The sequence below is a fragment of the Vicia villosa genome, unplaced genomic scaffold (assembly GCF_029867415.1).
Source record: "Vicia villosa cultivar HV-30 ecotype Madison, WI unplaced genomic scaffold, Vvil1.0 ctg.000004F_1_1_1, whole genome shotgun sequence".
NCBI classification, from domain to species: domain Eukaryota; kingdom Viridiplantae; phylum Streptophyta; class Magnoliopsida; order Fabales; family Fabaceae; genus Vicia; species Vicia villosa.
Genome location: NW_026704934.1, coordinates 755,737 through 823,501, shown reverse-complemented (window position 1 = coordinate 823,501; position 67,765 = coordinate 755,737). Strand labels below are relative to the sequence as shown.

The 67,765-nt window shown below is 35.7% G+C and overlaps 4 protein-coding genes across 5 annotated transcripts; 1 reads left to right on the top strand and 3 right to left on the bottom strand.

Moving 5' to 3' along the window:
• Positions 1 to 1,132: 1,132 nt before the first annotated feature.
• Positions 1,133 to 3,338, bottom strand: LOC131621375 (ras-related protein RABE1c-like). The gene is made up of 8 exons (XM_058892414.1): positions 3,233 to 3,338; positions 2,698 to 2,770; positions 2,504 to 2,604; positions 2,260 to 2,325; positions 2,051 to 2,148; positions 1,470 to 1,532; positions 1,297 to 1,389; positions 1,133 to 1,192 (listed from the first exon to the last, which is right to left on the bottom strand). Exons 1-8 carry the CDS (start codon positions 3,291 to 3,293, stop codon positions 1,133 to 1,135), a joined length of 615 nt encoding a protein of 204 aa, XP_058748397.1. The 5' UTR covers positions 3,294 to 3,338.
• A 6,429-nt stretch (positions 3,339 to 9,767) lies between these two features.
• On the top strand, positions 9,768 to 11,275 carry LOC131621331 (organelle RRM domain-containing protein 6, chloroplastic-like). 2 transcript variants are annotated; one of them, XM_058892376.1, is made up of 4 exons: positions 9,768 to 9,909; positions 9,998 to 10,066; positions 10,140 to 10,246; positions 10,998 to 11,275. In XM_058892376.1, exons 1-4 carry the CDS (start codon positions 9,873 to 9,875, stop codon positions 11,010 to 11,012), a joined length of 228 nt encoding a protein of 75 aa, XP_058748359.1. In that variant the 5' UTR covers positions 9,768 to 9,872; the 3' UTR covers positions 11,013 to 11,275. The 2 variants fall into 2 exon arrangements, with proteins under 2 accessions (XP_058748359.1, XP_058748358.1); XM_058892375.1 differs by having other exon boundaries at positions 10,994 to 11,275.
• A 1,870-nt stretch (positions 11,276 to 13,145) lies between these two features.
• LOC131621330 (histone H2A.2) lies at positions 13,146 to 13,956 on the bottom strand. Its single transcript, XM_058892374.1, has 2 exons — positions 13,679 to 13,956; positions 13,146 to 13,582 (listed from the first exon to the last, which is right to left on the bottom strand). Exons 1-2 carry the CDS (start codon positions 13,886 to 13,888, stop codon positions 13,343 to 13,345), a joined length of 450 nt encoding a protein of 149 aa, XP_058748357.1. The 5' UTR covers positions 13,889 to 13,956; the 3' UTR covers positions 13,146 to 13,342.
• A 5,728-nt stretch (positions 13,957 to 19,684) lies between these two features.
• On the bottom strand, positions 19,685 to 20,476 carry LOC131621329 (histone H2A.1-like). Its single transcript, XM_058892373.1, has 2 exons — positions 20,202 to 20,476; positions 19,685 to 20,106 (listed from the first exon to the last, which is right to left on the bottom strand). The coding sequence occupies exons 1-2, from the start codon at positions 20,382 to 20,384 to the stop codon at positions 19,864 to 19,866; spliced, it is 426 nt and encodes a 141-aa protein (XP_058748356.1). The 5' UTR covers positions 20,385 to 20,476; the 3' UTR covers positions 19,685 to 19,863.
• Positions 20,477 to 67,765: the final 47,289 nt, after the last annotated feature.

Genomic DNA, 67,765 nt, shown 5'->3' with positions numbered 1-67,765 from the left:
AATAGTCATGATTTAGATCTACTATGTTGATAATCTCTTTCCTCGCCCACATTTATTTCAATCTAGTTTCCAATGCCTTGTACCTAATTCTCCTTCCCAATAATTTCACAATCACATCACGCCTCCATGGTCTCTAATTCTTTTCTCCTCGTGTTTTGACAAAATAATGTGTGGACAATCATAACCTCTAATCTGATACCCTTTGACTTTGATCCCATCCAACATGCTTTCTATTTCGTCATCCCACGACTCATCGTGCACTTCCTCTTCCTTATCTTGCATCATTGTGTTGTCCTCTCCCGTTACAATATTCTTGTACGAAACATTGACGGCTTTTGGTGGTGCATGCAGTAGCGTTGGTGGCTTCACCGGAGCAATGTCAGACATCTTCTAGAAAGATACCCTAGCAGAACTCAACGTGTGATTCCGCAAAGATTTAAAATATCATATATTTTCAGTTTAAAAAAAAAAGAAAGTTATCTAATAAAATTAAAGACCATTCATTTTATTTGATATTCTCTAATTTCTCAGTGAAATCTACATTATATAAGATTATTAATAAATAATAAACTTAAAGATCAAATTCTAATAGAAGCTCAATTAAATAATAATACAAATAAAATTACTAGTAATATAAATTGTAATAAAAAATTAAATAAATTTAAATATTTAAATATAAATTCTATACCCAATCAATTCTCCAATATAACAAAACTATAATTTTGAGAAACAACTTAGTCATTACTTTCTCCAAATAAAACACTTGGTCATTATTTCACTAATATGAAATGCTAGCCAAGAAGATATATGTACTCAAAAAAGAAAAATATAAATTATTAGTAAAACTGAAAAACAAAATACCTATTGTACTTTATTGAAACAAGAATGAACTCAATATAATTTTGTCAAATTCTAAAGAATGCCAGTGCAATTAACCCTTCAAAAAATCAATGACTATTGGATTATGTCCCAAAGGAAAAGAGGGCAATGACACAATCACACTGTCATTTACATTTGGATTAACTAACTATTTAGAAATTATGAAAGAATGACAAGGTTAAAAAACATCTTCAATCTCATCATACATGTATTTTTCTCCTTCTTTCTTGATCTTGAACATCAATGTTCCTCCTCAACTACAGCATGTCGACTTTTGTGCACGTTCGTTGATGCTAATACTAATTCTTGCCGGCTGCAATGTAAGAACAGACACTCAGATAACACAATCAACTTGTTTCAAAAAAAATTAACACAATAAACTTGTCCATGAATTCAAGGAAGAGGAAGTTTGATTACCATTTTCATAGAGCCAGTGTCATCAAGTCTTTGTTTTATATCCCTTGTAATTGAGAAGAAAGCCTTTTCCACATTTCGACTTGTTTTTGCACTCTGCAACAGAAAATACTTCAGTTTGCAGTAATAAAACAAAGGTAAGAAAGTATCAACATTTTCAAATTTACACCACTTACTGTTTCAAAGAATTTGATTCCATACTCGTTGGCTAGTGCTTGGCCCTTGGAAGTAGGCACGGCCTAGAGAGAAATATAAAATCAAATTTGACATACATATGAGAAAGACAAGATTTGGAATGTGTAAGTGTTACTAGTTTTGTATACACAATTGATCATACAAGTATGAATTATTCATGTTATGTGAATATGAAACATAAAATTAGGTGGTAAAATGGATCTGGTTCATCTGGCATATGGCTGTGGGGCGGACTATGCATTAGGATTTAGGCTTGCGCCCTCTAATAGTTCTCCCCGCCTGTTTTTTTTGAGCTTTTAAAGATGCGGACATTAACATGAACTTTTACAATCTTTAGGCTTTAGGGATGCAAAGTCCGCATATCCATCTCGCCCCGCCCTTATTTTTCCGCGAGAGGACCAAGGTTTTAGACTCACGCTCTCAATTATGTCTATCTCATCCCGTTATTTAGCAAGCTTTTGCAGGACGGGCCTAAACGGAACAGACATGTCTGTTTGCTACCCTTACATAAAATAGTTATATAACAATTGAAAGGCAAAAAAGTTCCTCAATGTTTACATACTCTTTTGCGATTATCCATGTCAGCTTTGTTCCCAACCAGTATTTTGTTGACATTGTCGGAAGCATGTTGCTCAATGCTAAGCATCCAACTCCTAATATCTGAAATTAGTATAAGTAGGATGAATATTTCATGTGGTAAAGCTTTTGAAGTAAAAAAATAACACAACTCTAGTTCAACTTTTAAACCAAAGCACAAGATGGAAACTTTACTGTTAAATGAAGATTCATTTGTAACATCATAGACTAGTAATATGCCCATAGCACCGCGATAATAAGCTGAAGTAGAAAAAGAAATCTAGTCAAGGTTTGGCTCAAAATTCGACTCAAAATAAAGTACTTTCTCTAGTCTTAAATATAAACTAAAGAGTTTGGTATATTTCAGACTTTTTGCTTATATTTAAAATCGGAAGAAGAACTTGAACAAATACTCACTCGAAAAAAATTTAAATCTTACCTCTTGTGATTGTTCGGAATCGCTCCTGACCGGCGGTATCCCAAATTTGGAGCTTGATCCGTTTTCCATGCATCTCTATGTTTTTGTTCCTATAATCAATGCTGCATCAAGTAGAATGACTTGTGAGTTGTGATTTAGGAGAAATCCTCACACACTAGATAGTGCAAGTATAAACCTAAATCATGAAAACTAACCCCATAGTTGGAAGATAACTAGTATTGAAAGAACCTTCAGAGAATCGTACAAGAAGGGAACTCTTTCCAACACCTGCAATCAAAAGTTAATATTCAGAAATCTTCACAAATTAAGGACTTTGTATACCAATTAAACAATCCTCTAAAAGGAACAAATTGATTGTAATTAAACAATTTGAGAAAGCATTTTGATATTTAGTAATTTTTTATCCTAATTGTCACACTAAAAATCTAAGTATAAAAAATTGTGGTTTACTTGAGGAAATTCCCAATTCAACTCCGTCTTTGAAGGCGTGCAAGACGGAGTACTACGACAAAAAAAATTCACAGTTAAACCATCTTCAGGGACTCATACAATCTTTGTCTCTATTAAATCATGGGCAAATAGGACATCTAATTGTTTTGTAGTTAAATTTACCCTCTAAAATCTTAAGACGGCTCTGACACAGAGTGAAAAGATTCAATTCTAAAACCAAGTACATTAGTCTCACTGTGAAAAATCAAGAGACAAGGAATAGAGGAGTGAGTAACTTACCACTATCGCCGATCAAAAGAACCTTTAGGAGATAATCGTAATCCTCACTTGGAAGAGCCATCAACACTTTCAATCAGTGATTGAAATCGCAATAAATTAAATTGATTCCTATCAACATAAAATAAAAGATATGAATTTAACGTTAATTTCAATCATAAAACGAAATGCAAGAGATTGAAATGAAAATATACCGATCGGAAGAGAAGTAACAGGGGAATTGTGAACGCGAGGGGGTTCTGTAATAGTTCAACGGAAGAACTAGAATTGTTTTGGAGGGAATGAACATCATCGTATGTATTTGTAACGTAAGCAATTATGCCTTTAAATTAAAGTCAAAATATTTACACGAAGTAATATATATTTTTATATCGTACATAATTAATAAATATCCAATAAATATAATACAAACAAAATTGAACTACAAACTAATAAAAAACTCGTGCGCAAGGCCTGATTTGATATGCGCATTTGTTTACATAATATATTTATTTTAAATAAAAAAATTTAGATCATAAACACCATTTTTTGTATATAAAAATATTTATATCAATAATAAATATTTTCCCCGTATACAATATTTATGTATCATATAGAAAAATATTTGGGTCAATAGTAAATTTTTAAATATTAAAATATTTAAATTAATAATAGATTTTTTTCCAGTTTACCATTTTTTAATCAAAATTTTTTGGATCACAAATACCATTTTTCATATATAAAAATATTTAGATCATTAACAGATTTTTTTTCCATATACAAATATTATTTATGTTTAGGTATCGTTTATAAAAATATTTGAATCAATTGTAAATTTTCGTATATAAAAATATTTAGATCAATAATATTTTTTTTTTCCGTATATCTTTTTTGAATAAAAAATTTTTGGATCATAAATATCATTTTTCATATATAAAAATATATGATCATTAATAGATTTTTACCACATACAAATATTATTTATATTTAGGTATCATTTACATAAAAATATTTAGATCGATAATAGTTTTTTTCCTATATACCTTTTTTGAATAAAAAATTGTTGAATCATAATATCATTTTTCGTATATAAAAATATTTAGATCAATAATAGATTTTTTTCAGTATACAAATATTATTTTTGATTAAGTATCATTTCCAAAAATATCTGAATCAGTAGAATTTGATACTAATAAAATTTGACGAAAAAATAATAGTTGTATGTTACAATTGAATAAGTAATATATATATATATATATATATATATATATATATATATATATATATATATATATATATATATATATATATATATATATATATATATATATATATATATATATATATATATATATATATATATATATATATATATATATTTTCTTCTATTTAATTGTGCAAATATTATTTTAATTGTATAAACTCTATTAATGAAATATATTAATATAATAATATTTTGAATCATATAAATTAAAGTTAATCATAAGTAACACACATTTTTGTATTTTATCTATAACACGCATTTTCAAGTATATTTTTCTATTCATTTTAATTGAAATAATATTTTTTTAAACTAAAATTATTATTATTTTCTTAAAAAATATTTTGTATCTTAAAATAAAAATTGTTTCAAATTATATTTCTTTGTTATTAATATACAATTACAAAAGCTAATCTTTAAAAATTAAATACTATTTTAAATGTAAATTAACAATCGTTTAAAATGATCATAATAATTTTTTTTATTAAAGAATAATTTAAATATTTTGATTATTAATTATTAGAAATAATAATAATAATAAAGTAATAAAAAGTCAAAAAGTCAAAAGTCAAAAGTGAAAAAGTGAAAAGTGGGTTGGAAAAAATCAACAAAAGACATTTTTGCCCCCAAATTATTAATTTAAATTAAGATAACCAAAGGATATTTTTGTAATTTCCTGATCAACAACTTTTTTTAAATTATAAATGTCAAATATATTTGATCTAAATATTAGACTAGATACGGAAATATTTTTTTAAATTATATATAATCGGTCAATCAATCTAGAAACTCTTTTCTAGTTTAAAAATAGGTCTAAAATAAATAAAATTTAATTTTAATAATTAAAAATGACGAATCAAATATATAATTAAATTTTAATTTAAAATTTTAATTATTATACACTGTCGGTGCATCATAACCGAGTAGGGTTGTCAGCGTATCACAACCACTTATAAGTAAGGTTGTTTATGGTACACTTTTGTTAGAAAACTAAACTTAACTATTATATAGGGTCACCTGAACCGAACAGAACCGTTTCATTTTTTTAAAACCGAATTAGGCCAAAAGTTTTGATTTGGTATAATGGTTCTGAATTCCGAACCATAGCAAATTATTAAAAGACAATTTTTTTAAACCGAACTATTTGTTAAAGAATCAAATTGTTATACTTATATTTTATTTTCTAAATAAAAAATCTATTTAAATTTGCTTTTAGTATTATTTTATATTTTTTAATATACTGTTTTACATAATCCTTTATAATAAAAAATATACTAAAAAAAATGGAAGTTTTTATTTTCAAAAAAAAAACATTTTTTATATTCGAATTTATCAACTTTTTTAATTTTTGAATAAAATCGAATATTTTTTTATTTTTGTATAGCCCAATTATCAAAATTGGACCAGTCCACTCATAAGTGGAAAACAACACAATAAGCCTTGGACCATACCCTAGGGCAGGTTGGGGCTGCCATTCCTTTTTGTCCATCTACCGAACACTCATAAATGGGGTCTCTTCACGATAAGGGACCATCCGAGCACGCTAACACTCTCGTCCTCGCCAACGGCTAGTTTACTTTGCTCGAATAGACGAAGACTGCTCCAACTGTCACCTATATTTTGGGCCTTGGAATCGGGCCCAGCCCAAAAAGATAGCGTGACCTAATGACATGCTAAGGAAAACATTATAAATAGCCCTCTCCATCTATAGGGCAAGGTATTGAAAACTCACTCTCAAACATATAATTTATGCTGTACCTTTGCTCTCGTTCTTATTTTTACATCGGAGTATCTTGCAGGTACAACCCCCTTTTTCTCAACCATTAACGAAGATCACGTCGTTGCTGCAGGCCCACTTGTTCTAACTCTTCAAAATTTGAAACTAAAGTAACAAACGGTTTAGTTCTGGTTTTTGAATCATTAATAAAATATAAGTTTGGTTCACTAACCATTAGTAATGGTTTGATTATTTTAACTTCAGTTTGGCGGTTCGGTCGCTTAATGGGTTTTTTGAACAACCCTACTCACAAGTAATACTTTATATGTGATTAAAGATAAAGTCAAATATTTTTACAACATTAACGACTATGATTCACTGACGATGTAAAACTTCTTTACAATGTTAGTGTATTTCAATTAAATTCTTAATTAAATGAAACACCAAAAACTCAAAATATTGTTTAAACTCTAAATATCTTATCTTACAACTTAAAGTTTGTAATAACTTAAAAAGAGTTTTTTCCGAATAATTTTTGAAGCAAATTTATCAACTAAGTATTTATATTTTGTTATCTCCAAGACATCATTTTAACTTCTATCGATGATGTTATGGACTAGCCCGACGGCTAAAAGTGGCCCAACCCAATCTTACTACCAGAACGGCTCAGTAGCCTTGGTCCAATCACCTTAAGGCAGAAAGGGAACACTTCCTTTCCCTGCCCATCTACCAAGGACGTACCTCACCCCGGTCCGAGGACACCCCACCATCGCGCCCCTCGACTGGACTTACTGTTGCATCTAGCAGCGAAACATCCACTCTGCTTCCCGTCAAGGATAATGGATCCCCTGTTCGACAAGGAATATCCCTTTGCCCGACCAACGACTAGTTATGGCAGCCTCATAGGATCCCTAGATTTACTCCTGGAATCCTTGCAGTCATGCGTTTTGGGCCTAGATCTACGATCCAGCGCAAAATATGGACCAATGACCAAGCGGTAGGGGAAATATAAAAACCCGTTCATTTGAGAGGGTCAGGTAACACAATTTCAAACCCTTGAAACACTAAAATGTATATGTGCTCCTACTTACTTGATCTTCGGAGTACCTGGCAAGTACACCCCCTCCTCCTCATCACCAGCATTATGCAGACGTCCCTTGCTCATTTCTGGTTCTGATCAGAAGGTCAGTACAGGTGTCAATTTATTAAGCCTTTCTTGTGACTTGATAGACCGCAAGTAAATCTTTAACAACTTAAATTTTATAAACTTCTTTCTTCAAAAGTAAATATCACAAGAATAGTCAATAAAATTCTATATGCAATAATTGTATTAGGAAAATAATTATGTAGTAGGTCTTATGTTTTCTTCAGGGAACATTTCTCTTAGTAACTTTAACTCTGCCAAAAATTCATTCTCGTTGATATCTGATTGTTCATTAAGTTTACCCAGTTAAAGTTACTATAACAAGAATTCAAAATTACATCATCCAATAATTGTAACTTGTGAGAAGTAAAATAGAAACCAAAAATATTTTTATACTCATGTTATTGTTGAAAAAGAGTTACAAGTTTGAGTAGTATGGGGAAGTCTCACATTGGTTAGCAATGTGGAGATTTGAGCATTTATAAGTGGGAGAATCCACAAATTTATCACCTTAAGGTTTTGGATAAGTATGTGGTGTGTCTCTCACAAAGTGTGTTACTCCTAAGAGAAGTTCCTCAAAGTTAAAGATGTTCCTCGTGTTGATCCCCTAAATTGCACCAACAAATAGTATCATGAGTCTTTGGTTTCGAGTGAATGAATCAGCTTACTTGTAATGAAATGTTCAGGATTGCACCAACAGTTATTGTTAAAATCTCTTATTAAGATAGAAAAAACAACAAGGTAAAGAAAATCATTAATCCTGAAAGATTCCTCTTCAGATAGCTCGACTAATCATGTATTTAAATTTTCATCAAATTATCTTTTTCTTTCGCTTATACGCCTTTAAGAAATATTTTGATGATATTCAAATCAACATCCAAAAAGCTTAAGGTTATAAGTGTATAGGTCGTCTCACGTATAAAGTGTGAGTCTATTCACTATTCTCCCCCTCAAGCGAAAGTTCTTCCATCCCCATACACTTGTATGGTCGTTGCGAGCACTACAATGGGATACGCCGCCTGACCAAAGTCATGCCAGGAAGACTTTCGATACAAGGAATCAGTCCCTTAATTAAACAAGAAGACTTTCAATACAAGGAATTGGTCCCTTGAGTGAATCGTCGGCTGTGATACCAGAGTTGGGTCATCATGAGGAGCATCCACATTGGGTCAAGAGCAACACACAAGTGAAAGAGATGTCACATATTCACCCAAAACGTTAATTTGATAGGTGTATGCATCATCTCACTTATAAGTGCTCAACCTCCACGTTTTTAAGCAATGTGGAACTAACAACTCACACTTGTGCACAACACCAACGAGTAGATGACAATAATTTTTTTATTATAATGGGCTATATTACTTTCCTAATCTCATGTTAGATACACCAAAATTTGCCTTAATTTCTAAAAGTCATGGTCTATCTTCTGTTATTTTAAAGTCAAATATATGAAATTCTAGTATAACTAGATATAGTTATAATTACTACTATAAGATAATGTCTTTTGGTCTCAAGAACATTGACGCCCCCCTTCAAAGGTTGATGGGCGCGGTGTTCGCAGACCAAATAGAAAGAAAAAAAACACTTGAAGGTTATTAAAATGATATGGTCGTTAAGACTCCAGAGCAGAGAATTGTTGTGAAGACCTTAAAGATATATTGGGCTCTGTTAAAAATACAATATGTGTCTCAATCCAACCAAATCTTAAGATTTGTATTAACCAAATATTTAGGTTTTAAGGAAAAAATTCTTAAGATTCGTATTAATCAAATGAATATTAAGATATAATCAACGTGAAAAGTTTAACCACAATTAAAAAAGTTTAGCAACTTTCAACTCCCACAAAATTTGTTGATAACTATTTCATTTTATTGATATTTGACTATCGCAGTTTTTCTTATTAATAATAAAAATGTATAAATCGTTAGTTGGTTCAGTAGTGATTAGCGCTGAATTTAGTATGGAGAACCACGAATTCCCGCTACTTTGATCGGGAGAAGGCTGTAATCACTTAATAGAAAAAAATTACAAAATAAAATGAACAATTGTAATATACATGAGATGAAAAATTAACTAAAAATAATTTTATTTTATTTTTTGGAATAAAGGAGAGCCTAAGTCCAACAAAAAAAAGATAAGACTAAATCGCGACTTAGCGCAAAACACCCAAACTACTACAACGAATTTCTAGGAAATACTTCCAATGAGGAGGACACTATGATTTTTTAAAATAACTAGAACAAGCACTCATCCTCAAAAATGATTTTACACATTCAACAAATAAAAATCACAAATCTTCTATGAAACTAATTTTAACATATATCAATAACTTGACAGAACATATATCTCTCATTGAATGTAAACTTAAAATTATTTTAGAATTAATTTTCTCAATATTTAATCCAAAAAATATTTAACACAGGTATTAAAAAATGAAATACAAAATGCCTTCACAAATGAACTAGCCTTAACTCCCAACGGCTAACCCTAGTACTTGTCTTTCAAACAATCAAGCTGCACCAGATTCTGGAACAAAACAACCATGTCTCAAAGAATCGGAACAAAGCTATTTGTCAGCAGTTAGATTTTCTTCTCTTTCACTCATTCATTTGTGTTCAATACTTTAATTCCTCAATGTTTTCAACATTGCTTCGTTTCATTTTCCAGGACTATCATTTTACACTACAAACGACCAGTTCGTGAAATTGTTCTCACCATTCGGAGCACTTAAAGAAGGTGTGTGTACACTGTACCTCTTCTTTCTCTTCTCACCCCGTTGGTTCTGAATTCTGATATTATGCTTTTGCAGCTTCACTTGTGGTAGACCCAAAAACCAAAAGACCTAAAGGCTTTGGTTTTGTGTCCTATGACTCTGAAATTGAAGCAGAAAAGGCCATGAAAGCGTTAAATGGAAGGGTAATTGTCTATTTCCTATATCTGTATATTGGTTTGTAATGTTTTTCAGAATAAGAATTTTATGCAGTGAATGTGTTTGTTAAAATGCCTGAGTGATTAAAGATTTGGGAACTTTTTGGATTGGCTTGTTTTTTATTGGGCATAAGCACTTATGAGACTCTTTAGAAGAAAATTTGAAAATAGTTCATGATATGTTCTTAAGTTCTTTTCAACTTATTTCCAGAAACTATCATTAATAGTTTATGAAAATAGCTTATAACTTAAGCAGAAATTTTATTTTGTTGTAGAAATGGTTTATATATAAACACTTATACGAAAACGCTTTTGTTTTAAGTGTCTAATTAAGTTGTTTATCCAAATAGAGACTTAAAGCTTTAGTTTGTTTTCTAGCTTAGCTTTCTCTTCTTTTTTTGTTCTCTAATCATCTGTTTGATGACGAACAAGCTTTCTGTTATTGGTCAATGAAAACATGCTTTCATGTAGTCATTGCAATCATCATATCTAATCTATTGGATAGAGATCAAATGGCTATTATTGTCATACATTTGGCGTATTGATAACTTATAGTTTCAACTGATCTTCGTCAACGGTCGAGATCATTAATTGCAGTGATGGCTGCATCAAATCCATTTTTCTTAGACTTAGTAGAGAGTCTGACAAATATATTCTACACCTTCCATATGTTGTTGTTTTTTGGAATTGATTTATAGATACATTCAATGGAGTAATGATACCTACATGCTGCAGATAGTTGATGGAAGGCTAATTTTTGTTGAACCTGCAAAATTGAAGGATTCTTGATACGTGACTTCTTTCCACTCTCAAATCTAGTGTATTTCTGATCATTTTTAGATATCAAATCTCACTTGATCAAAGTGTATAGCTTTGTGTTCTTGCTTAAAGCTCCTCTGTTTTATTCTTCAATCATTTAACTTGGGACATTATATTGTACAAATAAGAGTATACATTTTGGAAATATCGATGCAAGAGATTTGCAAAAATTTACTGCAGTTTGTTTAGAAAGTTGAAGATGTAGAGTTTTATTGTTTTACTTTTGTGGACTTGTTGTGGTGTAAGATGGTGTGATTGTTAACTCCGGAATTAACCGACTGTTTCTGCATGAGAAAATTTCATAATATGATATTGACAAACAGATTGAAGCATTTTGGGCTGCATAATATGATCAATGATCTTTAGTGATCAAAGTTGTTAAAATCATTGATTCATATTTCAACCGCAAATGAAGCAACTCTTTCTTAAGGTAAACAATTACATTCAAGAAAGATTGTGAGCTTATTTGGGCTATAATCTATCCAAATTTCATAGTTTACATTCATAGACTGCCTTGAAAGGTTATGAGCTACTGAATTCGAAACATATCCATATACAAATTCATATGTGTGGACACAAACTTTCTTTATGCCCATCCCATATAGATCTATGTAACTACATCTAGCAATACATAATACATGTACGCATATCTTTGTTGACATATTCACATTATGTATTGTTATAACTTATGTAAAGGAGATTAAGGACCAAATAAAAGTTAATAATAATAACTTGATCATAATAGTTAGATTTATTTGCGGAAACAGGAACATTAACTAACTAAACCTTCTCTCAATTGTAAATTTGCAATTCAATCAATGAAATTATTCGTGAATATTCAGCTACTGAGTTTTCTCTCATCATGTTCACAAAATTTAGCATGGTATTGCAAGCCATAAAGAGTCCATATTCTTCCATTGCTTCAACAATGGCTTCACAGCCACAATACCCATCTCTCTTTTTCAGCCAAATTCAATCAACTTCACGAAAGAAAAAAAACAAAAACAAAAAAAACAGCTGCTATTAGCTTCTCAATTGATGATGATCACTAACACATCTAAGTGGTTCTTAATGGTCTGTCGGACAAATATGAGTATGTTAATGCATATGTTCAATCACAAAAGATCCATGAAAATTTGACAATCTTAATATCCAAGAAGTTAAAGCCAACATGCTGCACTTTAAGATCAGTTGGTCGAATCCAATAAGTCTAACAAGTTTGGCATTATCCCATCACAAACTATAATCACAGTATAATGCACAATACAATAACAGTAACAATGCAAATCAAGACAAACAACTGCTTCGTATACAATTTTATTTAAAAAATTATCAATTAGTATTTCTGATTTATTTTTTAAATCGAGTAAGGAAGGTTTAGACTTATCTTGACGACAACTTATAAAATTTATTGACAAAGCTGCATGGTTTAATGATCCTAGTTTCCATAACTTTATGTTTACGAACTAGAATGAGGTCTGAGATTTTTCCTTAAATTTGGGTGATCTCAAAGAAAAACTCTGATTAGAAACATAATACATTTGAGAACGTTATAAAGAAGAAGAGAGAGTTGCATCAACAAATCCAGGGGCATTCAGAAGAAGATTTAAAATGCTGTAAACAAACATGACTGACTAAAGTTCTTAAAGAAGCATTCAGAAGAAGATTCAAAGTGGCGGAAAACGCATGTGACTGACTAAAGTTCTTAAAGATGATGAAATACTTTGGTTTCAACGTTCTCAATCAAAATGGCGCTCAATATTGTAGATAGAAACCCTAGCCCTAGGTATTATCACTTAAAAACCATTAATCGTAGAAGGATAAACAAAATTGTGAGCCTTCGAGATAAAACCAAACTTTTCTTTGGTTAGTAGCACAAATTAATATGCAAGTGTTTATCAATTTCAAAGGTGGTTTTGACACCATGAATTTTGATGGATATCCCTCTAGCTTTAAAGTTTTCTTTGCTTATCTGAATTTGGGAATTATACTATATAGATTAAAAATATCAACCGTCATGCTATAATTCAACTCAAACTAAACGGAAACATAGTAAGAAACAACTGAATAGTAAGAAATAACTGATAAATAAAATATATGCGGAAATACAAAACGGTTGAAGCAAGTCGTTTCAACCGAATTGTTCATAATAATACTTAATCATCCACAGTGAAATCAAATTACATATTTTAAAAAGCAATAAATCATTCTGTTACATAAGAAAAGACCTAGAACTCAGTTATACACACAATTCATGATCCTAATCTAAGCCTTCTTAGGAGATTTCCTGGCTTTGGAAGGAGACTTGGTAGCAGTAGAAGCACTTTCAGTCCTCTTTGGCAAAAGCACAGGGTTGATGTTCGGTAGAACACCACCATGAGCAATAGTAACACCAGCTAGCAATTTTCCAAGCTCTTCATCATTCCTCACAGCCAACAACAAATGTCTTGGACTAATTCTGTTCTTCTTGTTGTCACGTGCTGCATTACCAGCCAACTCAAGAACCTGAACAATTAACAAATTTCAAATTTAGGGTTTCAAACTCAATAAGCTTGATTAAAATCAATTAAGAGTGATAACAAGAAAATAATTGAAATTTACCTCAGCAGCAAGATATTCTAGAACAGCAGCTAAGTAAACGGGAGCACCAGTACCAACACGCTGAGCATATCTACCTTTCTTCAAAAATCGACCGATTCTTCCGACTGGGAATTGAAGTCCAGCTCTAACAGATCTGGTGACGGACTTCTTCCTTGGTCCTCCTCCTTTCCTTCCTCCGGCTCCCTTCTTTGCCTTTGTGCTTGCGTCCATTTCGAACCCTAGATTCTTGCTGTGGTTTCGGTGCTTTGTTAAAATTGAATGTTGATGAGTTGTGAAGATTTGAGATTTGAAGATTTGTTGGCAGGATATATACTATAGTAGTGTTTTCGACACCGTGGCGATCCCCGTGGGAACTTGCAGAGATTGAAATAGTGACCGTTCGATTGGAAATTATCCATGACTCAGAATCATCTGCGTGGCGATCCGCGTGTTTTTAAATATACCAATGAACGCCTTTATTCCACAACACACCACTTTGCAGTTGCACTTTTCCATTTTAAAACAAGGAAAGTTACTACTCACTATCTCAATAAATCTATAATCCATAATCAACGTACTACATTTAAGAGTTAACGATGTGTTCGATAAAAATAGTTGGTAGTTGATAGCTGATAAATGATAGTTTATAGTTGATGATTGATAGATGATAAGCTAACATGAGTGTTTGATAAATTAGCTGATTCTTTAGCTGATAGATGCAAAATGACTTAAAAGAACATTTTAATTAATAAAGGTAATCATATATTTTGTTAAAATAATAAGGATATAAATCGAAGAAAAAATCACAAGCTAAAATCTACAAGCTCAAAAGCTACTTCAAATAATTTATGAAAGAAAAGCTAAAAGCTAGTAAAAAAACTACAAGCAAAAAGCTAAAAGAGAGTTACCAAACAGAGTTTTTTCATTAATAAAAAACTGAAAAGTTAAAAACTCTTTTTAGGGTCTTACCAAACAGACCTTAAGACCAATATTCAGTAAAGTGAATAAATAATAAGAAAGATTTATATATTTTATGTCATTATTATAACTGATGCAAACGATATTGATATATTTTGTTATTTCATTTATAAGGCACTAAGACAAACATTCTCTAAAAGAAAAATATCATGAGAGAAGGAGAATAATAAAATAGAAAGAAATAAGAAAAATTTAAATTCTTGTATGATTTTAAATGAGAAGAAGCCTCATTTATATAGGAGAAATGTTGTCTCAAAAAGAAAACAATTCTTTGGTCATTCAAATGAGATGATCGATTAACATAATTATTACATGTGAATAATTGATTATTAAAACCACAAATTGAAGATTTTGCTTTCTAATTCTTGTTAATCATTGAGTTCGCACCAATCACTTATAAGCGTTACAAAGTGAAAATAATTGAATATAGTATTATGACTAATTTAATATCCTTTGTAAAAATGCTTCTACCTGATCAGACAGTCCCTTAATCCACTAGTTAGGACTTTAAAATAATGTTATGTGATTTTATAAAACCAAGAGAGACATCTTAAAGGTTTTAGTGTGTGTGTGTGTGTGTGAGAGAGAGAGAGAGAGAGAGAGAGAGAGAGAGAGAGAGAGTTGTTTTAGTAGCTTAGGAGTTACTCTTCTAAAAATATAGCACTCAGACAGACACGTTCAGACGAGCTTTCATACTTTATCTCTTTCATAACTCTAAAGTTAGAAGTTCCTTATACATCAATCATATAAGCATTGCACTGGAATTCTAGTATTTTACTTGATGAGGCTTGGGATATCTTTAAGATCGGACACCGTCATCAGTGAGTTGAAAAGTTGCACCACTGACTTCAACAAGCATATGTGACGTTATCATCAAAACAACAAGGCAGTCAACAATATCAAAAACATTGTTTCAACAAAGTTTGTTTAAGCTTCATACCTACAAGCACATAGATCAATAAATTGATTTGAAAGGAGCATCTAACATAGCTCTTATTTTCACTGTTGAAAATTATGCATATTTGGAGGATTGCATATACATGCACCTTATTTTCAAGTTCTCCAAAATAGAACTGTAAACGTCGAGCAATATAAAACTAACACATTAATAAAAGAATACCAACTTTTGTGTGTGGAGTTTGGAGAATTTGTAACCTTAATGTACATGAGATATTCGCATATAATCTACAAATTAAGAATTTAAGGAAAACTACATCATATCAGGATTGTTCTAATATGATGCAGGGAATGACAGCGTAAAGTAACTACTATCAAATAATTGTGTGATCTTAAGTTACTCAACATGTCAACACTCTTCATAATGCTTAGTGAACATGAGCATAAGTTAAAAAGGCTTAAAGTAAGTGAATGCATTTCAAAATGCAAGGATAAGAACAAATATGAGAAAGAGAAAATCTCATTTAAGGCTTTTGTTAGCCCTTTTGTAAAAAGATCTGAAAGGTTGCCTTGTGAAGACACATAAGTAGAGGGGTCAAAAAAGCCCAAAATTGTAAAGCCCTAACAAATAGGCCCCTATAAGGCCCTTCTATTTTAGGCCCTTTATAATATAAATTATTCTTTGGCCCTATATTTCAAAGCCCCCTTATATTTTTACTTTTTATGGGGCCTAAGTAAGGGCCCCAAATTATAATTTGTTTGAAACTAAATAGTCTGAAATAGATATTTTTGGGGGAAAAAATGGATTTTTTTTCGAAAACATAAAAATTGATTTTTTCGAAAAAAATAACCTTTTTATTTTCAAAAATAAAAAAGTCGACTTTTTCTGGAAAAAAAAATCGATTTTTTTCGAAATACAAAAAGATGTTTTTTTCGAAAAAAGATTTTTTATTCGAAAAATAAATTTTTTTCAAAAAAGAAAATAGTCGACATTTCCGGAAAAATTAATTTTTTTCGAAACTGTAAAAACTCGACTTTTCTGGAAAAAAACAATTTTTTAATCGAAAATATAAAAAGTCGACTTTTTCGGAAAAAATCAATTTTTGTCGAAAATACAAGAAGTCGACTTTTTCGGAAAAAATCAATTTTTGTCGAAAATACAAGAAGTCGATTTCCCGACAAAAAAATATTTTTTTCTGAAAATTTAAAAAATCGATTTTTCCGAAATCGATTTTTTGAAAATATAAAAAATCTACTTTTTGTGAACAGAAATCGATTTTTTCGTCAAAAATACAAAAGTTGACTTTTTCGGAAAAATCCCGATTTTTTTACGAAAATATAAAAAGTTGTTTTTTTTTCAAAAAAACTGAATTTTTATCGAGAATATAAAAAGTCGACTTTTTCGAAAAAAAATCAATTTTTTGTCAGAAATATAAAAAGTCAACTTTTTCGGAAAAAATCAATTTTTGTCGAAAATACAAGAAGTCGATTTTCCGACAAAAAAATATTTTTTTTCGAAAATTTAAAAAATCGATTTTTCCGAAAAAACCATTTTTTTTTAACAAAAATAAAAAATCGGCTTTTTCTGAAGAGAAATCGATTTTTCGTCAAAAATACAAAAGTTGACTTTTTCGGCAAAATCCCAATTTTTTTACGAAAATACAAGTCGATTTTCCGGTAAAAAAACGATTTTTTTTCGAAAATATAGAAAATTTAAATTTTGTGAAAATAAAAAAAAAATCGGTTTTAAAAAAAATAAAAAAAATTTTATTTATTAAAAATAAAAAAATATTTTTGAATGAAAAATTAAAAAATTAATTTTTGGTGAAAAATATTTTGTGAAAAAGGTTGGGCCTTGAGGCCTTACTTCAAATTTAGGGGCCTTTATTTTAAGGCCCTATTCAATTTGGGGCTCATTTACATTTAGATATTTAGGCGCTTTATATTTTTAGGGCCTTAAATATTAGGCCCTAGCCCTTTAAATTGACACCTCTACACATAAGGAGTGCAAATAAAGCCACTGTCTAATTTATCTTTAATGAAGTGTCTATCAACCTTAATATGTTTGGTTTTGTCATGTTGCACTGAGTTATGAGTTATGCTTATAACAGACTTATATCACATTAAAGTATCATCGATTCATCACACTTTATCCTTATATCTTCTAAGATTGATTTCAGCCATATTAGTTCACATATCCCTTGTGCCATTTCCATGAACTCTACTTCAGCACTAGATCTTGATACTATATTTTGTTTTTTACTTTTCAATGTCACAAGATTTCCACCTTGGAAAATGCAATAACCTATAGTTAATCTCCTATCCACAATTGACCCTACATAGTCGACATCAGTATATGGTTCAAGACCTATACTCTCGTTTCTTTCAAACAAAATTCCTCTACCAAGCATTCCTCTCAAATATTGTATAATTCAGAGTGCAGCTTATAAGTGAATCTCCTTTGGTCGGTGCATGAATTGGCTGACTAAGCTAACAAGAAGTAACAACAGGTTTAGTATGTGAGAGGTATATAAGTTTTCCAACTGATATCGGATACATTTCCTTATCAACTGCAATATCTTCTTATACATTTCCCAGCTTTACACTTGGATCAACTAGTGTATTTACAGGCTTGAATGTTGTCTTGTCAGTTTCCTGTCGAAGATCAGTAATGTATTTCTGTTGAGATATGAAAATTCCTTTCTTAGAGTGAGCAACTTCAATTCCCATAAAGTATTTCAATTTTCCCAAGGATTTAATCTCAAATTCCTTGGCTAAGTTTATATCCAATAATTCTTGTCCTTCCTCACCATTACATGTGACTATAATATCATCCATACATACCAATAACATAGTTACTCCCCCTGTTTCAAAATGTCTGATAAATAAGGATTGATCTCATTGACTTTATTTGAAGCCCAAAATTATCATTACTTTAGTGAATCTTTCAAACCATGTTCGTGGCAATTGCTTTAACCCATATAAAGATTTTTTTAAACTTGCACACGGTGTTAATGGTAGTACGTTTGTGGAATCTAGGAGGTACATCCATGTAGATTTCTTTTTCATGTTCACCATAAAGGAATGTTTTCTTCATATCAAATAGATTTAAGTTCCAATTACAATTAACTGTTAAAGATAATATCGTCCTAACTGTATTCATTTTTTCAACTGGCACAAATGTCTCAGAATAATCTACTCCATAGTCTCATTCTCTTTTTTTCAACTCTTTATGGGTTGTTGTTAGTGGAAAGATTGGGTTATTGTTACTAAAAATCAAATTCATCATTTTTGTTGAATTCTCCTATGGAATCCAAATTTACCTTTTTTGTTGATTTGTCATGTGGAACTCATAAACTATACAATAAAAATGGATTTGTATGAATGAATGAAAATGATTAAGAAAGCTTCATTTTCTAAGAAAAACAGTTTCACAGAAAGAGTTGATAAGATTTGTAAAATTTTAGGAAACGCTCAAACAATTTTTAGAGGATAATAAAAACAACCTACCAGAAATCCAACAGGATGCAGCGGAAAACAAACATGCGACAACACTAAAATCATGACCCAAAATCATACTAAAAGGGGGGAACTAAGAAATCTGCAACAAAAGCAAAATTGGGGAAGAACAAGTTTCGAGAAGAACACAAGTTTTTTTTTTCAATTTTTTATGGATTGTTGCTGCAAGATAACAAATTTCTGCATTTTAGAGTTTTTTTGGATTGTTGAGGCTAGACTAGTAATGGTTCTGAACTAGAGTTTTTATATTTATTGGAAGAAAATTGATTTATTGATTTGGGGAAAATTAAAAGGATAAACATATTTGGTAGAGTTTGGAGGCAATTGATTATTGACTATATTATTTTGTTTTCTAATATGAAAGAGAAATAAGTATCCTACATTTAGTTTTTGCAATTTAGACTATTTCAAGGCGTTATAATAAGCTAACGGGGAGTTATAATAAGCTAACGGTGGAGGTATTGACATAAGGGAAGTTTAATACATCTTTGTTTGAAATCATTTTTGTCAAGGTGTATGAATGGAATCTTTTAATAAACACATTAATTCTGAAACGCTAGAGTTTGTACATGTTACCTTACACCATGAACTGGCTTATTAACACTTACAAACGTGTGAAGTGGGAGTGGAGCATTAACATAAAACCAAAGGGTTGTTTTAATTTATTAATCAAACTCACCGTGAGATACAGAGAAATTTGAATTACACCGATAGATATACATCGAATATTTCGGCTACAATAAAAGCTAAACTTAGATATCAACATAAAACGAAAAGGAATAAACAAAGCCTAGCATCTAAAACCTTTCTATCTAAGCCTTCTTTGGGGATTTCTTAGCCTTTGATAGAGACTTGGGAGTACTAGCAGCAGCATTTTCATTCCTCTTTGGCAAAAGCACAGGGTTGATGTTAGGTAGAACACCACCATGAGCAATGGTAACACCAGCTAGCAATTTTCCAAGCTCTTCATCGTTCCTAATAGCCAGCAACAAATGTCTTGGACTGATCCTATTCTTCTTGTTGTCACGTGCTGCATTTCCAGCCAACTCAAGAACCTGAACAATAACCAAATTTCAAAAATTAGAATCTCAAATTCAAAATCCCTAATTAATAGCAGTTCAAATAAAAACAGGTGGAAATTGAAATTTACCTCAGCAGCAAGATATTCAAGAACAGCAGCTAAGTAAACAGGAGCACCGGTACCAACACGCTGAGCATATCTACCTTTCTTCAAGAATCGACCGATTCTTCCGACTGGAAATTGAAGTCCAGCTCTGACGGATCTGGTGACAGACTTCTTCCTTGGTCCTCCTCCTTTCCTTCCTCCGGCCATTTTGCACTTCGAAGACTAGATTCTTGAAGAGAATTCCCTGTGTGTAAGAAAAGGTGAGAATTGAAGAGTGATGAAGATGGTGAGATGCTAATCGAGAAAGCGTTGGCAAGTTTTTATACCATTGTGGTCATTATTACGAATCTTGCACCGAAAACAGATACGCCGTTGGATCAGAACTTATCGATGGCTCACTGCTACTTACGTGGCAATCCGTTACTTCTAAAACAGACCAATAAAAGGTAATTAGGTGGGGTATACTTTCATTTTTTGAATTTAGTTATTTGTAAGTTTGTTTTGGCGGGTTCTAGCAATTTTTTAATTAAATCCGTAAATACATATATATCACTTTGATTTTAGTATACTTTTGATATAATTTAATATAACAAAACACATTGCATAAAAATTTACTTAATTATCCTAATTAGAACTATTTTGAGAACTGTGAGATATTGGATCGAACTCTAGTATTGTCGAAGGGTAGTTTCTTAGTTCGACAGTTCGACAGAGTTAAGCATGAAGTCGAAGGATTGTTCACATGCTGGTGTCGAAGTGTGCATGCTGTAGTCGAAGATGGGTCTAGCATGCAGATGTCGAAGATGCTAGGGTTGTTAGCATGTTAAATTAGGTTTTAGTGTTTAAACCCTAATTTGTTAAGTTAGCTTGTTTATTAAGTTGGCTTGTGTAATGGGCCTTGCTGAAAAAGCTCATTAGTTAGTATGTTAGGTTTTATTATAAATAGCATACTAGTCTCTCATCATTGCTAAGCTGCAAATCCTAATTTAGGGTGAGAGAGGTTATTTGTTATTCTTGTAAACTTGTAATCTTGTTCTAAAGAAAGTGAAAGAATAGCAGTTATAACCAATTCTTGTGTTCTTCTTATCCTCTCTAATTCCCTATTATACTTTGTTATTGGTATCGGTTTTCACAACAAATTGGTGCGGTGAGCGTGGAGAAGATGCCTTCAACAAAGTATGAGATTGAAAAGTTCACCGGAGTGAATGATTTCGGTCTGTGGCGCTTGAAGATGAAAGCTCTACTGGTTCAGCAGGGTTGTTTGGAAGCGTTGAAGGGAGAGGCAGCCATGAATGCAGAATTGACGGCAGCGGAGAAGACGAATATGATCGAGAAAGCACACAGCGCAATTTTGTTGAGCCTTGGTGATAAGGTTCTCCGGCAGGTATCAAAGGAGACGACGGCATCAGGGTTATGGGTGAAACTTGAAAGTTTGTATATGACCAAATTGCTGGTAAATCGACTCTACCTGAAGCAAGCTTTGTATTCATTCAAGATGATTGAAGACAAAGTATTGGCTGAGCAGTTGGATATGTTCAACAAGCTGATTCTTGATCTTGAAAATATTGATGTGAAGATCGATGATGAAGATCAAGCGCTGTTACTATTGTGTTCTTTGCCTCGATCACATGCTCACTTCAAAGAAACTCTCTTGTATGGAAGGGAGTCCCTGACGTTTGAAGAAGTTCAATCAGCCTTGTACTCTAAGGACTTGAATGAACGAAAGGAGCATAAACCTTCGACTGTTGGCGAAGGTTTGGCCGTTAAAGGAAAACTCTTACGAAAGGATGGTAAGTTCGACAAGAAGAAAGGCAAAAGCCAGTTGAAGACTTACAGTGGCGAAGCATCTGGCATTCGATGCTACCATTATAAGAAGGAGGGTCACACAAGAAAGGTGTGCCCTGAACGCTTGAAATATCATGGAGGTAAGGATAATGGCAACGCTGCCATTGTTCAAGATGATTTCGAATCATCTGATGTTCTTGTGGTTTCAAGCAGTGACTTTAAGAAGGAGTGGATTATGGATTCAGGTTGCACTTGGCACATGACTCCAAACAAAGACTTGTTCGAGGAATTATGTGATCAAGATGGTGGATCAGTATTGCTGGGAAACAACAAGGCTTGCAAGATTGCAGGTGTTGGATCTGTGAGATTCAAGCTCCATGACGAGTCAATAAGGTTGTTGACTGAAGTCAGGTATGTTCCTGATTTGAAGAGAAATCTGCTTTCTCTTGGTGAATTCGACAAGAAAGGATATGTTTTCCAAGGAGAGAAAAGTATCCTAAGAGTCATGAAGGGTTCGAATGAAGTCTTGAGAGGCGTGAAGAAACAAGGCTTGTATACCCTTGAGGCTGAAGTTGTAAGTGGTTCGACAAATGTTGCATCCACGAAACCTTTGTCGAAAACAGAAATCTGGCACATGAGATTGGGCCATGTCAGTGAAAGGGGTCTGGTCGAATTAGGGAAACAAAATCTGCTTGGTGGAGACAAAGTCGAAAAGCTGAAGTTTTGTGAACCCTGTGTACTTGGAAAATCTTGCAGAGTGAAGTTCAACAAAGGCATACAAAGAACACATGGATCCCTTGATTACATCCATGCTGATCTTTGGGGGTCTGCAAGGTGTCCATCACATTCAGGAGCAAGGTATTTTCTATCCATAGTAGATGATTATTCCAGAAAATTATGGGTATTCATCCAGAAGACTAAGGATGAAACTTTTGAGAATTTCAAAAGTTGGAAGACTCTGGTTGAAAATCAGACTGGCAGAAAGGTCAAGAGGTTGAGAACCGACAATGGCCTTGAATTTTGCAATGAGGCATTCGACAGTTTTTGTGCTGCCTCTGGTATTGCAAGGCATAGAACTACTGCAGGTACTCCACAGCAAAATGGTTTGGCTGAAAGGTTTAATCGAACTATTTTGGAGAGAGTCAGATGCATGTTGACTAGTGCGGGATTAACAAAGGTGTTCTGGGCTGAGGTTGTTTCGACAGCAACATATCTGATGAACAGATGTCCTTCGACAGCGTTAGATATGAAGACACCTGAAGAAGTTTGGTCGGGACATCCACCAGATCTCGACAAACTGAGAGTATTTGGCTGCGTAGCCTATGCTCATATTAGGCAAGACAAGGTCGAACCTAGAGCTCTGAAATTCATGTTCATGGGATACCCTGAAGGAGTCAAAGCTTATAGGCTATGGTGCCTAGAGCCAGGTCACAAGAGGTGTATCACCAGTCGAGATGTAGTTTTCAATGAAGCTGAAATGGCTTTTACGAAAACTAATGATGTTGGTCGAAGTACAGAAACATCTGACGAATAGCTGGAACAGGTAGAGATTCCTGTTGAGGTGGAGCATGTTGATGCTGAATTGCATATCCCAGATGAAGTCGAAGAAGAAGCAGAAGATGCTGAAGTTGAGGAAACTGACGATGACTACCTATTGTCGAGAGATAGGTCGAGAAGAGTCATCAAGCCACCTCAGAGACTTGGATATGCAGATCTTATAGCTTATGCCTTAATCTCTGCAAGTGAAGTTCTAGACGAAGAACCTAGAGACTATAAGGAAGTTATGAGGAGTCGAAATAAGACTGAATGACTGAAGGCCATGGATGATGAGATGAAATCTCTTCATGATAATCATACTTGGGAACTGATCAAGAAACCTGTTGGGGCAAGGTTAGTCAGCTGTAAATGGATTTTCAAAGTTAAGGAAGGAATTGAAGGCGTGACGTCGAAAAGATACAAGGCAAGGTTAGTTGCAAGGGGTTTCACTCAGAAAGAAGGTGTCGACTTCAATGATGTGTTTTCTCCTGTTGTGAAGCATAGGTCCATTCGAATGTTGCTTGCCATGGTGGCACAGTTCGATCTTGAACTGGAACAGATGGATGTGAAGACTGCGTTCTTGTATGGTGATCTAGATGAAACGATCCTGATGAGGCAACCTGAAGGGTATGTCGAAAAGGGGAAGGAAGATTATGTGTGCAAGTTAAAGAGATCTTTGTATGGGCTGAAACAATCTCCTCGACAGTGGAATAGGAGATTCGACAAGTTCATGGCACGCATAAGTTTCATTAGAAGTCAGTTCGACCACTGCGTTTACTTCAGATTTCGACCTGGTAATTCATTTGTTATTTTGTTGCTTTATGTGGATGATATTCTCATAGCAAGCAACAATGTTGAAGATGTGATGAGGGTGAAGGCTGAACTCAATAAGGAGTTCGATATGAAGGATCTGGGAGCTGCTTCCAGGATTCTTGGAATTGACATTCGAAGAGATAGAAAGAAGTCGAAGTTATGTCTATCTCAAGAGGCATATCTACGGAAGATTCTTGAAAAGTTTGGTATGTCGAATTCGAAGCCAGTTGTGACTCCAACAAACCCTCAATTCAAGCTGAGTATTGATCAGTGTCCCAGTACTGATGTCGAAAGAGCCTATATGAATAGCATCCCATATGCTAATATAGTTGGTTCTTTGATGTATGCTATGGTCTGTACTAGACCCGACATAGCATACGCAGTAAGTCTTGTAAGCATGTACATGGCGAATCCTGGAAAGGCTCACTGGCAAGCATTGAAGTGGATTCTAAGGTACATAAATGGATCTCTAAACAGAGTCTTAATTTATGGTGGAGCCTTGGGTGAAGATAGTAAAGCAGCAATAGAAGGATATGTCGACTCTGATTATGCAGGTTGTATGGATTCTAGAAAGTCTATTTCTGGATATGTTTTCACTATGTTTGGCACAGCAATTAGTTGGAAAGCAACTCTTCAGAAGGTTGTTGCTCTATCAACCACAGAAGCGGAATATATTGCTCTCACTGAAGTTGTGAAAGAAGCATTGTGGCTTGAAGGTTTTGCGAAGGAGCTGAAACTTCAAGGTCGAGGTATCACTGTTAAATGTGATAGTCAAAGTGCAATACACCTGTCAAAGAATTCAGCCTATCATGAGCGAACTAAGCACATTGATGTGAGGCTGCATTTCGTCAGAGGAGTAATCGAGCGTGGAGAAGTCCAAGTGCTTAAGGTTTCGACTGAAGACAATGCTGCTGATATGATCACCAAGACATTGCCGAGTTGCAAGTTTTTCCACTGTATGCAGTTGATAAAGCTGCGTGAAGAAAGCTAGTTTGTTCCTTGACGTTGTAGAGTTAGGTCCAAGGTGGAGATTTGTGAGATATTGGATCGAACTCTAGTATTGTCGAAGGGTAGCTTCTTAGTTCGACAGTTCGACAGAGTTAAGCATGAAGTCGAAGGATTGTTCACATGCTGGTGTCGAAGTGTGCATGCTGTAGTCGAAGATGGGTCTAGCATGCAGATGTCGAAGATGCTAGGGTTGTTAGCATGTTAAATTAGGTTTTAGTGTTTAAACCCTAATTTGTTAAGTTAGCTTGTTTATTAAGTTGGCTTGTGTAATGGGCCTTGCTGAAAAAGCCCATTAGTTAGTATGTTAGGTTTTATTATAAATAGCATACTAGTCTCTCATCATTGCTAAGCTGCAAATCCTAATTTAGGGTGAGAGAGGTTATTTGTTATTCTTGTAAACTTGTAATCTTGTTCTAAGAGAAAGTGAAAGAATAGCAGTTATAACCAATTCTTGTGTTCTTCTTATCCTCTCTAATTCCCTATTATACTTTGTTATTGGTATCGGTTTTCACAACAAGAACAATTTTGAGAATCTTAAAGCCTGTTTGGTGCGCTGGATAAAAAACAGGATAAGATATATGTATCATATCCTATCTCAATTCAGTGTTTGCTGACACAACATGATAGCATAAGTTAATCCTGAAACTTATCTTATCCTGCCTCACTAGTTCAAATTGTTATCCTGAATATGAGCTGGGTTGGAATCCCGCAGGATAGGATAAGAAAATGATTTACTAATTTACCCCTATAAAATATAATTTAAAATTAAAAATTAAATATGATAAAATATAAATAAAAATTAATTTGATATTAACTTAAAAATACTAATAATTAATTTAATAAAATATATATATATATATATATATATATATATATATATATATATATATATATATATATATATATATATATATATATATATATATATATATATATATATATATATATATATATATATATACACACACACACATACGAGAATTCATGATCTTTTTCAAGAAAAATTGAAATTATTTACTCAATAGCGTCAATGAATTTTTTTAATTATAATTTTTTTTACCAATTTATAAATTTTAAAATATTTTACAAAATAATTTTTTTAAAATATAGTTGTTGTTTTATATATATATATATATATATATATATATATATATATATATATATATATATATATATATATATATAATTTGAAATTATTTACTCAATATTATCAATGAGTTTTTTTATTATTGAAAAATATTATTTTTTTTATGAATTTATTAATTTTAAAATATTTTACAAAATAATTTAGAAAAAATATAGTTATTTTACAAGCGTGTGTATATATATACTATCTGTTATCCTGCATGATATCCTATCATGTCTCTATCATATTCTGCGCACCAAACGGGTCCCCTAAATATAATTAACTAACCTTTAATAATTACATAACTTTTAATAATTACATTAAAGCATAAATTCACCCTAATCAATAAATAACATTTTGAAATCTACAATTGACAACCACATTTTCTAAAAATAGCTTTGAAACCCATCAAATTTATTGGAAATTCTTTCAATCTTCAATCTCCCTAGTCATTAATAATCCTAATTATTTTTTTCTATATACTACATTTTTTTTACCAATGAAATTAACCTCTATCATCACAATTTTTTGAATTTACATCGTAACATGCAAAATACTTTGAATCTTCCACTACCCTTTCATATTCCACCTTAACCATATATTCACAAACTTCTATTTATAAAGTCACAAAAAACAATGGAAGAATGTATAAAAACAGTTTAAATGCTCTCCCGTTTTCCCCCAAAACTCCCCTCAATTCACATATAAAAACCAGCATTCATAGTAGGACAAAGGGCAGGGGAAAAAATTGAAGGTGTTTTCATGTTGGTTGCATTAATGGTAAAACATACCTGGTTGATATGGTAGTATGCAGGTTGCATATGTGTGAAGTTAATACAGGTTTTGTAGTGAATGTCATGATCGATCTCATGACATCAGTGTGTGACAACAGGAACTGTTATTGTTTATTAAATGTGTTTCCTGATTTATCTCAATCATCTGTTTAGGAAATCTTTTATTGAGTGTTGAAGATTTCGTCCAGAAGATCCTGCTGACAGCATATTGTGTAACAGACAAATGGCGTGTGAATTAGGTTAACTTGGTTAACCCTAACTTGTTTATTAAAAAGCCCAAGGCCCAAGTCTACATATAAAAGGACTGCAATCCTATTTTGGAACGTAGACAGAAGATTTTGTACTGTGAAGAACTGTTGTTCTGTAGTGTGTGATCCAAGCAATTGTCCTTGATGATTGTGTTGGAATAGTTTGTGTTTGTTTAAATGTCACTCTAAGCTTTTAAGCACGAGTGTGTGTCTCTTGATTGAAGCTTATAAGCAGATCAAGGTGTGTTTTTGAATAGTGTCTTCTATCTGTAATTGTTATTTGTGTATGTGTAATCACTGCTGTGATTGAGGGGGATTGGAATGGAGATATTCCATATTTAGGGAGAACCTAGGTAGAAGGTTCATTGGGTAGTGATTAAATGAGCAGTTGTAAACCGAGGAGTTTAGCTTTGAATTGATACTACTAGTAGTGGACTTCATCCCTGGCTTGGTAGCCCCTAGAGTAGATTGTTTGAACCGAACTGGGTAAACAATTTTGCGTGTTCTTTATTGTTTTTATGTTGTTCTGTTATTACTATCTGTGCAGCGTAATTGTGGATGTCATAACATCCAGTTTGACATCGAGCGTGTGTTACTAGAATTTTCAATTGGCATCAGAGCATGCACCCTGCTTGTTTACATCTGGGTGAGTTCTTGGGATAACAAAATTCGGGTACTATGGAGAAGGAACTCTTAGTGTTTGGAAACAGACCACCTATCCTGGATGGCTCTAACTATGACTACTGGAAACCTCGTATGGTAGCAGTCATTAAGTTAGTGGACAGCAAGGCCTGGAGAGTTGTTGAAAGCGGATGGAAACATCCTGAGAAAATTTTATAAGATGGAACCACTGTTCTAATTCCTGAAACTCAATGGAGCAAATCTGTATAAGAGTTACCTTTGGGCAATTCCAAGACCCTAAATGCATTGTTCAATGGTATTGACAAGAACATATTCAGACTTGTGCAACATTGTGAGCTGGCTAAAGAAGCTTGGGATATTCTCAAAACAGCACATGAAGGCACGTCCAAGATAAAGATGTCGAGACTTCAAATACTTACCACCAAGTTTGTAAATCTCAAGATGAAAGAGGATGAAACTATTTATGACTTTTACATGAATGTCCGTGAGATTTCAAACAACTCAGCAGCATTAGGAGAAAAAATGACTGAAGAAAAACTGGCAAGGAAGATCCTCATATCACTGTCTAAGCGATTTGATATGAAGGTAACTGCCATAGAGGAAGCTCAAGAAATCAGCAACATGAAGTTGGACGAACTTATTGGTTCTCTACAAACCTTTGAGTCAAGCATCTGTGAGCCTGTTGAAAAGAAGAATAAAGGAACGCTTTTGTCACCAACACAAGTGATAATTCAAAAGAAAGCAATGATGGAAGTGATGAGAATTTATCAGACGCCATAGCCATGCTTGGAAAACAATTCAACAAACTTATTAAAATAGTTGATAAGAAGTCCAGACCCAATGTCAAGAACACTTCCAATGACATCAGTCAGACCTATGACTCAAGCAAAAGATTCAAAGTTGAGGAGAAGTCCAATCTAGGGAAAGGGGTACAGTGTCATGGATGTGAAGGATTCGGACACATTAGAGCTGAATGTCCTACCTACCACAAGGAGCAAAAGAAAGGACTGACTGTTACTTGGTCTATTGAAGACTCAGATTCAAAAGAAGAAACTGCAAGACATGTGTAATACGGTGAACTGACTTTTTATAATAAAAAATGTACGGTAAGCAAGAGTCGCCACCGACTTTTATTTTATCCAAATATCGGAAAGGCTAAAAGAAACAGAAAAAAACCTTTTAAAGAAATCTGAGTTCGGGGGGTAATTTATGCAAAGGGAAGGTGTAAGGCACCCTTTGCATCCATGGTTTGCCATGGGCTCTTAATTGCTTTGCTGGCTCGTTTTCAGAAAATGTAGATGAAAGAGGAAAAATGGACTTTAGCTCGTAAATGAGCGTAGCCAGTTTTTGAAGAATTTTGAGAAAGAATATAGAAAATAGAGCATGGCAAGGCAATTAGGGGCAATTACCTCAAACTCAGATGATAGGTCTCTTTTTAGCCTTTCAGAATGAAAGGGTCTATCCTTGCCATAAGAGGGCAGGAAGCCTTTCGTTTGGAGGTTGAAGGGTCGTCGAAGCATCCTTTGCCATAAGACTGTCCCATGCCATAGAAGGGCAGGTAGTCTAAGGTAAGGATCAGAATAAACCTTTTCGTAGGCAGCCAGAAGATACCTCAGCCTTTTTCCGTAGGCAACTTCCGAGGGTCGAGGTCATATTTGTGTATCGAAGGCAGCATCATTTAGGGTCGTATGACCTTTAGCTATCGAGGCAGCATGGCTGAGGTATCCTCGTATTCGAGGGACATGGCTTATTCTGCAAAAAACACAAAGGCAACAAGCAACAGGCAACAAGGCAACAAGGCAACAGAGAGGTTACCCCAAAAGAGTGTGTGTGTGCAACAATCACGTGGTTCAGTTCAGTTATTTATCTTGTAATTAGTGACTCTAATCCAGTTTAAATTTGCACTCCCTAAATTACTAACCACCCAGTATATAAACAATTATGGGAAGGGGGAAATTGTAACCAGCGGATCCCTTAATAGGGTTTGACATAAGTAATAAAAGGCAAGAAATATTAGGGTTTAGGGTTACCAGTACTCGTAGCTTTGGCAGTCGACAAACCCTGAAAATTGGAAAAGAAAGAATAAACAGAAAGGGGTGAGTGCATTATCGGTTCGAAGGCAAATACAGCTAACCCTAAAAATAAGGATATAATGAATTTAAAATAATAAAATAAACAAAAGTACTTAGCTTGATTTGATCTGATATGGTTGGTGGTCGGAGGTTTTCTCGAAGCATTGACTCTGATCATCTGAGAATTAACAGCAAAATAGTAGGAAGTGAGTGTATGAAGGTTCCTTTAAATAAAAGACAAACCCTAAAATAAATAAAAATTTAAATAAGGTTTAGATCAGGACTTAGCTTTGTTAATAGGCGTGTGGTCGGAAGGCGTTTGAAAAGTAAACCCTGAAAAGAAGGCACAGATAAAACAAATATTTTAGTGTAGGACCGATTCTCGCAGACCCTGATTAATAGAATAAAATAAAATCATATTAATTAGTTATTGGTTTTTAACCTAATTAATTAAATCAATAAAAATAGTGTTTTGATTGAATGTATTAACCCTAATATTTATTTTAACCAATTAATAAAAAATTAATTAAAATTAAACAAATAATTTGAACAATTTAAATCAGTTTAAAACAAATAAAATGGTTAATAATTAATATAAATATATTTTTTTAATTATTATGTTTTTCCTTTTTTGAAGAAAGAAAAAAAAGTTGGAAAAGAATTTATTCTTTAAAGGTTTTTAACAAATAATATATATAATATAATAAAACTAGTTTATGTAATTAAAAATAAAAGAAATAAAAAATTCCTTAGCTTTTGATCCGGTGTGATTGGAGTCTGAGGGTACATGGTGTAGACGCAGCATCCTGGGCGTTGGATTATATGCTGGTGGAGATCTACTGGTAATGAGATGAGATCATACCGTAGGCGTGCATATGAGGAAAGCGCTGGATCTGCTTGCAGAATATTTGTTTAAATGCCAAAAATTGATGTGTAGCCCAGGAGGAATCGAACCCAAGTTTCGTTGCCTACAAAACGCGCCTCTAACCATCCAAGCTGCGCTGGCTATTTGAAATCAATTTGACATGTAGATAATATACTACAAAACAAGTTACGAAAATTTGAAAGAAAAAAAACTTCGCGCGTGGGCCCTTCGTCTTCCTCGTGAAGAACACGCATCTTTGCCCACGGTTTCTATATGTTGCTATAGCCTGCAAATTTTAATAAACCATGAATCGAAGCAATAAATCAAAACCAAAGCCATGGATTAACTAGAAATTGACTCATGAATCCAATGGTGTCCTTATTTTCAGCCAATTTTTCCTGTATCAAGAGATCCCAATTGATGGTTCTAAAAACCTAACAATGGTGGAATGTGTAATCTGCATTGAAACTTAAATCAAAGCACCCAGAAAGTTCGCAAGTATGATCATGAATATGATTATGCAGTTAGATCACGTTTATATCTCGTAAAACATGGAAATCGAAATTGAAAAGAAGGAGCAAACCGAGTTCGTATTCTTCCAAATTCAAGGTGATTTGATTGCTTGTGAATGTCTGTAATGGATCAGATGAACATGAGGAAACTATTGGAATGCTTGGAGTGGCTTGAAATCATACGAATCTTGATCTTGTAATTGTTTGCAGACCACGTTTTTTGAGTTTTGTGAAAAGTCTAGGAGGCTGCAAAACCTTGTCCCTCTCCCCCCTCCCTGAGCGTGATTTATATAGATATATATACAACAAGGTTTTAGGGCTAATCCACTTGAAGAGAATCAATCCAAATATGTGATTTGATGAAAAAAATATTGGATAGAAAATCTCATGTAATCCCACGGTTTCCACCTGATGGTCTCTCAATAAATTTCTCAATCTCTAATAGAAATATAGTCCCAATTAAATATTTTGATTATTTCCAACAATTATTTATTTTTAAATTGAATTTTTATGAACAAAACTCAATATAAAAATAATAATATAAAATAGTAATAATAAAAATGAAAGCATGGGATTATGGGCTTCTAGTGCACTCATGATTATTTTTAGAAACTCAAACTTAGGCCCATTAGTGTAAAAACTCAGAATTGCTCGATGTATCCTTTATGCATCTCCTAAAAATCATTCACCTTGTACCATTCATAACTTCTTCAATTTTGATCTCGTGACGGTGTTATAAGACTTTTGGAAAGCTCGATGTGTCTTCTAAATGCTCCTTTGGGTCTTATCTCGATTGATGACCTTTGTTGACCTTTTTGAAGGACCTATAATATTTTGACTTATATCTTTTATGCAGAAGCATTTCTTGATCTTGGGTCGAACATCCAAGTTATAGAGAATCGAATTTCCTTCAAAATGAGCTTTGGATTGAAATTTTTTGATGTTCCGTGTAGGAGTTATGGCTGTACTTTGACCACAGTTGACTTTTTAAATCAAACTAGTCGACTGTTGGCCATTCGAACTTTTGAGTGACCAATCCTTTGAGTTGAGACTTGATACTTGCCATAGAGATAATGTGAGATATATTGAGCCATATAGGAGGCCTTGGAGCCATTGATTCATTGATTTTCCTTTGAGCAAACCAACCCCTAATTCCTGTGCTTTGCTTAGAAGAGTGTGTCTTGAAGCTTTGTGTTTTGATTTGTATTTGAATAGGAGAAAAATGTATGGGCAAATTTTGGGGTATGACAGCTGCCCCTGTTCAATTATCTTAAACTTGAAGATGTAGAGTGGTTTGTGTGCCAGTCGGTATCTGAAGGTGGAAGATGATTGAACACTAGAATACCAAGAAATTTGCCCTAGCTGAAGTAGGGACTTTTGTCGGAGATGGGCTTAAAGATGCCATCCAGGTCTTGAGAGAAAGTTTATTGGAGATGGGCTTAGTGATGCCATCCGGCTTGATAGACCTGAGAATTAGACTGTATCTGAAGAATATACATAGGATGAGTCGTACATTAGACTGAATCCACTGAGAAGTATTTGTTGGAGATTGATCGTGTCAGCACCGTTCGTAGTAACTGAATTAGATCTTGGATTGTTTCTGAATTGTGTCTTGAATGAGTGTCGAAAGATGAGAGTTATAAGAATGTTTCAGAAGTCTGGGGGTCATGCTTCCAGAATGTGCATCTGATTGGAATTTTCAGAATGTCCGGGGTTCGAGCTTCCGGAATGTATATCTGATAAGAATGTTTCAGAAGTCTGGGGGTCATGCTTCCAGAATGTGCATCTGATTGGAATTTTCAGAATGTCCGGGGTTCGAGCTTCCGGAGTGTATATCTGACAAGAATGTTTCAGAAGTCTGGGGGTCATGCTTCCAGAATGTGCATCTGATTGGAATTTTTAGAATGTCCGGGGTTCGAGCTTCCGGAGTGTATATCTGACAAGAATGTTTCAGAAGTCTGGGGGTCATGCTTCCAGAATGTGCATCTGATTGGAATTTTCAGAATGTCCGGGGTTCGAGCTTCCGGAATGTATATCTGATAAGAATGTTTCAGAAGTCTGGGGGTCATGCTTCCAGAATGTGCATCTGATTGGAATTTTCAGAATGTCCGGGGTTCGAGCTTCCGGAATGTATATCTGATTAAGATTGATTTGTTGATGATATTCGTCTGCTTGGGAATTTGCCTGAAAGATAAAGTTAGCAGCTTGCAATGCCATGATGCATGTATTTATGTGACGAGTCTCTCAAAATAAATGAGAAACTTGTTTATTATGAGGTAATGTATGCAATGTATGAATATATGATGTATGACTGATGCTATTTGGAGTGTTTTGAGAAAATAAATCTCTGTATCGTTGTGATTTTGATGTTTGATCTTGTCTTGGAGATGCTTAGCTAGGGATGTATGATTTTTGCTTGGGGATGATCAGTGACTTGATGTTCCCTGATTGAGGATTAATACGCCATGTTTGGAGAAGAGCAAAGTGTTGGAGGAATGATAGTATTGAAGATGTAAACTCTGTTGGGGAGCCATATCTTTCTCGGGACGAGAACTTTTGAAGATATCTTCTTAATGATTACTTTGTGGGGATAAGATCTTATGAACCTGGCTCTGTGGGGAGATGTGGGTGTCTTGAAAGTTTCCCCTAGTATCATAATAACTTATTACTTGATTCAGGACACGCCACTGAGTATTGATCAAGATGTTGAACTGGAGTTGCATAGATTTGCCCCAGTTAGCAGGAACTTTGGAAAGATTCGCCTCGCGAGGACTTTATGAGATGTTCACTATGGGCGATATGCCCCCACTAATCATAGGCTCATGACAATGTCCCATGTTGATTGGGAAATAATTTGAAACCCACTTGGGATGTACGCCTTTTCGCATCTTGACTTAATTGCCCCAGACTGATTGGGCAAAACGTGCCATGCCCCTTGTACGTAGGAGCCATTGCTTCTTGGAGTAATTTTGTCTGTCAGGATAGCTTTCAGTCATTAGTTGTACCCTGTGCAAGTTTTTTTTTGATGCTAACATTTGAGATTATGTAGCAGGATATGTTTAATAATGAATTCATGAGATGCAATGCATACGTTGTCTTGAATTTTTTTGAAAAACATTAAGGCATGAGATGTAAAAACATGACACTTGTAAAAACATGATATTTGTAACAATGTGATGTTTGTAAAAAAAAAGAGAGATATCAACTTATGGTGTCGTTTTCTTTACCTCCCCGTTTCACTTGGGAGGACGGCACGCTAAACCCTTCACGCGAAATTTGGAAGGAGAATGCGCCCGTGGTGGGATGAATTTTGTTTCAGTTCTTCCTACGATATCACACGAACTTTCTTATTTGTCCTACGAGTAGGAAAGGGAAAAAAAGATCTCAACTAAACCCTAGGAGTTTGCTAAGTGTGGGGATTTCACTTAGACTAGAAATTCTGGAGTCCGGGAGGTCGGTTATACATAGGGAAGTGTTTAAACACCCTACATATCTGTAGTACTCTACAGGAACCTTCTCTGTGTCATTTGTGATTGTGTTTGCTGCTAATGATTGGGAAAGTTTCTCCTTTGTGTTAGGAGAAGGAATTGATTTGATTTGAAAAGACAGACAGACAGACAGACTGACTATTTTTGGTATTTTATTAGCTCGCTGAGATTCCTTGTGAACCTCATGCCTACATATCCCTAGTGGAAGTCAGAGCTTAATGTAGTTCGGGGAACTAACTAGGGAAATTAATTATTTTTTTGTGCCTTGCTTGAAGCTCAAGGTTGAAGCTTGGAATTAAATCTCTGTTTACAGTAAAGAGACATGAAATCATCTCTACAGAGAGGTATTTGTACTATTCTACCACAAACATTTAAAGGAGTGACAGAATAACTGGATTCATTTCATTCAAGAGGGGAGTCTACTTGGTTGATCAAGTATGACAGCCATCGTGCCTCTAAAATGAAAGAAAGATGCTCATCCAAATTAGGGAAAGTGTACAAGTCTGGGGATGTGCCAGAGCATGTCTTTCAGAGTCCTAAATGGGAGACTTTGATTGAAATTGAAATTGAAATGTTTGTTTGTTTGAATGTGGTAGAGTAGTAAAAATATCTCTCTATAGAGATAAGCTATGTCTATCTACTGTATAAAAGATTTGACTTTAGCTGGCTTGTATGAGGCCCAAGCTTGAGGCTTTTTGATTGATTAATTAATATTATTGACTCTGGGAGATGACTCCACTGGGGATTAATTACAGGGTATTTTAGTGTTCTGTACAAAGCCCAGAATTGAGGCTGACTCTTATTTAGGGATACTCTATTTGTGTGCCTTGTACAAAGCCCAAGGTTGTGGCTAACTGTTGAGGATAATTGAATGAATGACTCTATTTTATGTGCCTTGTACAAAGCCCAAGGTTGTGGCTAACTCTAGCTAGGGAAAACATTATTTTCTGCCTTGTACAAAGCCCAAGGTTGTGGCAGACTCTTAAATAAATGAATTGAGTATGGATGACTCTAAGGGGAAAAGATCCTAGGTGTTAGGAATCTTTGACACATGAAAGTATGGTTTATCTGCCTTGTACAAAGCCCAAGGTTGTGGCTACTGAATGATGAAGGACTCACTGGGGAGACTCTATTATCTGCCTTGTACAATGCCCAAGGTTGAGGCTGACTCTTGACAGGGGAGTTTTATTGTTTGGGTGCCTTGTATGAAGCCCAAGGTTGAGGCTAACTGTTTTTGTTGGTTTTGACTCTATTGAGGAGATTTTATTTATTGAAAGACTGTTTTTCTTTGGAAGCTAACCCTTTCCAGGGATTTTGACTCAGCTGGTGAATTTGTCTGTTAAAAGACTGACTTTATCATGTTTTTTTTGGAGGCTGACCCTTTCCAGGGGTTTTGACTCTTTTGGGGAAATTATCTCCTAAGAGAAATGACATTATTTTTTTAATTGACTTTGGAGGCTAACCCTTTCCAGGGGTTTATATTAAAAATGAAAGAATGTGTGGAAGCTAACCCTTTCCAGGGATTTATTGAAATGGAGGTTGATTTTAATTGACTTTGGAGGCTAACCCTTTCCAGGGATTTTGTTGAAAATGAACGGCAGAAAGATTATCTAATGGAGACTTCTTGTTTAAAGCCCAAGATGAAGGCTGACTCAATGCTGAGGATGACCCAAAGCATGGATCCTAGACTCTGCTAAGGAAGATTGATGAAGATAAGGGTGACAGAGACTGTCCATGTCTCTCATTCCAAAAGGTGTACTCAATGCAAAATTGAGACAAACTTAGCTTGTTTAAAGTCTGGTTTAAATTGGAAGAAACTCACCAGGGTAGGCTAAAAGGTGGCTAAAGACCTGTTCCTATGTTTATAAGAAACCTGATGGGTCCTTGTATACAAGCTCAAGAGGAAGCTGGAAATGCTTTTAAGAAGCCTGTGGGTCCTTGTACAAAGCCCAAGAGGAGGCTAATCGAGGGTCCTTGTTATAGCACAAGAGAAAGCTATGTAGTTTTGAACTTATTTTGGCTCTAAGCAAATGGGTAAGAGGTTTCACCGGGAATAATTCCTCTTTGGGTGGATGTGTCCTATTTATTTGGATTCTAAGGTTTTTTGCCAAGATGTTTCACCGGGAATAATTCATCTTGGGGGTTTGAACTACAGATCTCTAATTAGGAAAGAGCCTTCACCGGGAAGACATTCTCAATCCTAGGCCATATTCCTATAATATATATATAGTTTAACTGTCCTAAGGTTTATACTCAAACGTAGTTCTAAACTAATATATGCACAATTTATATTTGACAGTAATTTAAATAAAGACTGTAGATTGAAAGCTTGTAAAGCCTAACTTGGATGGAGTGGAGGCCATTGAAGAAGTATGTACAGAGCCTCAACAGTAATTTTTGTTGTTTTGTTGATAACAGTTGAATATATATATGATAAACAGTTAATGGTTTTTGAAAACAGAAGAAGTGAAGATGGACAAAGGTCACATAGGTATCTGAAGAGTTTCACCGGGAATAATGCCCTTCAAATACCAGAAGAATGTTTTGAAAACAGAAAGAAGATTTTGAAAATACAGTTTTGAAAACAAGCTAAGAAGAGAAGGTTTTTGGGACTTACACTCTATTAGAGGCCCAGTACTTTACAGTACTGGTGCAAAAGCAATTTGAAAATGATTTGGAATGATACAAGGTTTTGTTGTTTGAAAACCCTAATCATTTGATTTATTCGGAGATTGAAAACAGTTTTGAGAATTGACAAAAGTCAACTTAATTAAAGTAAAAATAAAGATTTTTTACTTAATTAAGACCTAAACAATTAGGGTTTTATCATAAACTTTATTTACAAAATGATTTAGGTTAAAACAAAGTGAAAATATGTATTAAAGTATTTAAGAAAACACCTAAAACATACTATTTTAAACCTAATAAAAATACATGAAATAAATAATATTTTTATGATTTTTTTGATTATTCACAAAATAGATATGTTAAATAAAAAGTGTGTGAAAAAGGAAGTGAAAATGATTTAATTTGATAAGTGAATTAATTATGTGAAGTTGTGAAGAAAATGAAAAGGAAAAGTGATAAAAAAAATATTTTGGCCTCACCATGGTTTGAACCCACGCCCTTGAAGCCAACAATCAAAACACACACCAACCAGCCAACGCGCGCATGGTGTTATAGAGGACATTTCATTGCAATATGTGTGTTGTCTAGTGCATAGAGTGGAAAAAAGAAAATAAAATCAAAAGGTCTGAGGCGAGGGGGATTCGAACCCCAGACCTTGGGCATGAGGAGACTAAGAGCGCATGTGTGGCCACTAGGGCAAGTTATTCATTCGTTAAGGAAACGCCTATCATTAAAAATAAAACAAACTTCGCTCAGAGATTTGAAAAATGGCGCCACCCTCCATCTTCGTCTTCAACCTCAAGCTCCATCAATTCAAATTTCTGAACTCTCTCAACTCTCAACCATTTGCAATGATGTAAACATGAAACTTGCTCTAAATTCACTCACGATTCTAAATATGTAACTAACATGAATTAATATTAACTACATCTAACTAATTTACCAGAAATCGTGAAGAACCCTAAAATTTCAAAATCAAATTAAATGACTATACTGAAAGATAAATGGATGATGATAGAGGGTTTTCAATCCTCTGATGATGCTGAACAAGATAGAATCGAGCTATTTCACAAAGAGTACTTAAATTAGAGAAGTGAGGTTCAGAAACTTACCTCTGAAAATGGAGGTCGTGAGGATGATAGAGACCACCTGGGCTTGAATGAATGATCTCAATAGCTTCCCTGAGACTCAATGATGCTAACTGGATGCTTATTGTAGCCTGAATCCTTCTGAATTGTTCTATGGACCTCCCTCGATTTGAGCTTCAAGTGGACATGGAGGTTGTTGAATTTGGAGTTACAGACGAGCTGCAGCCATCTGGTTAGCTTCACTATGACCTGAGGAGTGTGCCTGGATGATTGGCTTGGCTTGAAACCTCCTGAATTGTTCTGTGGTCCTCCAACTGCAAGTGCTCCAAATGAGAGGTGGAGATGATGATTCTCCACGCCCAGCAGTGTTCCAGAGGTTTGGATCACCTCCAAATGCCTCCCTCAATGTGTTTGAATACTTATTTTCAAAGAGAGAGCTTTGGTTTGAAGAATCCGAGTCTTCTTGCCAAAGGACCTTTGAAAAAACTAAGTATGAAGAAAGAAAAGAGAAAGCAAGAATTCCGTTGCTTTGGTGTGTTTTCTGAATGAGAATGAGGCCTCTATTTATAGGCAAATGGATGCAGATCAATTGGCTGTGGTGAGCTTGCTTAGTGTAGTGAGTTTGGTTTCTTAGCCATGAAGAAATTCAAAGAATCTCCAAAATGCAATGATGCATTTTCGGGCTAGCTTCCCCTATCCATTGATCTTGCAGGATCTTAGGGAACATTTCTGATATGTAGCAAGTTTCTATTGGCTTAGGAGAAGATTCCAATTGGTGAATCATTGCTTATCATAAATTCTCAAAAGTAATGATTACATAATCACATGTTCTTGCTTTTGGGAATCTTCTTCAATCTTCATGCCATGGTGAAAATGAATGCATGGTATTGTTTCAGACATGTTATGGGTCGTGTAGCATCCATTCATGAAGCAAAATGCACAAAACTGCAAAGTTCCAATTTGCACATGACCTATAATTTTACTTCATGAGGCCAACTTTGAACAAGCATAACTCCTAGCTCAAATTGAATTTGGAGAAGGTTGAACACAATTTGGAAAGCCCTAAACATCTACTTCAAATCATTAGTTTATGTCTTCTTCAGAATCATTTGGGAAATTTGTGAAAAATGAGCCCAAAGTTGGATGAAAACTAGGTTAAAACACTTAGAAAAATTTCTAAGTGTTTATGACCTAAACTTCAAAATTTCCAAAACTTCATAAATGGTTGATCTTTTGAAAAAATTTCCCTTGTAAGATGTTGTTTTATTTTGCAAGATCTACAACTTTCATGTTGGAAGTTTTTTGAGTTGTGTAGGTGAAATTTTGAGTTCTCACCATGCCTTCAAAAAACCCTAATTCCCGACTTTTTGTTCCTTGATGAATTTCTTTGAATTTCTTTGGTCAAATGACTTTGACATCCATATATTGATGATATTGATCTTTGAAAATCATTATTTGACCAAAAACCTTAAAAGTCAATGATGATCCTTCACAGTTGACTTTTCCCTGACAAAGTGAATTTTTGGGCTTTTGTGTAGAAACAAGATCTTCTCCTCAAATGAATGATGTAAATGGATTATATTGAGGTAGTAGAGATTCTTGAATCATGTCTTGAGTTTTGGATTCATGCCCTGATTAAAAGTCCACTATCTTGGTGAATTAGGTCAAAACCCTAATTTGTCGACCATGTGAAAATAATGACTGTAGACTTTGAATTGAAGTGTGATGTCCGGTGGATCTTGTAATATGAGATATTTGAAGATGATTGATGTCTTTGAATGATCCCCTGAGGTTTTTTAGGGCTTCCCAAATGTGATCCCTGATTTCAGTCCTTGATAGGCTCAAAACCCTAGTTTGGTGACCTGAGTAAACCTGTACTTAGATGACTGGGTGTCTTAATCAATCATAGATGAGAAAAATGAAGTCCTTGAGCCCCATGATTGTATTAGGGACTAATCCTTGTATTGATTGATCCTTTGCCTGAGCTTTCTTGTCTTTGAGCATCCTCGATTAGATACCAGATGGAGAAGTAACTGCTCTGGGAACTTGTCTTGACCTGATGAGAAATCCTGAAGATATGCCATCTCAGGGGGGTCAAAAATTAGGGTATGACACAACTCAGCATTTTTGGTAAACCTTAAGGAGTCAGGATACTTTATTGGTGACAATATGCTTTCGAACTAACCATGCTTCAATTAGGACTTTCAAGGGTTGTAACGTGGCTTGGTTCACGGTTTAAGAAACAAAGGATAAAGGCTCGAAATTTGATTGTACCCACCCCTCTTCGTGATGATCTTCAGTCCTAAGCTCAGTTAATTCAACTTATGCATTCAGGTTCCAAGAGACTTTTGGATTTGCACCTTTGGTATGATGATGGTTCACAAGCAGAGAGAACTTTTGAGAGGGTACTCACTTCTTCCTTTTAGTAGTCACAACTTTGAGTTGTTCAAGAATTTATTGACATTCCTTTTTCATCTTTTTGATATCCCTAACTTTTGCCTGAACTGTCTCTTTTGAGCTTACAGTCAGCGGGACGCCTTTATTTTTGCCTAAGTCTTCTTTTTGATTTTTGACGTAGCAGGCTTTTCTTTGTATATATGTTTTTTCATTTTTTGTTGTTGAAAGATATTGACTGCCTTGCTTAATGATTGATGAACCATCATTGGCTTTTGATTTGACATCTCCAACACTTCTTTGATGTGTGCGGATGAACGCTTGTGATTAAAACCTTTATTTGAAAGGTATACTGAATGATCCTCTTAAAATAGAATGCACAGCCAAATTAACTGAGAACTACCCTGCCCCATGTTATGATCAAGGGTTTAAATTAGTACAAGAAAGAAACTTCTACTTCTTAGGCTCAAAAGGGGTTGACGAGGGATTATCATCCTTATATCTCCACTGTTTAGGAATTGAAACAATGCCTGTACATCGTCAACATAGTCCGTTCAAAAGCATACTTTATAAGGTTGCGGTATCGTTTTCGTCATCCTCCCTCAAAAGGTGTCGCTTTAGCAGGAATTGAGTATCATAAAACATATGCAAAGTAAAGACATAATTTAACATGAGTGATAACGAAATAAATTACTCAAGACAAACATATGCAATGCACTGATGATGATTATTAAAACAGATAATGTCTATCATAAGTCGAATGTTTAAACAAACAAAAAAAGAAATTGCAACTGAAAGTAAAACTAATGATCTTAAAGTCCATCCTTCTAGCCATCCACAGTATTAGCACTCTTGTTGTGATTAGGCATGGGAGCAGTGATCACGTTAGGAGTTGCAGGAGGATCGAACTTGATTTCCCCGGCATCGATCATGTCTTGGATCTTATTCTTCAATGTCCAGCAGTTGTCGGTGTCATGTCCAGGACTATTGGAGTGATATGCACACCTCGCGTTGGGATTATAGCGAGGGGAGGAAGTGTTGGGATTTGGATGAGGAGCTATCTGTATAAGTAACTCTGCTTTCAACAAGTGTTGCAGCGCTTGAGTCAAAGACATGTTGATTTTTGTGAATTGTCTTTTGGATGCGCTTTGTTTACGTTGGTTGTTTTGTTGTTGTATCGATGCTTGATTAGAGACCAAAATTGCCCCAACAGTGTCAGATTCATTCCTCCCATTGTATGACTTTTTTATAGTACCGGAAGAAGTAGCCACCTGAATTTTTCCGCTTCGGATACCACTTTCAACACGTTCTCCAGTCAGTATAAGCTCAGTGAATCCAGATGATGAACTTCCCAGCAAATGACTATAGAAAGGTCCAGTCAGTGTATTCATGAGCATATCTACCATCTCTCTGTCGGCCAAGGAAGGTTTGACTCTTCCAGCTAGATCTCTCCATTTCTGAGCATACTCCTTGAAACTTTCCTTAGGTCCCATAGACATGCCTTGTAGTTGCATGCGAGTTGGTGCGAGATCGGAATTATATTGGTATTGCTTATAGAAGTCAACAACTAAATCTTCCCAGGTATGGATGTTGGTACTTTCCAGTTGATAGTATCATTCGAGTTGAGTTCCAGATAAGCTTTCCTGAAAGAAATGGATCCAGAGCCTCTTATCAGCAGTGTGAGGCTGAATCTTCCTTACATAAGACCTCAAGTGTAGTTTAGGACAAGAGACTCCATCATACTTAGCAAAGGCGGGAGTTTTGAATTTTGGAGGAATAACGACCCCAAGCACAAGTCCAAGCTCTTCAAAATCCAGCCCAGGTACCTTCTGAATTTCCACACTTCTCAGACGCTCTTCTAACATCTTGTATTTGTCATCGGGATGTTCGTCCTCATGGTAATAGTCCTCTTCTTCTTCAGAGATTTTGGCAGAATCGTGGTTACTTTTTGCATCGGTTTTGATACTAGCATCATCATCTTGCTCATCCTCATCACTGTCTTCAGATGTTTCAGCGTCCCTGAGTTGCAAGATTGGTCTAAGCTTTTTCACTCGAGTCTTCTTACCCTCTTTGGGAGCTTCAGCTTCTTCAACCTTTTTGAGAGGGCCTTTGAACCTTCCTCCCAGATTGAGAACACCTTTAGGTTTCTTGGTCTTCTTTTTCTTCTTAGTCAGAAGGGATTTCAGCTCATCTTGCCCCTTGGACAAATTCAGAATCAAGGCTTGGAACTCAGTGTTTTGAGCTTGGAGATCCTTAACTGATTGTTCGAGATTCATGATGCTGAAATAAACAGCGAGGAAGGATGAGAGACCTATTGTAAGAAACCTGTTATGCGATGTTATTAATGTAAATGCAATGCTTTCAAGGATCTATAGGAAATTTAGTTTGCAACGTTTAGACATTGAATCAAACACAGCTATGTCTAGAGAATTCTGGCTTTCGTCTTTGGACGTCCTTCTTTGAGAATCAAGCTCACCATATCGAGTGGGTCATCGCCTCTGATTCGGGATACTTCTGAATTTGAAGGTACATGGCTAGAGGAAAATAAATCCTCTTGCCCCTTGATAGGTATCGAGTCTCTGAATTGGAAGGTACGTGGCCAGAGGAAAATAAATCCTCTTGCCCCTAGATAGGAATTCAGTCCTTGATAAGAGCACCTGAAATTGTGCGCCCTAAATACCTAAGATCCTTGAAAGGGTTAGTTAAATCATGTTATGCCTATGATGTCATGATGTCATGAATGTTATGCGAATGCAGTTCATTAGGCACAGTGTGAGATAGTAAGGACAAACAAGTCCTTTCAACAAAACCTGCGAGGAAACGGAGGTTAGTAGCAAACACAAGTAAGTCGCACAAGTCACATAAGTCACACAAGTCACAAGATTTTGCCTTAAGGTTAGGCTTGCATGTAGTCCAGAGGTGCGTACCCTCCCCCTAAAGTTTAGTTGGTTCAAACCTGTCCTATATAAAGATCGGGTTCTAGGGAGCTCATATCATTGACCTTTCTCGAAGGCGCTTATCTCAGTTTGGCAATCGAATCGCCAACCGAAAAGGTCCTGAAAGTCCAGTCCATATGAGTGTAGCTTCGAGTATCAACCAACTTCGGTCGGAACCAAAGCCAGCCACCTCGCTACTTTCTAATAGGCCAAAGTCCAGTTCGACTAAGGTTCTAAGGGCAAATTAGTGCTTAATGACACCACGCGGCAGCCAAGCATTTCCTCAGGTCGGATCCCAAGGAACACCAGGACAAACCAATGTGTCACACTAACGATGGCCATCAGATCAACCACATCAGTATACGCTGTGCAGTCTCCTTGATCTCATGCCATATACCTAAGGTACTCAGATCCGGGTTAGGATCTTTCACACAGCAAAATACCCAAAACAGCCCTGCAAAATTAAAGCAAACAAAGCAAACAATAGAAAACATTTAAAATGAATCCTAAACTCTTAAGGTAACCCCTCTTTTATCAAAATAAATCCCCAGCAGAGTCGCCAGTTCTGTAATACGGTGAACTGACTTTTTATAATCGAAAATGTACGGTAAGCAAGAGTCGCCACCGACTTTTATTTTATCCAAATATCGGAAAGGCTAAAAGAAACAGAAAAAAACCTTTTAAAGAAATCTGAGTTCGGGGGGTAATTTATGCAAAGGGAAGGTGTAAGGCACCCTTTGCATCCATGGTTTGCCATGGGCTCTTAATTGCTTTGCTTGCTCGTTTTCAGAAAATGTAGATGAAAGAGGAAAAATGGACTTTAGCTCGTAAATGAGCGTAGCCAGTTTTTGAAGAATTTTGAGAAAGAATATAGAAAATAGAGCATGGCAAGGCAATTAGGGGCAATTACCTCAAACTCAGATGATAGGTCTCTTTTTAGCCTTTCAGAATGAAAGGGTCTATCCTTGCCATATGAGGGCAGGAAGCCTTTCGTTTGGAGGTTGAAGGGTCGTCGAAGCATCCTTTGCCATAAGACTGTCCCATGCCATAGAAGGGCAGGTAGTCTAAGGTAAGGATCAGAATAAACCTTTTCGTAGGCAGCCAGAAGATACCTCAGCCTTTTTCCGTAGGCAACTTCCGAGGGTCGAGGTCATATTTGTGTATCGAAGGCAGCATCATTTAGGGTCGTATGACCTTTAGCTATCGAGGCAGCATGGCTGAGGTATCCTCGTATTCGAGGGACATGGCTTATTCTGCAAAAAACACAAAGGCAACAAGCAACAGGCAACAAGGCAACAAGGCAACAGAGAGGTTACCCCAAAAGAGTGTGTGTGTGCAACAATCACGTGGTTCAGTTCAGTTATTTATCTTGTAATTAGTGACTCTAATCCAGTTTAAATTTGCACTCCCTAAATTACTAACCACCCAGTATATAAACAATTATGGGAAGGGGGAAATTGTAACCAGCGGATCCCTTAATAGGGTTTGACATAAGTAATAAAAGGCAAGAAATATTAGGGTTTAGGGTTACCAGTACTCGTAGCTTTGGCAGTCGACAAACCCTGAAAATTGGAAAAGAAAGAATAAACAGAAAGGGGTGAGTGCATTATCGGTTCGAAGGCAAATACATTTAACCCTAAAAATAAGGATATAATGAATTTAAAATAATAAAATAAACAAAAGTACTTAGCTTGATTTGATCTGATATGGTTGGTGGTCGGAGGTTTTCTCGAAGCATTGACTCTGATCATCTGAGAATTAACAGCAAAATAGTAGGAAGTGAGTGTATGAAGGTTCCTTTAAATAAAAGACAAACCCTAAAATAAATAAAAATTTAAATAAGGTTTAGATCAGGACTTAGCTTTGTTAATAGGCGTGTGGTCGGAAGGCGTTTGAAAAGTAAACCCTGAAAAGAAGGCACAGATAAAACAAATATTTTAGTGTAGGACCGATTCTCGCAGACCCTGATTAATAGAATAAAATAAAATCATATTAATTAGTTATTGGTTTTTAACCTAATTAATTAAATCAATAAAAATAGTGTTTTGATTGAATGTATTAACCCTAATATTTATTTTAACCAATTAATAAAAAATTAATTAAAATTAAACAAATAATTTGAACAATTTAAATCAGTTTAAAACAAATAAAATGGTTAATAATTAATATAAATATATTTTTTTAATTATTATGTTTTTCCTTTTTTGAAGAAAGAAAAAAAAGTTGGAAAAGAATTTATTCTTTAAAGGTTTTTAACAAATAATATATATAATATAATAAAACTAGTTTATGTAATTAAAAATAAAAGAAATAAAAAATTCCTTAGCTTTTGATCCGGTGTGATTGGAGTCTGAGGGTACATGGTGTAGACGCAGCATCCTGGGCGTTGGATTATATGCTGGTGGAGATCTACTGGTAATGAGATGAGATCATACCGTAGGCGTGCATATGAGGAAAGCGCTGGATCTGCTTGCAGAATATTTGTTTAAATGCCAAAAATTGATGTGTAGCCCAGGAGGAATCGAACCCAAGTTTCGTTGCCTACAAAACGCGCCTCTAACCATCCAAGCTGCGCTGGCTATTTGAAATCAATTTGACATGTAGATAATATACTACAAAACAAGTTACGAAAATTTGAAAGAAAAAAAACTTCGCGCGTGGGCCCTTCGTCTTCCTCGTGAAGAACACGCATCTTTGCCCACGGTTTCTATATGTTGCTATAGCCTGCAAATTTTAATAAACCATGAATCGAAGCAATAAATCAAAACCAAAGCCATGGATTAACTAGAAATTGACTCATGAATCCAATGGTGTCCTTATTTTCAGCCAATTTTTCCTGTATCAAGAGATCCCAATTGATGGTTCTAAAAACCTAACAATGGTGGAATGTGTAATCTGCATTGAAACTTAAATCAAAGCACCCAGAAAGTTCGCAAGTATGATCATGAATATGATTATGCAGTTAGATCACGTTTATATCTCGTAAAACATGGAAATCGAAATTGAAAAGAAGGAGCAAACCGAGTTCGTATTCTTCCAAATTCAAGGTGATTTGATTGCTTGTGAATGTCTGTAATGGATCAGATGAACATGAGGAAACTATTGGAATGCTTGGAGTGGCTTGAAATCATACGAATCTTGATCTTGTAATTGTTTGCAGACCACGTTTTTTGAGTTTTGTGAAAAGTCTAGGAGGCTGCAAAACCTTGTCCCTCTCCCCCCTCCCTGAGCGTGATTTATATAGATATATATACAACAAGGTTTTAGGGCTAATCCACTTGAAGAGAATCAATCCAAATATGTGATTTGATGAAAAAAATATTGGATAGAAAATCTCATGTAATCCCACGGTTTCCACTTGATGGTCTCTCAATAAATTTCTCAATCTCTAATAGAAATATAGTCCCAATTAAATATTTTGATTATTTCCAACAATTATTTATTTTTAAATTGAATTTTTATGAACAAAACTCAATATAAAAATAATAATATAAAATAGTAATAATAAAAATGAAAGCATGGGATTATGGGCTTCTAGTGCACTCATGATTATTTTTAGAAACTCAAACTTAGGCCCATTAGTGTAAAAACTCAGAATTGCTCGATGTATCCTTTATGCATCTCCTAAAAATCATTCACCTTGTACCATTCATAACTTCTTCAATTTTGATCTCGTGACGGTGTTATAAGACTTTTGGAAAGCTCGATGTGTCTTCTAAATGCTCCTTTGGGTCTTATCTCGATTGATGACCTTTGTTGACCTTTTTGAAGGACCTATAATATTTTGACTTATATCTTTTATGCAGAAGCATTTCTTGATCTTGGGTCGAACATCCAAGTTATAGAGAATCGAATTTCCTTCAAAATGAGCTTTGGATTGAAATTTTTTGATGTTCCGTGTAGGAGTTATGGCTGTACTTTGACCACAGTTGACTTTTTAAATCAAACTAGTCGACTGTTGGCCATTCGAACTTTTGAGTGACCAATCCTTTGAGTTGAGACTTGATACTTGCCATAGAGATAATGTGAGATATATTGAGCCATATAGGAGGCCTTGGAGCCATTGATTCATTGATTTTCCTTTGAGCAAACCAACCCCTAATTCCTGTGCTTTGCTTAGAAGAGTGTGTCTTGAAGCTTTGTGTTTTGATTTGTATTTGAATAGGAGAAAAATGTATGGGCAAATTTTGGGGTATGACAGCTGCCCCTGTTCAATTATCTTAAACTTGAAGATGTAGAGTGGTTTGTGTGCCAGTCGGTATCTGAAGGTGGAAGATGATTGAACACTAGAATACCAAGAAATTTGCCCTAGCTGAAGTAGGGACTTTTGTCGGAGATGGGCTTAAAGATGCCATCCAGGTCTTGAGAGAAAGTTTATTGGAGATGGGCTTAGTGATGCCATCCGGCTTGATAGACCTGAGAATTAGACTGTATCTGAAGAATATACATAGGATGAGTCGTACATTAGACTGAATCCACTGAGAAGTATTTGTTGGAGATTGATCGTGTCAGCACCGTTCGTAGTAACTGAATTAGATCTTGGATTGTTTCTGAATTGTGTCTTGAATGAGTGTCGAAAGATGAGAGTTATAAGAATGTTTCAGAAGTCTGGGGGTCATGCTTCCAGAATGTGCATCTGATTGGAATTTTCAGAATGTCCGGGGTTCGAGCTTCCGGAATGTATATCTGATAAGAATGTTTCAGAAGTCTGGGGGTCATGCTTCCAGAATGTGCATCTGATTGGAATTTTCAGAATGTCCGGGGTTCGAGCTTCCGGAGTGTATATCTGACAAGAATGTTTCAGAAGTCTGGGGGTCATGCTTCCAGAATGTGCATCTGATTGGAATTTTTAGAATGTCCGGGGTTCGAGCTTCCGGAGTGTATATCTGACAAGAATGTTTCAGAAGTCTGGGGGTCATGCTTCCAGAATGTGCATCTGATTGGAATTTTCAGAATGTCCGGGGTTCGAGCTTCCGGAATGTATATCTGATAAGAATGTTTCAGAAGTCTGGGGGTCATGCTTCCAGAATGTGCATCTGATTGGAATTTTCAGAATGTCCGGGGTTCGAGCTTCCGGAATGTATATCTGATTAAGATTGATTTGTTGATGATATTCGTCTGCTTGGGAATTTGCCTGAAAGATAAAGTTAGCAGCTTGCAATGCCATGATGCATGTATTTATGTGACGAGTCTCTCAAAATAAATGAGAAACTTGTTTATTATGAGGTAATGTATGCAATGTATGAATATATGATGTATGACTGATGCTATTTGGAGTGTTTTGAGAAAATAAATCTCTGTATCGTTGTGATTTTGATGTTTGATCTTGTCTTGGAGATGCTTAGCTAGGGATGTATGATTTTTGCTTGGGGATGATCAGTGACTTGATGTTCCCTGATTGAGGATTAATACGCCATGTTTGGAGAAGAGCAAAGTGTTGGAGGAATGATAGTATTGAAGATGTAAACTCTGTTGGGGAGCCATATCTTTCTCGGGACGAGAACTTTTGAAGATATCTTCTTAATGATTACTTTGTGGGGATAAGATCTTATGAACCTGGCTCTGTGGGGAGATGTGGGTGTCTTGAAAGTTTCCCCTAGTATCATAATAACTTATTACTTGATTCAGGACACGCCACTGAGTATTGATCAAGATGTTGAACTGGAGTTGCATAGATTTGCCCCAGTTAGCAGGAACTTTGGAAAGATTCGCCTCGCGAGGACTTTATGAGATGTTCACTATGGGCGATATGCCCCCACTAATCATAGGCTCATGACAATGTCCCATGTTGATTGGGAAATAATTTGAAACCCACTTGGGATGTACGCCTTTTCGCATCTTGACTTAATTGCCCCAGACTGATTGGGCAAAACGTGCCATGCCCCTTGTACGTAGGAGCCATTGCTTCTTGGAGTAATTTTGTCTGTCAGGATAGCTTTCAGTCATTAGTTGTACCCTGTGCAAGTTTTTTTTTGATGCTAACATTTGAGATTATGTAGCAGGATATGTTTAATAATGAATTCATGAGATGCAATGCATACGTTGTCTTGAATTTTTTTGAAAAACATTAAGGCATGAGATGTAAAAACATGACACTTGTAAAAACATGATATTTGTAACAATGTGATGTTTGTAAAAAAAAAGAGAGATATCAACTTGTGGTGTCGTTTTCTTTACCTCCCCGTTTCACTTGGGAGGACGGCACGCTAAACCCTTCACGCGAAATTTGGAAGGAGAATGCGCCCGTGGTGGGATGAATTTTGTTTCAGTTCTTCCTACGATATCACACGAACTTTCTTATTTGTCCTACGAGTAGGAAAGGGAAAAAAAGATCTCAACTAAACCCTAGGAGTTTGCTAAGTGTGGGGATTTCACTTAGACTAGAAATTCTGGAGTCCGGGAGGTCGGTTATACATAGGGAAGTGTTTAAACACCCTACATATCTGTAGTACTCTACAGGAACCTTCTCTGTGTCATTTGTGATTGTGTTTGCTGCTAATGATTGGGAAAGTTTCTCCTTTGTGTTAGGAGAAGGAATTGATTTGATTTGAAAAGACAGACAGACAGACAGACTGACTATTTTTGGTATTTTATTAGCTCGCTGAGATTCCTTGTGAACCTCATGCCTACATATCCCTAGTGGAAGTCAGAGCTTAATGTAGTTCGGGGAACTAACTAGGGAAATTAATTATTTTTTTGTGCCTTGCTTGAAGCTCAAGGTTGAAGCTTGGAATTAAATCTCTGTTTACAGTAAAGAGACATGAAATCATCTCTACAGAGAGGTATTTGTACTATTCTACCACAAACATTTAAAGGAGTGACAGAATAACTGGATTCATTTCATTCAAGAGGGGAGTCTACTTGGTTGATCAAGTATGACAGCCATCGTGCCTCTAAAATGAAAGAAAGATGCTCATCCAAATTAGGGAAAGTGTACAAGTCTGGGGATGTGCCAGAGCATGTCTTTCAGAGTCCTAAATGGGAGACTTTGATTGAAATTGAAATTGAAATGTTTGTTTGTTTGAATGTGGTAGAGTAGTAAAAATATCTCTCTATAGAGATAAGCTATGTCTATCTACTGTATAAAAGATTTGACTTTAGCTGGCTTGTATGAGGCCCAAGCTTGAGGCTTTTTGATTGATTAATTAATATTATTGACTCTGGGAGATGACTCCACTGGGGATTAATTACAGGGTATTTTAGTGTTCTGTACAAAGCCCAGAATTGAGGCTGACTCTTATTTAGGGATACTCTATTTGTGTGCCTTGTACAAAGCCCAAGGTTGTGGCTAACTGTTGAGGATAATTGAATGAATGACTCTATTTTATGTGCCTTGTACAAAGCCCAAGGTTGTGGCTAACTCTAGCTAGGGAAAACATTATTTTCTGCCTTGTACAAAGCCCAAGGTTGTGGCAGACTCTTAAATAAATGAATTGAGTATGGATGACTCTAAGGGGAAAAGATCCTAGGTGTTAGGAATCTTTGACACATGAAAGTATGGTTTATCTGCCTTGTACAAAGCCCAAGGTTGTGGCTACTGAATGATGAAGGACTCACTGGGGAGACTCTATTATCTGCCTTGTACAATGCCCAAGGTTGAGGCTGACTCTTGACAGGGGAGTTTTATTGTTTGGGTGCCTTGTATGAAGCCCAAGGTTGAGGCTAACTGTTTTTGTTGGTTTTGACTCTATTGAGGAGATTTTATTTATTGAAAGACTGTTTTTCTTTGGAAGCTAACCCTTTCCAGGGATTTTGACTCAGCTGGTGAATTTGTCTGTTAAAAGACTGACTTTATCATGTTTTTTTTGGAGGCTGACCCTTTCCAGGGGTTTTGACTCTTTTGGGGAAATTATCTCCTAAGAGAAATGACATTATTTTTTTAATTGACTTTGGAGGCTGTAGATGTTTGTAATTGGCAAAGGATTTTTGGTAATGTGCATGGGTATAAGATGTCCTGACCAGTATCATGACATCAGTTGTGTGTATGCACAACATACTGAAAGTGTGCTTGCAGGATGTACTTCTGTTAGCTAATACAAGTTTACTAGATGTCAAGTGGAATGTTATGACATCAGTAAATGTTTCTGAACTGACAGTAGAAGGCACTGCAGTTTAGATTTAAGTGGCACTATTCTAGGAAACTTACTGTTAGGATTTGACTACGAGCGAATCCTTATTTGTTTGAGCTGACAGATTGAATTTCTGTTACGAAACAGAATTGTAACAACTTACTTGTTGTTACTTGGATCCTAATATTATGGAGATATATTAGGGAGGAGAATCTGTTGCAGAGTTTGTTAGTTTACTATTTGTTGGAGATATTCGTGGAGAATATCTTGGAGCTGATTGTGGAATAATTATTTGTTATTATAACAAATATGGAGATATTCGTGGAGAATATCTTGGAGCTGCTATTTGTTGTTACAATAATATGGAGATATTTGTGGAGTAAATATAGCAGCGTTTTGTTATGAATTTGTTACAGCTTATGCTGTTATTTTGAAGGCCCAAATCCAGTTGGGATAAAAGGGTTATAAATAGAAGTTTTATAACCTACTTTGTAGAAGCCGTGAATTGAAGAAGATGTAGTTTTAGGGCTGAGTCTGTTAGGTGAACCACCCGGACTGTGGGATGGTCACCCTGTTTACCTTGAAGCCTGTAGGCAAGAGGAAGTTTGTTCTCACTCTAAACCTGTAGGTATGAGCTGAGTATTGTTCTTGGAGGAAGCTGTGAAGCAACTTCAAGGTGTGTTCTAAGTTAAAAGTTTAACCACTTTTAGTCTTAGGTGTTTTTGATAGAAGTGTTTCTTCTATCCTTCTTAGTATTTGAAGTGTTATAGGATATTAGGCAGTTGTAACAGTTCCTGGAATTAGGAGATTGTTCAACATCACTGCGGTGATTGGAATTGAGATGGGGATATCTCTTATCTAGGTGCGGTATCCTAGATAGAAGGGTCATTAGGTAGTCATTAGGTAAACAGTGGCTGTTGCCTGCAAACCTGAGGTTGTTTGTAAGAAAATAATACTACTGGAAGTGAACTTCATTCCTGGCTTGGTATGCCCCCAGATGTAGGTTGGTTAGAACCGAACTGGGTTAACAATTCTGTGTGCAATTTACTTTTTGCTGTTGTTAATTGTACGATGTCATAACATCAGAGATGACATCCATTGTTTACTTGTTAATCAAGTATTTAACAGAACCTGTCAACACTGAGTCTGCATAATTCAGCTATGCAGTTTTATAATGGTTCTGTAGTATTGTATGATCTCAACTTAATCCTGGACAGAAGAAGCATTAAGAGATCAATTGTAATACCCTGCATAATATATCTGCACAGCTAGATGTCTTAACATCGTGCTTGACATCTGAGACTGTCATACCAGAATTTCAATTGGTATCAGAGCAGGCATCCTGTCTGTTTCTGGATGAGATCTATGGGAGATACTTTCTGGTCATGTGCAAGGTATATGATGTAATCAACAGCTAGAAGAGGAAGACAACAAGTGGCAGTTGGCTTTTCTCTTAAGGATAGTCTTGGATCAACTTACTCTTGGGCAGAAGGGTGATAAGATTGAAGACTCTTGGAGATATGTGTGTTATAAAGCTGGTTGATGATTTTGCTGAATATGTTGATTGTGATACAACTTTAATGAAGAACCATGAAGGGAGCATGAAGTCTAAGTACTAAGGAAGATTGTGTTCAATGAGGAATTGAACAGAGGGTGAACCCTTGAAGACATGAAGATGCGTCTTATGTTTTCCATTCATCAAGGTACATGAAAACATGTGTTGTCCTGGATAAGGGGAAAGTATTACTGTTGTAGTGTTTATTGTGTTTCCAAATTTGTGTTGTTCTTGGTGGAAAGTGAGAATACCAAGTATGTGTGTAATGTCACACCTCATGTTATAACATGTTCTGCTTAATCTGGAGGTGAAAGCAGACAGTATACTGAAGTTTGAAGAGCAACATTAGTGTCAAAAGTGGCAGTTTGACTCAATATGGATTGGAATGGGCAGATTCTAATCTAGATGACAGTAGTGATCTAAACTACTTTCATGTTGAAGACTTCATGTGACATGAAGAAAGTTACTTGATCTTAAAGTTGAAAGATCTTGGTAACTAGGTGTGTTTGACTGGTGCCAGGACCAGCTTATTGTGTGAACAAAGGAATGTTCATATTGTTTGGTCCCTAGAAGTGGAGGATGGACCAAACTGTAAGTGTGCTAGACCAAATTGATCAGAAGATGTTGTCCAAGAAAGTAAAATTCAGAAGATTCAAGCGGAAGTGAATATTCTTGAATTGTTTTGTTCAACATTCAACTCAGAGAAGACTATTATCAGAACCTTCAAGCAGAAGTGAAGACTATGATAAGGTAATATCTGTTTCTATCTGATCATGAGTAGGTTATTGGGTCTAGAATGTAGCTTGAAGTGGAAGCAAGCTATTTGTTAGGGTAAAACTGTTGTCAAGCCCTATGTGTGTTGCTTACAAATTGTGAAGTAAGCACTATGTATTCTGTTGGATTAAGACTTTTATCCGCTGCTCAATCTCTGGAACAAATCCTATGTTATTCAACAGAAATTATTTTTAGCAGATTCCTACAGCCTTAATTGAAGTGTCAAAGATACTTGAGTAATCTCTCAAGTCCACTCATATTGACATGGTTCATTATTGCTGATGAATAATTTTTGATCAATGCCATTCTTAAAATCTGCATGTGTATTCCTGAAAGGAGGTATAAATGTCACACTGAATGTTGTGACACCTGTACTGGTTTGCAGCTACCAGTTGAAGAACAGATGTTCTGGTGCTAAACAAATGTAGTGTGAGTACATATGTTTGGAACCTACTCCTGACCTGGAAGAGGAGACATCTGACTGTGATTGATCAGGACACGATCAACTTGTAATTCTACACCAATTTTCCTATATGTAGAAGTTATTTTCAAAGTGCTAAAATTGATTTATGAAGGTATACCTTTCTATTCCTTCTATTAAAATCAAGTTGAGCTTATATCTGGTATTTTCCTCTGATCAAAGGAACTAGATGTGTTTTGTGATTCATTACCATAGAACAGTTGTTGGAGCTGAATACTGTGTCTTAAACACAGTGAAATATGGTTATGATTTGTGACTTCCCTAAGTAACATTCAAAGAGGGTAGTTATATTGAAAAATCAAGGAAGTCAGATGATTCATTAAGAATCTGACTTATTTAGTGTCATGCCATTCCTAAGTCTATTCCAGAAACCTTTTGAGGCAATCTCCTCTCTAGGTATAGACTATGGCATCCATCATCTCATAATCAGAGTAAGAGTCTGAAGTGGTATATTGAGATGCTGGCTATTTATTCCTTGGTTATGCTGATAAGAGAACTCCACTATCTCCACCAAACTGTTATGAACAAGTTATTAGAGATGTTAACCAAGAATCATGAAAGATGATGTCATATCAGATGTTACAACATCATCTCAAGTCTTCATGTGTTAAAGTAATTTACTGCCAACAATGTGCATGTTTGATAAGGCAATCAGTCAAGATGATCTAGTGTGAGTAGTAATTCTTACTAATCTGACTAGTAGGTACTTTAAGCGGAAGATTTAGTACTTATTGGATTGGAGCCTTTATGCAAGAAAGTGAAGATATGGTCAGCCAAGAAAATCTAGTGTGAGTAGACATTCTTACTGATGTGTTGATAAGGACTTAGGGCGGAAGACTTAGTGCTTATCATTGGATGAGTCTAAATACATGACTGTATTTATGGACTAGTGTGTGAACTAAAATCTCATGTTCACTGTTATCTTCACAAGGGTTAAAAGTTAATGGCAATGTTATCTGGTAATATATTAAAGAGAAGAAGTTGTGATGAAAATTGTACTTATGATCATCACAATTATTGAAGAACCAGAATGATAGGATTCAGACCTATCTATTGAAGACAAATTCATGGTTATACATTCTAAGTCCTTCTACAACAAGATGCAGTAAGTGGCAGACTGTATATTGTGTAGCAAGTAACTAAGTATTCTATATTTGGAAACTGTGGCAAGTCCAAGTGAAGGATGCTTTAAGAACAAACATCAAAGATGTCCTCTGTTTGTATAAGTGAGGGGGAGTAAAGGAGTTTGAAGATCAGCAATGACAAAGTTAATCTGCATATAATCTATATGGAAAGTCTATCAATGACTAATCTCAAAAGCAGATGAACAATGTCATATGAGATGTCAGAACATAACTCACAACATGTTTTATCCTTGAAACCAGCAAGGAACATTCATTGATTTATCAACTAAAAACATGTTTTGATGGTGTGTATCACTTGTCCTGATATAGTGCATGTTCCAACCATTGCACAAGTTCACCTGAAGCAGATTTCTCAAATAACATCTCTTGATCAAGACATTTGTTAAAGTCTAGGTATGTTATGCATTATGCTCAGGTTTATAGAGTCTTTTGTTTTAGTTTATTCTTTCATTATTTGAGTCACTTATATTTATTGTTGAATATAAGTATAGTCCATTGTCTAGAGTTTAGGTTATGTTTATCAAATTGTGATAAACATAGGGATTAAGGGTAGTGTTCAGATTTTGTAAAATCTGAGGTCAATCTTTGCAGTTGTTTTTGCATAAGATTTTGAGTCTTTTCATTCTTAGTTTAGAGTCATTATTTCTAGTCTGAATACATGTTGCTTCTTGTATTCTATGTTTTTCAATATAGACTTGTTGTCTATTCTGAATTAGGCCATGGTATTGAGTCTATAGTCTTGAACACTGACTGTCTTGTGTTCTGAGTCATCCAACATAGAAAACTGGTTTTCTATGCAAGTAATTGGATGAGCCAAGTTATTGTATTGTCATATTGAGTATCCTCTTATGTTCCAAAAGAGGAAATAGAGTCTGTGAATGGAACTCTGAAGTTGAGGGTGAGCAGTATATGTCCTCAACTCAAAGGAATGATGTAGCTGTCTCAAAGAATGTTGAAACATCAATTTAAAATAAACAAGGTATGGCAATTTGGTTTGCTTGATTGATTTGGCAACATTTGTGGCCAAACAGGGGGAGAGATGCTGTATGTATGTCACTTACAAGCCTGTGAGGAAGTCTGTATGGTGTATTAGCTAACAGTACATCACTGTTGTGTATTGTGTCTTGTGAGGGAGTGACATATTGATTGTTTAGCCAAAAATTTGCCAAAGGGGGAGATTGTAGATGTTTGTAATTGGCAAAGGATTTTTGGTAATGTGCATGGGTATAAGATGTCCTGACCAGTATCATGACATCAGTTGTGTGTATGCACAACATACTGAAAGTGTGCTTGCAGGATGTACTTCTGTTAGCTAATACAAGTTTACTAGATGTCAAGTGGAATGTTATGACATCAGTAAATGTTTCTGAACTGACAGTAGAAGGCACTGCAGTTTAGATTTAAGTGGCACTATTCTAGGAAACTTACTGTTAGGATTTGACTACGAGCGAATCCTTATTTGTTTGAGCTGACAGATTGAATTTCTGTTACGAAACAGAATTGTAACAACTTACTTGTTGTTACTTGGATCCTAATATTATGGAGATATATTAGGGAGGAGAATCTGTTGCAGAGTTTGTTAGTTTACTATTTGTTGGAGATATTCGTGGAGAATATCTTGGAGCTGATTGTGGAATAATTATTTGTTATTATAACAAATATGGAGATATTCGTGGAGAATATCTTGGAGCTGCTATTTGTTGTTACAATAATATGGAGATATTTGTGGAGTAAATATAGCAGCGTTTTGTTATGAATTTGTTACAGCTTATGCTGTTATTTTGAAGGCCCAAATCCAGTTGGGATAAAAGGGTTATAAATAGAAGTTTTATAACCTACTTTGTAGAAGCCGTGAATTGAAGAAGATGTAGTTTTAGGGCTGAGTCTGTTAGGTGAACCACCCGGACTGTGGGATGGTCACCCTGTTTACCTTGAAGCCTGTAGGCAAGAGGAAGTTTGTTCTCACTCTAAACCTGTAGGTATGAGCTGAGTATTGTTCTTGGAGGAAGCTGTGAAGCAACTTCAAGGTGTGTTCTAAGTTAAAAGTTTAACCACTTTTAGTCTTAGGTGTTTTTGATAGAAGTGTTTCTTCTATCCTTCTTAGTATTTGAAGTGTTATAGGATATTAGGCAGTTGTAACAGTTCCTGGAATTAGGAGATTGTTCAACATCACTGCGGTGATTGGAATTGAGATGGGGATATCTCTTATCTAGGTGCGGTATCCTAGATAGAAGGGTCATTAGGTAGTCATTAGGTAAACAGTGGCTGTTGCCTGCAAACCTGAGGTTGTTTGTAAGAAAATAATACTACTGGAAGTGAACTTCATTCCTGGCTTGGTATGCCCCCAGATGTAGGTTGGTTAGAACCGAACTGGGTTAACAATTCTGTGTGCAATTTACTTTTTGCTGTTGTTAATTGTACGATGTCATAACATCAGAGATGACATCCATTGTTTACTTGTTAATCAAGTATTTAACAGAACCTGTCAACACTGAGTCTGCATAATTCAGCTATGCAGTTTTATAATGGTTCTGTAGTATTGTATGATCTCAACTTAATCCTGGACAGAAGAAGCATTAAGAGATCAATTGTAATACCCTGCATAATATATCTGCACAGCTAGATGTCTTAACATCGTGCTTGACATCTGAGACTGTCATACCAGAATTTCAGAGGCTAACCCTTTCCAGGGGTTTATATTAAAAATGAAAGAATGTGTGGAAGCTAACCCTTTCCAGGGATTTATTGAAATGGAGGTTGATTTTAATTGACTTTGGAGGCTAACCCTTTCCAGGGATTTTGTTGAAAATGAACGGCAGAAAGATTATCTAATGGAGACTTCTTGTTTAAAGCCCAAGATGAAGGCTGACTCAATGCTGAGGATGACCCAAAGCATGGATCCTAGACTCTGCTAAGGAAGATTGATGAAGATAAGGGTGACAGAGACTGTCCATGTCTCTCATTCCAAAAGGTGTACTCAATGCAAAATTGAGACAAACTTAGCTTGTTTAAAGTCTGGTTTAAATTGGAAGAAACTCACCAGAGTAGGCTAAAAGGTGGCTAAAGACCTGTTCCTATGTTTATAAGAAACCTGATGGGTCCTTGTATACAAGCTCAAGAGGAAGCTGGAAATGCTTTTAAGAAGCCTGTGGGTCCTTGTACAAAGCCCAAGAGGAGGCTAATCGAGGGTCCTTGTTATAGCACAAGAGAAAGCTATGTAGTTTTGAACTTATTTTGGCTCTAAACAAATGGGTAAGAGGTTTCACCGGGAATAATTCCTCTTTGGGTGGATGTGTCCTATTTATTTGGATTCTAAGGTTTTTTGCCAAGATGTTTCACCGGGAATAATTCATCTTGGGGGTTTGAACTACAGATCTCTAATTAGGAAAGAGCCTTCACCGGGAAGACATTCTCAATCCTAGGCCATATTCCTATAATATATATATAGTTTAACTGTCCTAAGGTTTATACTCAAACGTAGTTCTAAACTAATATATGCACAATTTATATTTGACAGTAATTTAAATAAAGACTGTAGATTGAAAGCTTGTAAAGCCTAACTTGGATGGAGTGGAGGCCATTGAAGAAGTATGTACAGAGCCTCAACAGTAATTTTTGTTGTTTTGTTGATAACAGTTGAATATATATATGATAAACAGTTAATGGTTTTTGAAAACAGAAGAAGTGAAGATGGACAAAGGTCACATAGGTATCTGAAGAGTTTCACCGGGAATAATGCCCTTCAAATACCAGAAGAATGTTTTGAAAACAGAAAGAAGATTTTGAAAATACAGTTTTGAAAACAAGCTAAGAAGAGAAGGTTTTTGGGACTTACACTCTATTAGAGGCCCAGTACTTTACAGTACTGGTGCAAAAGCAATTTGAAAATGATTTGGAATGATACAAGGTTTTGTTGTTTGAAAACCCTAATCATTTGATTTATTCGGAGATTGAAAACAGTTTTGAGAATTGACAAAAGTCAACTTAATTAAAGTAAAAATAAAGATTTTTTACTTAATTAAGACCTAAACAATTAGGGTTTTATCATAAACTTTATTTACAAAATGATTTAGGTTAAAACAAAGTGAAAATATGTATTAAAGTATTTAAGAAAACACCTAAAACATACTATTTTAAACCTAATAAAAATACATGAAATAAATAATATTTTTATGATTTTTTTGATTATTCACAAAATAGATATGTTAAATAAAAAGTGTGTGAAAAAGGAAGTGAAAATGATTTAATTTGATAAGTGAATTAATTATGTGAAGTTGTGAAGAAAATGAAAAGGAAAAGTGATAAAAAAAATATTTTGGCCTCACCATGGTTTGAACCCACGCCCTTGAAGCCAACAATCAAAACACACACCAACCAGCCAACGCGCGCATGGTGTTATAGAGGACATTTCATTGCAATATGTGTGTTGTCTAGTGCATAGAGTGGAAAAAAGAAAATAAAATCAAAAGGTCTGAGGCGAGGGGGATTCGAACCCCAGACCTTGGGCATGAGGAGACTAAGAGCGCATGTGTGGCCACTAGGGCAAGTTATTCATTCGTTAAGGAAACGCCTATCATTAAAAATAAAACAAACTTCGCTCAGAGATTTGAAAAATGGCGCCACCCTCCATCTTCGTCTTCAACCTCAAGCTCCATCAATTCAAATTTCTGAACTCTCTCAACTCTCAACCATTTGCAATGATGTAAACATGAAACTTGCTCTAAATTCACTCACGATTCTAAATATGTAACTAACATGAATTAATATTAACTACATCTAACTAATTTACCAGAAATCGTGAAGAACCCTAAAATTTCAAAATCAAATTAAATGACTATACTGAAAGATAAATGGATGATGATAGAGGGTTTTCAATCCTCTGATGATGCTGAACAAGATAGAATCGAGCTATTTCACAAAGAGTACTTAAATTAGAGAAGTGAGGTTCAGAAACTTACCTCTGAAAATGGAGGTCGTGAGGATGATAGAGACCACCTGGGCTTGAATGAATGATCTCAATAGCTTCCCTGAGACTCAATGATGCTAACTGGATGCTTATTGTAGCCTGAATCCTTCTGAATTGTTCTATGGACCTCCCTCGATTTGAGCTTCAAGTGGACATGGAGGTTGTTGAATTTGGAGTTACAGACGAGCTGCAGCCATCTGGTTAGCTTCACTATGACCTGAGGAGTGTGCCTGGATGATTGGCTTGGCTTGAAACCTCCTGAATTGTTCTGTGGTCCTCCAACTGCAAGTGCTCCAAATGAGAGGTGGAGATGATGATTCTCCACGCCCAGCAGTGTTCCAGAGGTTTGGATCACCTCCAAATGCCTCCCTCAATGTGTTTGAATACTTATTTTCAAAGAGAGAGCTTTGGTTTGAAGAATCCGAGTCTTCTTGCCAAAGGACCTTTGAAAAAACTAAGTATGAAGAAAGAAAAGAGAAAGCAAGAATTCCGTTGCTTTGGTGTGTTTTCTGAATGAGAATGAGGCCTCTATTTATAGGCAAATGGATGCAGATCAATTGGCTGTGGTGAGCTTGCTTAGTGTAGTGAGTTTGGTTTCTTAGCCATGAAGAAATTCAAAGAATCTCCAAAATGCAATGATGCATTTTCGGGCTAGCTTCCCCTATCCATTGATCTTGCAGGATCTTAGGGAACATTTCTGATATGTAGCAAGTTTCTATTGGCTTAGGAGAAGATTCCAATTGGTGAATCATTGCTTATCATAAATTCTCAAAAGTAATGATTACATAATCACATGTTCTTGCTTTTGGGAATCTTCTTCAATCTTCATGCCATGGTGAAAATGAATGCATGGTATTGTTTCAGACATGTTATGGGTCGTGTAGCATCCATTCATGAAGCAAAATGCACAAAACTGCAAAGTTCCAATTTGCACATGACCTATAATTTTACTTCATGAGGCCAACTTTGAACAAGCATAACTCCTAGCTCAAATTGAATTTGGAGAAGGTTGAACACAATTTGGAAAGCCCTAAACATCTACTTCAAATCATTAGTTTATGTCTTCTTCAGAATCATTTGGGAAATTTGTGAAAAATGAGCCCAAAGTTGGATGAAAACTAGGTTAAAACACTTAGAAAAATTTCTAAGTGTTTATGACCTAAACTTCAAAATTTCCAAAACTTCATAAATGGTTGATCTTTTGAAAAAATTTCCCTTGTAAGATGTTGTTTTATTTTGCAAGATCTACAACTTTCATGTTGGAAGTTTTTTGAGTTGTGTAGGTGAAATTTTGAGTTCTCACCATGCCTTCAAAAAACCCTAATTCCCGACTTTTTGTTCCTTGATGAATTTCTTTGAATTTCTTTGGTCAAATGACTTTGACATCCATATATTGATGATATTGATCTTTGAAAATCATTATTTGACCAAAAACCTTAAAAGTCAATGATGATCCTTCACAGTTGACTTTTCCCTGACAAAGTGAATTTTTGGGCTTTTGTGTAGAAACAAGATCTTCTCCTCAAATGAATGATGTAAATGGATTATATTGAGGTAGTAGAGATTCTTGAATCATGTCTTGAGTTTTGGATTCATGCCCTGATTAAAAGTCCACTATCTTGGTGAATTAGGTCAAAACCCTAATTTGTCGACCATGTGAAAATAATGACTGTAGACTTTGAATTGAAGTGTGATGTCCGGTGGATCTTGTAATATGAGATATTTGAAGATGATTGATGTCTTTGAATGATCCCCTGAGGTTTTTTAGGGCTTCCCAAATGTGATCCCTGATTTCAGTCCTTGATAGGCTCAAAACCCTAGTTTGGTGACCTGAGTAAACCTGTACTTAGATGACTGGGTGTCTTAATCAATCATAGATGAGAAAAATGAAGTCCTTGAGCCCCATGATTGTATTAGGGACTAATCCTTGTATTGATTGATCCTTTGCCTGAGCTTTCTTGTCTTTGAGCATCCTCGATTAGATACCAGATGGAGAAGTAACTGCTCTGGGAACTTGTCTTGACCTGATGAGAAATCCTGAAGATATGCCATCTCAGGGGGGTCAAAAATTAGGGTATGACACAACTCAGCATTTTTGGTAAACCTTAAGGAGTCAGGATACTTTATTGGTGACAATATGCTTTCGAACTAACCATGCTTCAATTAGGACTTTCAAGGGTTGTAACGTGGCTTGGTTCACGGTTTAAGAAACAAAGGATAAAGGCTCGAAATTTGATTGTACCCACCCCTCTTCGTGATGATCTTCAGTCCTAAGCTCAGTTAATTCAACTTATGCATTCAGGTTCCAAGAGACTTTTGGATTTGCACCTTTGGTATGATGATGGTTCACAAGCAGAGAGAACTTTTGAGAGGGTACTCACTTCTTCCTTTTAGTAGTCACAACTTTGAGTTGTTCAAGAATTTATTGACATTCCTTTTTCATCTTTTTGATATCCCTAACTTTTGCCTGAACTGTCTCTTTTGAGCTTACAGTCAGCGGGACGCCTTTATTTTTGCCTAAGTCTTCTTTTTGATTTTTGACGTAGCAGGCTTTTCTTTGTATATATGTTTTTTCATTTTTTGTTGTTGAAAGATATTGACTGCCTTGCTTAATGATTGATGAACCATCATTGGCTTTTGATTTGACATCTCCAACACTTCTTTGATGTGTGCGGATGAACGCTTGTGATTAAAACCTTTATTTGAAAGGTATACTGAATGATCCTCTTAAAATAGAATGCACAGCCAAATTAACTGAGAACTACCCTGCCCCATGTTATGATCAAGGGTTTAAATTAGTACAAGAAAGAAACTTCTACTTCTTAGGCTCAAAAGGGGTTGACGAGGGATTATCATCCTTATATCTCCACTGTTTAGGAATTGAAACAATGCCTGTACATCGTCAACATAGTCCGTTCAAAAGCATACTTTATAAGGTTGCGGTATCGTTTTCGTCATCCTCCCTCAAAAGGTGTCGCTTTAGCAGGAATTGAGTATCATAAAACATATGCAAAGTAAAGACATAATTTAACATGAGTGATAACGAAATAAATTACTCAAGACAAACATATGCAATGCACTGATGATGATTATTAAAACAGATAATGTCTATCATAAGTCGAATGTTTAAACAAACAAAAAAAGAAATTGCAACTGAAAGTAAAACTAATGATCTTAAAGTCCATCCTTCTAGCCATCCACAGTATTAGCACTCTTGTTGTGATTAGGCATGGGAGCAGTGATCACGTTAGGAGTTGCAGGAGGATCGAACTTGATTTCCCCGGCATCGATCATGTCTTGGATCTTATTCTTCAATGTCCAGCAGTTGTCGGTGTCATGTCCAGGACTATTGGAGTGATATGCACACCTCGCGTTGGGATTATAGCGAGGGGAGGAAGTGTTGGGATTTGGATGAGGAGCTATCTGTATAAGTAACTCTGCTTTCAACAAGTGTTGCAGCGCTTGAGTCAAAGACATGTTGATTTTTGTGAATTGTCTTTTGGATGCGCTTTGTTTACGTTGGTTGTTTTGTTGTTGTATCGATGCTTGATTAGAGACCAAAATTGCCCCAACAGTGTCAGATTCATTCCTCCCATTGTATGACTTTTTTATAGTACCGGAAGAAGTAGCCACCTGAATTTTTCCGCTTCGGATACCACTTTCAACACGTTCTCCAGTCAGTATAAGCTCAGTGAATCCAGATGATGAACTTCCCAGCAAATGACTATAGAAAGGGCCAGTCAGTGTATTCATGAGCATATCTACCATCTCTCTGTCGGCCAAGGAAGGTTTGACTCTTCCAGCTAGATCTCTCCATTTCTGAGCATACTCCTTGAAACTTTCCTTAGGTCCCATAGACATGCCTTGTAGTTGCATGCGAGTTGGTGCGAGATCGGAATTATATTGGTATTGCTTATAGAAGTCAACAACTAAATCTTCCCAGGTATGGATGTTGGTACTTTCCAGTTGATAGTATCATTCGAGTTGAGTTCCAGATAAGCTTTCCTGAAAGAAATGGATCCAGAGCCTCTTATCAGCAGTGTGAGGCTGAATCTTCCTTACATAAGACCTCAAGTGTAGTTTAGGACAAGAGACTCCATCATACTTAGCAAAGGCGGGAGTTTTGAATTTTGGAGGAATAACGACCCCAAGCACAAGTCCAAGCTCTTCAAAATCCAGCCCAGGTACCTTCTGAATTTCCACACTTCTCAGACGCTCTTCTAACATCTTGTATTTGTCATCGGGATGTTCGTCCTCATGGTAATAGTCCTCTTCTTCTTCAGAGATTTTGGCAGAATCGTGGTTACTTTTTGCATCGGTTTTGATACTAGCATCATCATCTTGCTCATCCTCATCACTGTCTTCAGATGTTTCAGCGTCCCTGAGTTGCAAGATTGGTCTAAGCTTTTTCACTCGAGTCTTCTTACCCTCTTTGGGAGCTTCAGCTTCTTCAACCTTTTTGAGAGGGCCTTTGAACCTTCCTCCCAGATTGAGAACACCTTTAGGTTTCTTGGTCTTCTTTTTCTTCTTAGTCAGAAGGGATTTCAGCTCATCTTGCCCCTTGGACAAATTCAGAATCAAGGCTTGGAACTCAGTGTTTTGAGCTTGGAGATCCTTAACTGATTGTTCGAGATTCATGATGCTGAAATAAACAGCGAGGAAGGATGAGAGACCTATTGTAAGAAACCTGTTATGCGATGTTATTAATGTAAATGCAATGCTTTCAAGGATCTATAGGAAATTTAGTTTGCAACGTTTAGACATTGAATCAAACACAGCTATGTCTAGAGAATTCTGGCTTTCGTCTTTGGACGTCCTTCTTTGAGAATCAAGCTCACCATATCGAGTGGGTCATCGCCTCTGATTCGGGATACTTCTGAATTTGAAGGTACATGGCTAGAGGAAAATAAATCCTCTTGCCCCTTGATAGGTATCGAGTCTCTGAATTGGAAGGTACGTGGCCAGAGGAAAATAAATCCTCTTGCCCCTAGATAGGAATTCAGTCCTTGATAAGAGCACCTGAAATTGTGCGCCCTAAATACCTAAGATCCTTGAAAGGGTTAGTTAAATCATGTTATGCCTATGATGTCATGATGTCATGAATGTTATGCGAATGCAGTTCATTAGGCACAGTGTGAGATAGTAAGGACAAACAAGTCCTTTCAACAAAACCTGCGAGGAAACGGAGGTTAGTAGCAAACACAAGTAAGTCGCACAAGTCACATAAGTCACACAAGTCACAAGATTTTGCCTTAAGGTTAGGCTTGCATGTAGTCCAGAGGTGCGTACCCTCCCCCTAAAGTTTAGTTGGTTCAAACCTGTCCTATATAAAGATCGGGTTCTAGGGAGCTCATATCATTGACCTTTCTCGAAGGCGCTTATCTCAGTTTGGCAATCGAATCGCCAACCGAAAAGGTCCTGAAAGTCCAGTCCATATGAGTGTAGCTTCGAGTATCAACCAACTTCGGTCGGAACCAAAGCCAGCCACCTCGCTACTTTCTAATAGGCCAAAGTCCAGTTCGACTAAGGTTCTAAGGGCAAATTAGTGCTTAATGACACCACGCGGCAGCCAAGCATTTCCTCAGGTCGGATCCCAAGGAACACCAGGACAAACCAATGTGTCACACTAACGATGGCCATCAGATCAACCACATCAGTATACGCTGTGCAGTCTCCTTGATCTCATGCCATATACCTAAGGTACTCAGATCCGGGTTAGGATCTTTCACACAGCAAAATACCCAAAACAGCCCTGCAAAATTAAAGCAAACAAAGCAAACAATAGAAAACATTTAAAATGAATCCTAAACTCTTAAGGTAACCCCTCTTTTATCAAAATAAATCCCCAGCAGAGTCGCCAGTTCTGTAATACGGTGAACTGACTTTTTATAATCGAAAATGTACGGTAAGCAAGAGTCGCCACCGACTTTTATTTTATCCAAATATCGGAAAGGCTAAAAGAAACAGAAAAAAACCTTTTAAAGAAATCTGAGTTCGGGGGGTAATTTATGCAAAGGGAAGGTGTAAGGCACCCTTTGCATCCATGGTTTGCCATGGGCTCTTAATTGCTTTGCTTGCTCGTTTTCAGAAAATGTAGATGAAAGAGGAAAAATGGACTTTAGCTCGTAAATGAGCGTAGCCAGTTTTTGAAGAATTGAATATAGAAAATAGAGCATGGCAAGGCAATTAGGGGCAATTACCTCAAACTCAGATGATAGGTCTCTTTTTAGCCTTTCAGAATGAAAGGGTCTATCCTTGCCATATGAGGGCAGGAAGCCTTTCGTTTGGAGGTTGAAGGGTCGTCGAAGCATCCTTTGCCATAAGACTGTCCCATGCCATAGAAGGGCAGGTAGTCTAAGGTAAGGATCAGAATAAACCTTTTCGTAGGCAGCCAGAAGATACCTCAGCCTTTTTCCGTAGGCAACTTCCGAGGGTCGAGGTCATATTTGTGTATCGAAGGCAGCATCATTTAGGGTCGTATGACCTTTAGCTATCGAGGCAGCATGGCTGAGGTATCCTCGTATTCGAGGGACATGGCTTATTCTGCAAAAAACACAAAGGCAACAAGCAACAGGCAACAAGGCAACAAGGCAACAGAGAGGTTACCCCAAAAGAGTGTGTGTGTGCAACAATCACGTGGTTCAGTTCAGTTATTTATCTTGT

What these genes read in the sequence shown, in the direction of transcription:
- LOC131621375 (XM_058892414.1), bottom strand. Translation starts at nt 3,293, where the DNA reads ATGGCTCTTCCAAGTGAGGATTACGATTATCTCCTAAAGGTTCTTTTG. An exon ending in TCTTTTGATCGGCGATAGTG is followed by an intron (nt 2,771 to 3,232) that starts GTAAGTTACTCA and finishes TTTTGATTGCAG; the next exon opens with GTGTTGGAAAGAGTTCCCTT. An exon ending in AGTTATCTTCCAACTATGGG is followed by an intron (nt 2,605 to 2,697) that starts GTTAGTTTTCAT and finishes TACTTGATGCAG; the next exon opens with CATTGATTATAGGAACAAAA.
- LOC131621331 (XM_058892375.1), top strand. Translation starts at nt 9,873, where the DNA reads ATGTCTCAAAGAATCGGAACAAAGCTATTTGTCAGCA. An exon ending in AACAAAGCTATTTGTCAGCA is followed by an intron (nt 9,910 to 9,997) that starts GTTAGATTTTCT and finishes TTCATTTTCCAG; the next exon opens with GACTATCATTTTACACTACA. An exon ending in TGAAAGCGTTAAATGGAAGG is followed by an intron (nt 10,247 to 10,993) that starts GTAATTGTCTAT and finishes TACATGCTGCAG; the next exon opens with ATAGTTGATGGAAGGCTAAT.
- LOC131621330 (XM_058892374.1), bottom strand. Translation starts at nt 13,888, where the DNA reads ATGGACGCAAGCACAAAGGCAAAGAAGGGAGCCGGAGGAAGGAAAGGA. An exon ending in TAGAATATCTTGCTGCTGAG is followed by an intron (nt 13,583 to 13,678) that starts GTAAATTTCAAT and finishes TTAATTGTTCAG; the next exon opens with GTTCTTGAGTTGGCTGGTAA.
- LOC131621329 (XM_058892373.1), bottom strand. Translation starts at nt 20,384, where the DNA reads ATGGCCGGAGGAAGGAAAGGAGGAGGACCAAGGAAGAAGTCTGTCACC. An exon ending in TTGAATATCTTGCTGCTGAG is followed by an intron (nt 20,107 to 20,201) that starts GTAAATTTCAAT and finishes GTTATTGTTCAG; the next exon opens with GTTCTTGAGTTGGCTGGAAA.